Genomic DNA, 63826 nt, shown 5'->3' with positions numbered 1-63826 from the left:
TGAGGAGAGCCCAGGGTTGTGAGGGCAGCCGGGGCTGAGGCGGCAGCCAGGGGAGCCGGAGGTCGGTGAGGGGGGCCGGCGCTGAGGGACTGATGTCCCCCTGCCTCTGGGCCAGCGCTAAGGTTTAGCACACAGTGCTGCTGCCCGAAGCCATGTATTGATACGTTTCATGCAAGTTATTGATCTATTTGTAACAGTGATAAGGGGACACCGGGCTGAAGGTTGTTTGATGTCTTGTTTGTCTCTACAGAGGAACCGACAACACCTCTTTGGTGCGGGTGCTGCTGCAGTGCCTGCACTGATACAAGGAGATCCTCTCCAAACAGTGCACCTGCTCCAGCCACTTGCTGAACAGTAATGAAACGTCAAATACCTTTCTGTCCTTCAGGCAGCAGCAGATGTGTGACACTGACAGGATGCCCAGTGTGGTCAGTCCAGCCCATGCAGGTGCTTGGCAGAGACATGTCCCACTGCAGCCACGGGTTTGTTGGATATGGACACTGACAACTGGAGTTCTCACTGAAGAGCTCAAGTCATAGAATTATAGAATGGTTTGGGTCGGAAGAGACCTTAAACACCATCCAGTCCCACCCTGTGCCATGGGCAGGGACACCTTCCACTATCCCAGGTTGCTCCAAGCCCCGTCCAACCTGGCCTTGGGCACTTCCAGGGATCCAGGGGCAGCCACAGCTTCTCTGGGCACCCTGTGCCAGGGCCTCCCCACCCTCCCAGGGAACAATTGACATCAAGTCCCACTGATGTTTTCTTTGTCACTAAAATACTGCTCCGGATTATTTCCCAGAGTTCAGCACACTTTTCAAAAGATTGCAAACTAGAAAGAATAAATTCTCTGAAAATACCAGGTTTTTTTTCTCCTAATTGTTTCAGCAGCACTGGCAGCATGAATGGAGCTGCCCTTAGGAATGGATCCAAAGAGACCACGAAGCAAAGCGTGGTCATTCCCCAGGCTTTGAAGAGGCTGAGGGTCCCTGTGTGTGTCCAGAGAAGGGAGTGGAGCTGAGGAAGGATCTGCAGCGGCTGAGGGAGCTCAGGGGGCTCAGGCTGGAGCAAAGGAGGCTCAGGGGGGACCTTGTGGCTCTGCACAACTCCCTGACAGGAGGGAGCAGCCGGGGGAGCGTGCAGGACAAGAGGAAATGGACTTAGGCTGGGCCAGGGGAGGCTCAGGTTGGACATCAGCGGGAATTTCCCCATGGAAAGGGTGCTCAGGCCTTGGAACTGCCCAGGCAGGTTTGGAGTGCCCATCCCTGGAGGTGCCCAAGGAATTCCTGGAGGTGGCACTCAGTGCTCCGGGCTGGGGACGAGGTGGGGACGGGGCCCCGGTGGGCCTCGGCGATCCTGGAGCTCCTTCCCCCCTCAGCCGTTCCCGCTCCCGGGTCGCGGCCGCTGCAGTGCGGGCGGGCCCCGCCAGGTGGCGGCCGCTCCCGCGGAACCGGCGCTGCCCCGGTGCCGCCGCTGCGGGCCGGGAGCGATGCCGGCCTGCCAAGCATCCCTGGATTCCCGGCTATTGTACACACTGTCGGGAAAAGGCATGCCGCGTATGCAGCTGCAAACGAGGAAAAACAACTCGCAGAGGCACAGCCTGACAGTTCGCCAGAGTAATTTGTTGTTTCCCACTTATAAAAGGGCATCGCCTGCAGGCTCCAAGGGGTGCGGACTAAAAAAGGAGGTTGTAGATATGGCACAACCACTGAGTTAGGAGCCTTGAGATCAACTGTGACCTCAATTATCAACTGTGGCCTCCTATATCAGGGAAAGGTTCTTCCCCCAGAGGGTGCTGGGCACTGCCCAGGCTCCCCAGGGATGCCCCAAATCTGCCAGAGCTCTGGGAGCGTTTGGACAATGCTCTCAGGGATGCACAGGGTGGGATTTTGGGGCTGTGCAGGGTGAGGAGTTGGACTGGATGACCCTTGTGGGTCCCTTCCACTCAGGATATTCTCTAATTCTACAATTCTCAACTCCACTCCTTCACAAACCCAAACTCCCTCCTTTGTCAAAACCTGCACTAACCCACTGGCCCAGAGAAGCAGCAGCCAGTGAGTTCATTTTGGGATATTAAACTCAAAAACTTCATTAAAAACTGGTCCTGGCCTACAAACTCCCCCCGTTCCATCCATCACAAAGCCCTGGTAAAGAAATCCCTCTTTTAGCTGCAATGCAGCCCACACCACAACCCCCCAGTGAATCCTCACACACAAACCTAAAGAGCCCCGCGTTCATTCCATGACTGTCTCTGCATTGTGCAGGAACACTCGCTGCTGTATCTGCCAGGGCAGGAGCTGCCTGTGCCAGCTGGCAGCTGCTTCCTTCCTGCGGCCTCCTCAGGGCACCACGGCTGCCAAGGCAGTGGTTTCTCAGCACCTGTACTCATGGAAATGCTTCTACCCTGCTAATGCAAACACACAGACCTCATGGGGCACATTTTGTCCACTTTTCCCAACAACACATTGCCAACACTTTGATCTCAAATGCAAATTCAGTTCAGATCCTTTTTAGGATCTGTTGCTACTCAGAAAAATCAATGCCACCTAGAATCTCTCTGCAGATCTGTCAAGTTCAGCTATTTTAGCTGCACACTGCTCTTCACCCACCTTTCCACATGTGTGAGCTGACTACCAGCTGGCCACTATCTCTGTATTAATCACTCTGAGCAAACATCTCAGCTTTTCACCACAGCTGCAACTGTCTGGTTAAAAATAGCCCAGATTCCAGCGTTCAGCCTGCACCTCACCGTGCGTTTGCTTTGTGTTCCAATGGCAGCTCCTCCGGCTCACAACCTGCGTCGGTTCCTGAATTCCATTGTTCCAGTTTTGCTTTGGCCAAGGATGTGCCATCATCTGTGAGCCCTGACAGTCCATTTAAAATGAGGCAGTTTTTGGTGCCTACAGCTGATGCCAAGGAGAGGGAAGGAAGGAGCCATTGGGACATTGCTGCACGCAGGGTCAGTGATCCCTGAAAAAACTCTCCATTCTGCTGCTGGTGGAGATTTGAGTTTCTCTGAGCATTCTTTGCAGTGGAAAGTACCCATATGATTCCACAGAGCTCATGGAGTCACAGAATGGGTTGGGTGGGCCATTAAAAATCATCTCATTCTGGCCCTGCCATGGGCAGGGACACTTTCCACTGTCCCAGGTTGCTCCAAGCCCTGTCCAGCCTGGCCTTGGACACTTCCAGGGATCCAGGGGCAGCCACAGCTTCTCTGGGAAACCTGTGCCAGGGCCTGCCCGCCCTCACAGGGAGGAATTTTTTCCATACATCTCACCTAAACTTACCCTAAAATTCAACATAACTCAGGCAAGGCCATTACTCATTAACTGTAACATTATCTTGATCAACTGCGAAGAGTGAATAATCTGAAATAGGACTCTGACACTGAACAGGGAAAAGTGTGCTCATTCTAACAACAGCTACACTCAAACCTTGTTAATTATACCCTTAGCAGCAGCACAAACAATTATTATATCACCTTCATTTTCACAGAATATTTAATAAGAGTCACTGGAATGAGGGATTTCATTAGAATGTGGTTACTGTACAAAAGACACTGGGGACCATTTTTTAGTGTAACCAGGAATCATTATAAAAACAAAAGTCACGACTTTTGCTAAGTCAAAGCAATGAATTTGCCTTCAGCTTTTTCTTACTTGTAAAATTTCATAATTTAGCCTGCCTCTCAGTTAATTGTGAGAGCAGTAATGGGGCAGAAGAGAGAGAAAATGGAACAGCACCCGCATTTCACAGCAGTGAACCTGCACAGCTCCCACTGCCTTACAAACCACACACATGGGAATCGCTTCCTCCACACCACTCATGAGGAGAAGCCAGTTCTCCCATCTCTTCATGCTGTGCATAAAAATATTTAGCAGACTATGAACTGTGTTACATAAAAGCCTGAGCCTCCCCTGGAGAGATTTCCATATCACCGAGAAGATCCGCAGGCTTTACAACAAAACCGTCAAGGAGATCAAACCCCCTGGCTTAGCAGAACTTTGTGTTACAGCATTTCAACAGATTGCCAGTTGGAAATAAAACTATGGGGAAAACTCAAGGAGACAAAATGAGCCCTGCAATTGCACCAGAATTACACAGCCTGATTTCCAGGAAAGGCTGGTAGTCAAGTGGATAAAGCAGAAGGCAGCTCAGGACTTCACTTGCTCTGATTTCATTTTTCCAAATGAAAAATGAAATAAATGTGCAAGTTATCGGTTATTTGTTTCCAAATCAGCGACAGGAAAACTTTACCAAGTTTTAGGCTGCAGAGACTATAATATTAAAGATTAAAAGTCTGCTGTTCTGGGGAGCATGCACAGTTAGATCCTGAGTGAACACACAGCAGAGGAAATTCAGCCCTACCTGCCACAACCCTCCAGATGCTGAAAGAATCCTGGCTCATGCAGGACACAAAAAGCAAGAATCACTAAATCATCCCCAGATTCAGCATTAATGCAGATAACCCAAGGCCAGGCACAGAAAGCTCACGATTTCTTACCTCTCCTCTAAGAGGATCCCAGGCCAAAGTGTGACCACCAACACATCTGGCTGCAGGAGTGCCCATCCCTGGAGGTGCCCAGGGAAGGCCTGGACATGGCACTCAGTGCTCTGCTCTGGTAACAAGGTGAGGATTGGGCACAGGCTGGACTTAATGATCTTGGAGGTCTTTCCAACCCCAAAGATTCTGGGGTTCTCAGCAGCAAGGCCACCCTATAATAGTACTGGGAACTTTGAGACCTACTCCAGATACCGAGAATTTCCTCCCTCCCTCCCCCCAGAGACATCAGGATGCTGCCAGGAGAGGAGCAGAGCAGGGCTCTGTCTCCATGGATTGCTCTCTCTGCAGAGAAAATGGAAGCAGTCACTGCTTTGTTCTGCCCTCACATTCCTCCACAGACACCCCCTGTAAAAGCAACGCTTGAGCAAATTCCCTTTCCACTGACTGAAGGGCTGGGCTGACTTTGCCAGTGTACAAAGCAACATCTGTCCGTGCACAGCTGGCCCGCTGCAGCAGAGCTGGGGGCTACTGCCTGCTGCTTACAGGAGAATGCCTCAGAAACCTAAGGGATCCCAGTTAAACTCTGAAACACTGGGCATGAACGTGCTCCCAGCCCAACCCAGCGCTGGGCATCAGCTTAAAGCCACAAGCACTGCCTTGCAAAGTGACACTTGGCCAAACTGACAACTTAATGCACAGCGAGGCCTCAACAATCCCTGAGCAAACAGATCCTGGTCCATGAGTCAGCAGCAATGTCAGATGGTGATTTACACCAAGCAAACATTTTTTTCAAGCCTTGGGTTGGAGAAGGCTGGCAGAGAATTTTTTTTTTTTAATGCATTGCTCTCCTTCCACTGATTTCAGATGTGGGCTGAGTTACTGAGGCACACAGTGCGTGTCCACTGCATCTACCCCAGCACTCTGCCATTTCAACCCAATGTTCTTCACTCCCATGAAAAGCAAAGCAACTCAACCTGTTGTAGTTTTGGGATGAAAAAATACCCCACGACCGAGAGCAATAAAACTACACCCATTTTAAACATTAAGAATAATACAAACCCAAAATGCGTCCTCACAGTCATCCTTGACCTGTGCTGCGCTCAGAGGATTTAATCTCAGTTTTCATGACTCACCAAAATTAAATTTCAGGAAGAAAAATGCAATCAAACACTGACTTAATACATCTCTATATTTTGTGTATACCAAGAGCACTGAGAACTCTGGACCAGCAAATTTTGTGGAGGAACCTTAACAGAACACGGTCTCCCACGCTCCATAAACAAAGTGACTGAGGCAGCTTCCCTTAGGGAGAGATGCATTCAAATAAATCAGCATTTAGTATCAAATTGTCTCCCTGACAAGCCCTACAAGAAGTCAGGAAATTATAGTTCCTGTGCCATGAAAACAGGTGATATGTGATGGCATCAATCAGAGCATGGGGATGCAGGAAGACTTTCCACGATGTATTCAGAGCACTGATTCACCCCCTTCAGTTTCTCTGAGCGCACAGGCAGCTGCGAGGATATTCTTATCCCACAGGCTGTTTTTCACTCTGACAAACTGAATCAGCTCATTTCACACAGAGGAAGGGATGTCAGTGTTTCTCCTCATCTCCCCTTTCCGAGGCTATGACTCGTCCCAGATTCCCTGGAGCTGCACTGAGCATTTTGGGAGAGTCAGGACTGAGCAGAAAGTGTCCGACAACAACTTCCCGGCTCAGAGCCTGTCCTGGAGATCAGCTCAGCCTTTAAATCAGGGGGAGATGGGTTTCATCCCCCTCCTGCACCGCCCTGGAATGTGGCAGCTCGTTCAGTGCAAGTGGCAGCCGAGAGAGCTCCCGGAGACTGTGCTGGGGGCAGCTCCTGCTGGAAGGAAAAAGCTGGGATCCACACGCGGTGGAAATTCTGGAATTCCACCCAGCAGCGCCTACCTCCGTCTTCTGGAGTCTGCCTGTAGCATTTACTTACAGCTTCCGTGCAAAGTGAAACCCAGAAGGGATTTGTTGGGTCATCTGCCCTAGAAAGTTACCAGCAACTCAGAATCAGCCCATCACTTCCCACAGTGGTTATTTGGAGTTTTGAATGCTCCAGACCTTTCCCCTCATCGATTTAAAAGTTTTAGACTCTGCCTAGGTAAGAAAACTTCATTTATTAAACATTCACCAAATATTTTGCAATTTTCAGAATAGGATTTTAGAATGAATATACACTGTAATCCCCAACTGTAAATCGGACCTGTTGGATCCTGATAAATTTAGAGATCTAAATTTGCAGCACTTTGAATTGGAATGAGTCAGGGAGTGCCCTGTTTGTGAAGGACAAATTCACAAACTGATTCCACCACCACAGCATCCAAAGCCTCGAACCCTCCAATATTCCAGGGCCGAACTGCAAATCTGTCACACGTGAAAAAACATGAACACATAAATAAGCACATGTTGTCTAAAAGACCACTGGCACTCGAAAACGATATCAAGAATATGTTAATCCCTCAAAGAGGCTGAACTGTGGCTATTTCCTAACAATCCCGATGCAAAGAACAGAGGGATAAAGTTTCCCAGCCAAGTCACACGCTGGAACTGGTCAAGAGCGCCTGGTGCTGCTTGGCTGGCTCTGAGCACCGAGGAATTCCTGGCTCACTGGGCAGGCACTGCACCGCAGCCACTCCTGATCCCAAGCATCCATCCCAGCGTTCTGCTCAGTCACGGTAAGGGAATCTGGAATATCTGCATGGAATCACCAGCAAAACTTCCCATTCCTGTTAAAAACCCATTTCCAAAGGCAGGAGCTGCTCCACGCGCACCAGGTGAGGCAATGGCGAGTGATCCGCAGCGGCAGAACTAATCCCATCACAGCTCCAGGATCTGCTTTTCCCGGAGCACTCACACAAAGGAATGAGACTCGCTATCCCCTGAACATTTGCACCACAATTCCTTCGGTGATGGCACTCGAGATTAGCGGCACAACTCTGGAATTCCTCGAGTACCTGCTGGACAGCCCTTGAAGAGCAGATATACAAGGTAGCAACGCTTCACATGACTTTCTAGGTATTTCAAGTTTAGATATTTTAAATTAAGGCTGAAACGAGCAAGTTCTCTAAAATGCCAGATGTCTTCCTTCTGTTACTGTCAGATCACAAGCGTGAGACAATTAAAAAGGAATTCTTGTCTGTCCCTGCCTTGCTGGGCTCTGCCCTGGCCCCACTCTGGCTCTCTCTGTGTCCCAGTGTGGTTTCTGACAGGATAAAGGAGTTGGGATTGTTCAGCCTGGCAAAGAGGAAGATTTGGTTGACCCAACTCCTGCCTTCCAGTAGCTGAAGGAAAGATGGAGAGAGACTATTTACAAGGGATGGAGTGACAGAACAAGGGGGAATGGCTTCACAATGATAGAGAGAAGGTTTAGATTGGATATTGGGAAGAAATCCTTCCCTGGGAGGGTGGGCAGGCCCTGGCACAGGGTGCCCAGAGCAGCTGTGGCTGCCCCTGGATCCCTGGCAGTGCCCAAGGCCAGGCTGGACGAGGCTTGGAGCAGCCTGGGATAGTGGAAGGAGTCCCTGCCATGGCAGGAGGTGGAATGAGATCAATTTTAAGATCCCTTTCCAGCCATTGTGGGGTTACCTGTGCCTCAGTGGTTCTCTCCTCTCCTGCTGCATCTTCACCTCCCCAAGGAACCTTTGCTGCATTTGTGACCAGAACAGGGCAGCAGAACTTCCCCTAAAGCCCTTTTCACCCCACACAGCCCAACAAAACCCCCTCCCCAAGCCCCACGAGCTTCGGGCACAAAGGAACAAGTTCCTACAGGAAGCTCAAAAAAAAAAAAAAAAGGTTTAAGGAGAAACATTGAGTTAAAAGTTTTATTCATTCAACATCTCACATTACAAATATTTAAAAATTATATGCATACTGGTATAAATAGTCATTTGCAAACTATTTAATAACATTAATTTTCACTAGCACTTCAACAAATGAACTCTTTAAAAAAAGTAACTTGTGTTATATAACTTAGAGTAGAACATACAAAAATATGAACTTAAACGTGAAAATGACTTTAATAAAAAATGAATTACCCTTATTTAAAATGCTATAATAAATACTACAACCTCCCCATACACAGTAAAAACTATATGGAAATTCAGCCAAGTAGTACAATTAACTGACATACTTAAATAACTTTTCCTTCTGATAATATGAGCAATACATTGGGGGAAAAACATATTAGGGATTAGTAAAAACTAGACACCCACTTGCTAAAAGTTTCACTTCCAAAAAATATAACAAAAAAATCTGATGAAAATTATAAAAACTAATTATACTTTAAAATTCAAAAATATAAAAAATAAAACAGTTGAATACAATATTGTCCCAATTCTTACAATGCTATCACAGTAGCTTTAAAATAAGATAATAAAATAAAGCAAATGACCAAAACCTTTTATTCCATTTTTTTTTAAAAATAATCTCAAATTTACATTAGTAGAAAGATTGATTTCTGATTCTTTTCTTTAGAAACACCAGCAAGAAAGAGGATTTACTAGAACAGTAGAAAATGACATTTTTAAATGTCTGCAATTAAAAACAAAGAATTACACTGCAAAGATCTTCCAGAAGTCTGAAATAGGTATTGCACATAACTTGAAGTTAACTTGCCACAATTCATCACATTCAAGTTTTAAATCACCTTTGAACAGAAGGTTTTAACTCTTCAAAAACACAAGGGGTGAATTATCAAGTCTTTCCAACAGCATCCTTATAAAACGCTAGATTCAGTCACTGCAAGGTTGAAATTTGCATTCTGCAGAGGTCTGTGTATGGAGAAGTAGAGACTATACCAAAAAAGCACGGGGCAGTGGGGTTCCTTTACATATAAAATAATCAGAAACACTTTATTTTACATTGCAAAAATAACCATGGAATTACTCTGTAACTCCCCCGGGAACGCCGCTGCTCGTTAATGACACCCCCCCACCGGTACCTAATTACACCTTAATGAGCCTGGGGCTACACGGTAACCCCAGAGAGCCCCGTGGAATCAGAAGGCCTCGCCAGCACTGTTGAAGCACAGAGTAATGGAGAGAATTGTTTATGCCCTGTAAATCGAAGTGTAACCAAAGGATCTGTAAACACGCTTGTCACACAATCACAAGTGAGTATTAGTAGAATAACGATTTCTTACATTAGTCATGCATACTAACATTACGTGCCTGCCACCTAGCAGGCTTCTCTTTTATTCTTTAAATATAATTTAAAAGAGCAGACACAGTTCTGCATCAAACACCTAACATCGATTCTTTAGTAATAATAAAAATGGCTAAACATTCACCAAAAACGTCTGCATTTGTGTATAATTTTTAAAAACTCAGTAAGAAGCGGTAGACAATTTTGATGGTTCTTGACTTTTAAATTTCTACACTATATTTATGCATTTAAATTTCATGGGTCTAAAGACAAGTGTCATTTGTCACTTTCATGCTTTTTCTTCTTTAATTCTCAACTTTACATATACTATTTCTTAAATTATATGTACACCAAATACCTGGTGCTGGGCTAAGATGTTTAAGCAACATGCTTTCTTTTCTCTGCAGATTCTAAAATAGCATTGCCAGTGCACAACATCCATAATTCAAAATGTATGCAGAGCACTGAAATGTATAAAAAGCAGAATATAAGAAAATAAAATTTATTAAAATTATTTATATTAAAAAATGAAGTATATGAAGATCTCTCAGTAATAAAAGTACAAAAAGCTACTCTTTGCAATATGAAAAATTGAGGTATTGCATAAAGAGATATCCCGTCAGTGAAAAGTGTGCCTAAAAATGCTCACTGTTGGAAAAACAAGATATACAAAAGTAGTGCATAACAAATATACATTATGTGCATGACAAAATAAGTTAGCTACAAAAACACTGTACCGAAATTCAGCAGGTCATGTACAAAGGGAAAAAATTATTATTCAAAGCTAGTTCTCAAACAGTGTTATTTCTTGTAATGGAAACCCACCTCACCTGTTTGCTGGGTAGGATCGGCACAATAGCACACCCCAAGCCACCTACAAGCATTAAAAAAATGAAAGGAACATTCCAACTATAATTATGTACTTCAGAGAAAAAAAAGTCCCTGACAATCTACACAAGAGCACTCTGCATTTGCATTACTGTTGTCAATATTTTCAGGGATTTCAGTAAAAGCAGCTCCCTTGCTATACTTGACTAATAGACAGCAAATGTCTCCATTTTGACCTTTGGAACTTGGTAAGGTATCAGTTCATTAAAGCCTGTATTGAACACAAAAACTGCTTCTCATAAAGATAATGGGGGCTGGGGGAAGGGGATGAGGGGGGCTTTGAAGGGAGCAGATGTTTTCCAAGCAGTGCCAGGGCAAATCTTTGGTTTGGGAGACTCTCGGGTGGTCCCAGGCCCCTGGGGCCGGGCAGAGATTGCCACAGAATCACTTTGTTTGCACACTGCTACATCCTTGGTGGAGAAGTTGGCCGGGGCATTTAGTTCAAAAGTACTAAAAATAAACTTTCAGAACTACTCCTTCATTCATCTGTTTCAAACTAAACCCTCTGCACCCGCTCGTCAGCGTTCGGTTCACGTGTCCTGGGCTGATGCTTCTCAAGGTAGGACTGAGTTCCAATAAAGCCGGCGTTAATTAGCGATGTTGGCACTTCAAACACCTGCGTGTCTTTATCTCCCCACAATTAGTTCTGAAGAGCTGGGATCTGAGCTGGGATTCTTTCTACAGCAAGAATAAGAAAGGCATCTGCACACTTGCACCATTCCATGCACAAATTCAGCCCACAGTGCAAAGCAACATTTGGAAACTCCTGGGTTCATGCCTTCTGTTACAGCTAAATTCCAGGGGATTGAAAAGTGACTTTACAGCCAAGATGGGAAACCAATAAGCAGCCAATTTGAGTTTGTGTGCCACAATGGAATATCAAAACTCCAGTAAAAATCAGTGATATCCTTGAGGTATCTTTAGGTTTTCTACTTTTTCACGTCAAAATGGAGAGCAAAGGCTGGCCCCTGATGAATGTTAGTATATTAGGATATAGAGTTATATATAGCCATCAAAAATAAAATCTATATATTTATCCTTCAGGAGAGGAAATGCCAGTTCACTAGTTGTCATTACTCTAGCTTTGGTAGGATATCTAGGGCTGTAACCAGACAATTGAGTTCTCTTAAAGAAAAAAAAAGTGCACTCCCCCCTCAGTAGTAACTTTACTCAACTTTTACATTCAGGAATTCTTAAAATGTAATCATTTTGATGAAAATATAGTAAGCTCTGCCTATCTCATTAGAAATTTGGATGTGGGTGGTAGCCAGAGGCACGGTCAGATACACACCGAGCTAAAATTTCAGCCTCAAAACCCTTAAAATATTTAAAAAAAAACCAAACCAAAACAAATCATTATTATAGTGCTGCTTCAACTTTGCTCATGCATTTTTGTTGCTTTAAACATGCTCTTTCCTGTTGGTAGGTAAATTCTAACTTCATCTGTTGCTGGAAAAATCCAAAGTCCAAACAAAAAAGAAAAAAAAAAAAAAAAAAGAGGCAAAAACAGGCTTCCCTGGGGGAAAAGTGTCAGAACAGACTGATAGTGTTATTGTTACACGGTTATTTAATAAAAGTATTATTATGTTCTTTATTAACAATAATTTAATTAAAAAACCAAAATACTCTATTGTTTCAATTCTCTTCTCTTAATATTTTTCTCTCCTCTAAGAAAACGTTGCAGGAAATTAAAGTGTTCTCTCGGTAGTAAAGACAAGAGAATGCAACTCGCTTGCAACACGTTATCGATACGAAAAGGAGTTCCCAATACAGTTTTCAATGACAAGATTCTATAAAATACCCATTATAGGTCATTCTTTCGTTAGACTATTGTTAAATTACAGACTACTACAAAAGGACATGCTGTGAGTGGGGGGCGGGGTGGGGAGGGCAGTCGGGAGAACAGAAGAGTGCACTTAATTGGAGGCCTGCAAATGAGCGATCCTTTAGTTCCAGCGGAATGAAATATGTCTCGGGCGGTCCCCTCCCTCCTTCACCAGGGGCTTGTGGAATTCCCTGCCGGCACGGGAATGGATAGCAGCCCAGCAATATTCACAGTAATACTGCAGACACGTCACGTTAGCACAGAAGAACGGGGCGAACTTCCCGCCGCAGCGGGCGCCCTGACACTCGTCGCACAGCTGATCGTCCAGGACATATGGCTTAACTTCCACCTGCAGCCACAAAACAAGACAGTTTATCATTCTTCATGGCAAATTCTTAATTCCACACCCGTGTTCTAGCAGGGCAGCCAGGGGTTAATGCAGTAGGGAATGCTACACTCGAGATTTCCCCCTCGTGACGCCGGATCGTGGCTGTTGAACACCCAAAACTCCAGGCACTTCGACACTCCTTGATCCTTAAAAAACACCCCCAGAAATCAGTGCTGACCACTGATCACACCTGCTGTCTCTGATTTACAGAAAGGCCCAAACAACCTATTACATACATAGATACACAGACTGACACCAAAACCCTGGATAATTATGGGAGTTATTTTTGATGACCAATTAAGTTCCTTCCCTTTCAGGCAGGAATGGAAACTGTTTATACAGCACCATAACTGTGGATTAAATATGCACATGGCCTGCAACTTTCAATCTCCAAAGTCCCAACATTAAAAATAATTCCTTTATTCTCTAAATAAATACTCCATTTCTGTATTCTTTTTCCATGGCTTAGTCCTCTCAGCAAAAGGAAATCCACCTGATCTTGTTGGGATCAAAAGAGAGGCTTAACATGGGACTGATGCCCTCCTACGCTGCTGGCATTAAGGGCCAGGTGATGGGCAGGAATTCAGAACAGCAGAAATAAATATAGGTTACGAGTTCCTGTTCTAGAAGGGTTTGTGAAGCGTCTCTGAAGCTCATTTAATGTGATGTTTTCACCAACATTTTCAAACACCCAGGCTATGACTGATATCCCTGCTGTTATCTCTGCATCTGGCCTGGGGCTGCTCCTCTCTCTGCACCTCACAGGTCTCGGACACACCTCAGGCAAATAAGGACATTCACAAGTTCCTGGGTTTTTAAACCCACCCAATTTTATCACAGTCCAGACAGCACTGCAGTAGTTTGATGTCATTTTTGCTTACAGGACACATAAACTGCTCAGAGACAGCACAGCAGCCTTTTTAATGACCTGGTTCTCTCTTCCCGTCGAGCTGCATTTCCCAAAACCCCTCCCTGCCAACTCAGTCAATTTGTAGAAGAGCAGAAGCAGGCAAATATTCCTAACACCACATTCCCCATCCCCTCATCTGCTGTGCAGAGTGAGGTTGGGGATTTTTTGAGGAGTGCTGCCTTCTCCAAGTGCTAAAAGGACAAAGATGCCACACAGGCTTCCTTCATGTGGCGATTCTGTTCCGTTCCCTCTGCTCAGCCACGTTCAGAGGCCAAAGTGCAGCTCAGGTGCCCTGGCCACATTTACTCGGAGTGTAGCAGGGGCTGCAACTGCTCCCTGAGCTGGGCACAGCCAACTTCCCAGCTCCAGAGAGTTACAGCTCACTCAGGGTGGGAGCCCCAGCCACTGAACCCTTCCTTTGCATTATCTCAGGGCACACCCTTTAGCAGCACCTCCTTGCCTAATTTTACAGGAAATCCCTTCTTGTTACTTTGTTTTTCACTAATTTTATTTTTCTTTTAACAGAAAAGCAGTCTTAGAAAACTATTAATAAATAGAACCTTAACAAAAAGTAGTAGTGTTGGTGTATTTTTACCTCCCTCATGCACCCAAAACTCTCCTATGATGAATTCTCTCTGAACATTTATCTCCCCACACAAAAACTACACCAAAAAATGAGGAAATAAGGAGTGGGAGGAGAGGAGGAAGGGGAAATAGATTGCAACATTTTGTTCAGAGTTTACAAGTACTCACTTAAATTTGTAGTCCCACCAGCTTCAATGGACCTATTCACCCAAGTGTCTGCTTATGCAAGCGCAAGTTGCACAAGGACAGCCCAAATTATTTGTTCAAAGCTGTACAGAACTCATTTCAGAGCCAAGATTAGAACAAAGACATTCCAATTCACAGGCCCACAGTCAAATTGTTGTTACAATTCTTCTGCCCAAGCTTTATAGCCAAAGCAGAAGTGAAATGATAATGGGCTAATCAGCCAAGTTTGGAGGTTTTCCGCTGTATTAACTATAAAATTCAGATCAGTAGTGACAGTCATGTAGGAAAAATCCAGAGACAAAGGATGAATTACAAGAGGAGATGTGAGCATCTGAGTTTCCCAAAATTGGGGTCTGAAGATCACTGTAACTGGCAGTTCTATTTTAGAGAGATGAAGAGGGCAGAAGCAAGTGCTGATCCATATTCCTCTAATTTAAAATAATGAGGAATACAATAATAAAGGAATGAAAAAACCAAACACAGCCTTTGCAGAGGCTGTGGGAGGGTGAATGTGAGGCTGCAGTGCACAGTAACAAGTTTACAAGGCATGGGGTGGTTCTGCCCAGTCTCCCCAAAGATGCCGAGCAGGAGTAAGAGCTGCCCCATCCTTGGCATGCACCTCCCTCCCTGCATCACACGAACACTACAAATCCTTGCAGGGGGAGCATCTGAGGAGTGCAATATTCTTGGAAAAGGCCAAGGCAGCTGCCACACTTCCCACTACACTCAGCAAGTCGACACAGTCTGTTTCACAGTCACCTCCCACGTGCCACAACCACCAGCTCCCTACCACTCCATTTTATTGCGTGCTGCACCTGAGAGGCACTAAAACCGGGATTAATCTGGTGTAACATTTCCAAGGACACGCCACGAGGTGGGAGAGGGCGTTTCCAGAGGAGCCCAGGGGTGCGGGGGCGCAGGCCTTACCCGTTTATCAATCTCTCCGTGCTGCAGCTGGACAAAGCGGGCGCTGATAGCAGCAATGTAACTCTGTTGGTTGGAAAATGCCACCCGCCCCGCTCCTTTGGGGTACTTGAGCTCGGGGTCGGTGTCGATGCCGGCGTAGCAAACCCCTCCGTAGAGCCGGTCCATGATCATCGCCAGCTCCACTAGAGCACAAAGCAAAACCAAACAGCGCTCTAGGCTCGCTTGTTTCTCTAAAAGCACCACGTCAGGCCAGGTTGTGTCCCCCACTGTCACCACACTCAATATTCCCTCGCTGCCAGGCTCGCTTCCCCCAGTGCTCCCCAAACCAGGCTGCACATCCAACATGCCCAGTGCTGCAGCGTGTACCTGCTCGTAAAGGCCGAGGAACACCACCAACAAAAATGGTTTTTCTTGGGTCAAGAGGCTGGGAACCATCCATAACAAAATCACTATCACTAAGGTTCCAAGGCCGGATCTGAACCTATGGACAAAAAGCCTGGTTTTTTTAACCATTCACAATTCAAAGTGTCTCAGTAATATAAATTACAACAGTGTCCTACAGAGAAGCAAACTTCTTAAACAGCTCTACTTTCTAAACTCTACTTGTTCAGCAATCATTTCTCAAAATGAAATGGTAACGAGCTCTCTTAAGACAGACCATTTGAGGGTGCTAAATTTCATCACTTCCTTGTTACCCAAATTTCTGGGAAAAAACCCTCACCCTCTACTGACACATTTACTTAATCGTGACTGAGCTGTGCTGTCCAACCCCCCTGGTCACACAGATGTGCACTGCTCCTGTTGTCCCAGCCTTATCTCAGTGCAGCAGGCTCCAGAGTTGCCTGTTTATTTACTGTGTTGCTTTATATTTGGTTACAGCTGGCCAAAATTTGAAGCACAGGGCTAGAGCAGAATTCTCCCCAACTATTGACAGGCTTGCATCAGCCCCCAAACTATTTGTATATTATTAATTTATAGTTCAGTGGCATGTTTTTAGGATTTATGTCTGTTACATACAACACTCAGACAATATGAATTCTACATGTTTGTCATTAGCAAGCATAAAATACCTGTCTGGAAACACTTCTTTTTCTAACAAAAATAGGCATTGTAACAAGACTAAAACACCTTCCTATGTCTCGTTCAAAAGTAGTAACCTGGTCTTTTCTCTTCCAAGAACTTGACACCTTAAAGAAATTTTAACATTAACATTCTGAAGACAAAAACTGCATGTGAAGAACCCAATTTGTGTTTATCACCCAGGAATTGTGCAGGCCCTGACAATTCCACCTACCGGCTTGTCTTTGATAGTGGGGCTGGAAACACAGAGATAGAGCTTTCCATCTTCTTCAATGCATGCATCAATCAGTGCCTGCACGGAGCTTTCATCTTGGAACAGCAAAAATGCATATCCTGGCAGAGGGAAAACACAAACATCACTGCTGTTTGTCTACAGGATCATAATTGAACTCAGAATTATGTCTGACATCACGCTGCCACACAGGAGGGGAAAAGATTTAAGGTGCTCTCATCACACATTTCTAACCCACAAGTGCTCTGGTTGTTCATGTAAGGGACAAATCCTTCCCAGCTGCTGTGGAAGGCATTTAGTGCCTTTAAAGAGCTGTTACTACATGTACAACAACAGGGGGGAAAGGGAAAATGGAATAAAGTAAAAACAGGAAGTTAAGGAAGAATTCTTTCAGTGAGTAATAACTGCAAAGCCACATTCGAGACTTCACCAGTTTAGAACAATCCCAAGGATTAAACTCTTTTCCTCCTAAACACTGTGTCACTGTCAGACCAATCTTGTATCTTATCACAAAAAATTCTTCTAAAATGCTAATCTGATTTGGTTTTAGATGTTTACCTTTAGGAGGAAAATAAGATTTGCTCTCTGCCTTGTGTGGCCAGTCTACAATCAAAGGTCCAAAGCGCCGGAAACTTGCAGTGATCTCATCTGGAACAGCAGAAAAGGGAAAAGGCATCAACTTAAATTCAAATAAATTGAATTTAAGGCATTTGAAAGACACTGACTTTAGGTAGCTTCACCCTATAAACAAACATTCTGTGACCCTCCAGGTCCAGCAGCTCACAGCAGTGCTCAGTAGCTGATAGGGAATCTTTATGAACACTCCTTATAAAACAAGACAGGCCAAAGCTCAAGCTTTTCTTTCTACTGATAATCACAAAGGCTCATAACCCATTAATTCACAAGAACTGAGCCACTGCATCTGTACAGTTACAATAATCCAGCTTCAACTACTCTCATGGCTGACATGAAATTCAGGCTGCCATGTCACAGCAGTGACACAAAAAACCTGGGGATTAAAACAATTCTGTCATTAAGAAAAGGAAACTTTTCAGCTTTATTGTTGCATTTCTTCTAACCACTATCCCAGCAGTGTCATACACACAGAACACAGAGCTCAGGTGAAATGAAGCTTCACAACACCTGTACATGACTTTTTAGATTTATTTCAGTAACAGCTGCAGTGCTCTGCCACCTGTGTCTGTGTGATGGGCCCACCACAACTCCCTGGTGCCTCAGGATGCCCTGCACAGATTCATTCCTGTCTGGGTTCTCACCATGCACGTGTCAGAAGCTACCACAGGACAAAAATCATTGCTGGAAACAACCTCAACTACACAGGAGCAACCAAACACAGAGTTAGGACTTACTACCCCCCACAGACCTTATAAAACTATGAGCAGCTTTTCCTACTACTGACTTCTGGGGCCTGTGAAATGATGGCAATGGATTCATGAGTTCCCACAGGTGATCTTGGCTTGTTTAATTTCACACTTCTGTACGTTTTATCCAGCTGAAGTCAGTTTAACGCGTGGCAAGGAGATTTTGTTCTTCGGTGGCAGAACAACACTACAACCTAAACCCATCTGAATGATCTCCCGTCTGACACGTGAAAGATCCATTTCCATATCAAAGCTTGGAAAACACCCATCCCTGGAGCAAACTAAAGGTGTCACAGCCCAGTTCTGTCGCTGAGGCAGCAGAACTCCCCTGGGTGAGGCTTTTACCTTCATCGATGTCCGGTGGCAGCCCTCCCACAAAGACCTTGCGGGAATAGCGTTCCACGCGCTCCCCGTTCTGGTGGGAGAAGCAGTGAGGAGATCCCAACCCGCTGTGCAGGCTCTGATCCCCGCGGCCGTCATCCAGGAAGCCGTCTTCCATCGGGAACAGCGAGGACTGACCTGAAGAGGGGGTTGGAAAAAAAAAAAGAAAAACAGGGGAAAAAAAACCATACTAACAGAACAAAGCACACACTGTTGGAATAATTGGGGAAAATGCACCAGTTGCTGCATCAGCAGAACCGGGAGTGATCTGCCCTCTGAATGAGCAGTTGTGGTCTCCATTTCATTGCACCCTTTTAGTTTTCAGTGTCATCCAGCAGCTCAAATGCATTATTGCAGAGGAAAGGTTCCTCCTCATAACAAACCAGGATTTCTAACGGGTGCTCGAGCTGACTGTTTTCCATAATATTTTGTGTTTCCAGTTAGATTTCTTTCAAGAAGTATAAAAAGGGAACAGCCAATTTTGTTTCCGGGGCTCCCACAATATGAAGCCATAAATCCCATTTCCCAGTGAACAGGAAATAGATACAATTTCAAGGTGAGAATGGGAAAACAAGAATTCTACCAGTTAAATAAATTACACATTTAAATTACCTGACATCAAAACATGTCATAAACCACCCACTAGTAAATAACAAAAATAACCTGATGAAAACAGCAAAACCCATGTACTGCAAAGACTGAAAACTTTGTCCCCCCTACAACTTTACTTCAGTGTTACAGCAGAGTTTTGTTAATGGCCTCACTCTAAGAGAAAATGTTGTAAAATGAGAAATGTTCCCCTCACAGTCCAGCATCCTTCTATGATAATCCTTAATAATATTCATTACTTTTAAATAAGGTTCTTTGCTGATAAATGCCACTGTATAATATCATAAATAGAGCACAGGAGCTGTTCTCTGCCAGGAATTCCCTCCTTAGTTCCATTATTCGACAGCTATGCAACAAACTGAGACTTCTACTCATTTAAGGAGCATTTTAGGAATAAATGTGTATAGGGAAAGTGAGTAATGAGGCGTGCTACAAGTTTTAGGACACATTTCCTTTTCCCTATGATGTGATATGCTGTGTCTGCTTTTTCAGGATTCGTCCCAATCTACCACAGAAATGTACTGGTGAGGTTAATTTATCCTGTTCTTGCTTCCTTCCTTCCCTTGAAAGAAATTGATTTTAAAAAAGAAGACATCTCAAAAACAGAAAATCTGACCAAGACACAAGACATTTTTCATGAAAAAAATCAAACAGCTAAGAAGCTGAAAGAAAAAAAAAATTAATAAAATCCACGGTCCATAGAATTTATATGAATAAAAAATGGAAGGCTCGGTCAGGTTGCTTTATTTGAAATTTCAAGAATCTTTTATACACCTTTAATTAAAATAAAGTCAAGTATAATCAGGCCTCTTTCTGTAGCTGGGCAAACCTCATTCCTACTATGATAAAAATATTGTAATATTGACTTAAACCTTATTTTTCCTTAAGGAACTGGTGCACATGTGATTTGTTTCATCTCTTAAGACCCCAATCCTGCAGGTATTGTTGGGAGGGAGCAATTCCCAAACTTAAACCCTCTTTCCAGGCTCCTCAGCTGCTGTTGGAGAACTCCACACACACACTGAACCCAGCAGGTCAGACACTCATTGTATTTATGTTCCATCAGCACCCAAATTCCCAAAATAAACTTCTCCAGCATTGGGATTCATAACACACACACACACACACACACAAACACAGCAACACAGCCCCCCAGGGTCACAAACCATACAGGTGATGTCCACTGTGATCATTTCAGCCTCAGGTATTCCCTAATCCAGTTAAAATGCTGATTTATGGCATGCAGACTATGTAAACGTACGTGAAACTGCTCCCTTATAAGCTTAAATTTTGGACTTTGCCCTCTAGTAAAAACTTAATGTTATTTCTCCCATGAGACATTGTCAACATTAGAAAATTAAAGAGGAATATTGTTACCTCGCCTTCTCCCATATGTCCTTGCTGCATGTTAAATGAGAAAGAAAACAGCCTTTCAATCATTGTTATAAGGACCAAGAGACCTCGTTTTATTGCCTTTATACTGACTCAGTGATTCTCAAGCCTTTGCAGATCCAGGTCATTTAAAGTTAAGTGTTCACAAGCTGCCCCACCCCACCCTCCCATGGCTTCCTCAGCCCAGCTCTGTTACTTACTGATAAAACACGTTGACAGGAGGCTGACCAGGATATGGATAATCAAAGAGACTTTTGGAAGCAATTTTAGCCCTCAATTTGCACATTTATTTATTTATTTATTTGAGCTATTCCTGGGGGTGTGCCTATAAGCAAATGGATCTTTCCTCATGCACCAAGGCTCTCTCTGCCTTGCCAAGCTCCAGAATATTCCACCACTGCTCTGCACCCGAGCTGGAGGAGAAGCCCTGACACAAGGAAAGTGAAAGATTGGTGCCATACTTTCTGTTTGAAATCAGGCTGCTTTGCACAACCCACAAGATCCTTGGTTCAATTCTGACTGGCAAATAACCAGCTGAAAAACTGCAAAGTCAAGGAGGAAAATTGGGCCACTAAAGTTGCCTTCCAGACTCCTGCAGTCTGTGTCCAACAGGATGGATTCTCTCACACTAACCCAGGACACTCTGCTGGAATAATTCAAGTTACCCACTGGTTCCTAATTTCATGTTTCAGAACAAATCAATCCTACCTCTAAAAACAACAGCATTTTCTGAGCTGGCTTGCAGGAACCCATTGTCAGAGCACGGCCAAACTTTCTAATCAAACTTGCACATTCTTTCTCTTTTAATCTCATTAAAATCTCTTTCTGAAAGCAGGCCAAGTGTTTTCAAAACTTGGATTCTTCCTGGCAAGTGCTGTGAGAAACTCTGAGCACATAATGTGTTTGATTTTGCTTCCCCATTCAAAATTGAGGCCGACAATTAGTTTAAGCATTTAAATATTTGTAAACCACAACAATACAGGAGTCGTTTCCTCTTTCCAAATAAAAACTGTATCAATCCAATTTACTTCATGACTATTTAACATCCATAAGATCATTTCACTCCTCTGGTAGAGACTCACAATTAACACCGAGAACACAAAATAACAAAGCCCTGGTCTTTGGACTGGAGCATATTCTTGAGGCAAAGGTTTTATGGGAGAATCTTAAGGGCTGAGGACCTTTACAAGTATGGTTTTTCCATGTTGATTTTGAATTTAGAAATGCAGGATGCTGATACAGTCCTCAAAGGAGAAATTTAAGGAAATCACAAAGCATCAGCAGTCCTGCTGTGTCTCTGACTGAGCCCAGCAGCCTTTGCATGTTTTGGAGCACATCAAGCACTTTCAAAGCCAGCTCTGCCTATAAAGCCATAAAAATCCTGCTTGTGGTTTCTGAATTACTGACAAAACCACACAGCCTCCTTCTCTCTGTGCACTCACTCCTGGCAACAAAACACAGACACGATTCCACTGTGGATGCGTGACCACAGTTCAGACCAAGGGACTCCTCACAGCTTCCCCACCTGAGGCACTCAAGACAAGAGGACTTTTCTCCTTTACCAGGACAAAAAACCCCAAAAAGACTCAACCACCAGCTAGGAATTATTTCCAGTGCCAAATACTAGGTTTGGAGAACCAAATACGATGATTTTTTTTCTCTTCCTCTTCTTAATTTGCCTCTTGTTTTCTGCGTTTGCTTCACATTTAAGCCGCAAAATACCAACATCTGACATTTCAAAACATTTCTCAGGAGCCACAGTTTATAAACTCCCCCAGCACAGCACAGATACAAACTTTCTCTGCTCCCTCAATGCAGAGTTCATCACACGCCATTAATTCCACACAATGTGAAACTCTGTGAAATACAAACAGCATTGAGGCAAGGAATGCTCTCTTGGCAGGCCAGGAAGGCAGCGGAGTCCCCCCTTTAGCTCTGCCTCTCCGAATTTCAGATTAAGAGAAGGCTTTGCTACAGGAGTACCCAGCTTAAGCTGCTGCACAAATGAAGCCTTAAACTGCCACCAACCAGAGGAAAAGGTTTAATTTGTAGATCACAACATTTGCCCATCCTTTGCTGAGAAATGAGACAAATGCAACTTTGGTTTGGATTCCTCAAAGCTGTTTTCCCTTTCCTCATTTCTTCAGTAGTTCAGGTAATTGCATAAAGGGCCTAAGATTTATTTATCTCATGAGATATCTGAGCAAGAGTTTTGCTACAAAACCTAAAAAATACGAAGTGTGAGTGCAACTGGTTCAACTGCTCATTAATAACCAATGCAGAGATGTTTTCACCAATAAAATCAGCCTGAAATTTAAAATGCTATTAGCAGCTGCTTCAATCGTTTTGTCCCCTCAGCCCTCCCTTTATTTCTGTGTCTGAAATAAAGCCATAGAGAAAGTCAATGATCATTTGCAAAAATCTGCTGCTTTTACTGTCTTTCATTTTAAGGAACATCAGGAACAAGCAACCCACTCAAATGTTTGAGTCTTCTCCTCATTTGAGACACTTAATGGGCTCCTGGTCCCTTTCCTTTCTCCTTTCTATTTCAAAATTCACATATTTTGTGTCTATACCTCCAGTTAAATGTGCTGAGCTCTCTTCCCTCTAGAGGAAGCACCACAAAACCTGTCAGCATCTTGGGTATAACCCCATAAACACATTCTGCTGAAAAACCCTGAAAAAATGCTGCAGGGATCCTAAATCACTCAACCCCCAAACCTGCTCCAATTTTGTGCTGCACGAAGTGTGCCCAGGTTGAGCACCTGGTTCTCGCTGATTCCAGGTGTATTTTGTATTTTTATCTTCAGCAGCTGTTTGTTAAATATTATATAAATGGAGAAAAGTGTCAGAGGCCAGAGTTCCTGGTCTTTTAAAGGGGTATAATAAGGTTTTCTCTATATTGAAACCTCTGTTATTAACATTGGTGACCAATGTTGTTTATGTTGGAAAGTAAATATGACCAATATCAGAGGGTTTCAGGCTTTCACTGAAACTGGGAAGGTGATCTGAGGCTGGACTGTCTTTTGTTTCACTTAGAATTTAACTTATACAGCAACAGAAGTATCAAAGTTCCACAGGATTACTTCTAAAAGTGAGCTGGATATCCTTGAATCTACCAGAGAAAACATTTAGACTTTCCTGAATTTTAGTTTAAAATTATAGAAAAATACCTGAAGCACAATCTGCTTTAGCCATTACAGCAGCAGAGCCTTATTGCTGCATTTTCTGACACTCACTTTGCAATTATATCGAGATTGACAACGCTGTGCACAAGGCCATTAAAAACATGAACTCTGATATTTTACCACCTTTCCCCCCACTACTCCTTGAGGGCAGCCAGGGCTGGTTGCAACTCCAGAGTGAGATTTTATCATCACTTTGTGTTTCACAACTTGTTTCACATGTCAGGCATGGATCACATGTTTCTGCCACAGGTAAGAGGGCATTCCACAAGAGGTTCTGTAGGGTCACCTCTGTTCCCTGGTGAAACTGGGCTCATCTAAACATCTCCTTAACCAAACCAAGGGAAGAAAAGGGAGAATTCTAAAGAACATCTCTGGTTAATGCACATTTGGTTAAATTATTTCTATTAAATTTAGAGAGCCAAGCAGGGATTTTGCAGAGAGCTATAGATACACTTTGTTAAATGAACATAGAAATCTTACCAACCTGCATGTATTATACACCAAAGTATTTCTTTCTATTTAATAGAGTTTAACTTAAGCCTTAGATCACATTTTCAGCATAAAAGCAGATAATGTCATAAAAAGTTGTGTGTGTCTTCAACTGGGAGCGATGGGGCAAGGGGCAATGGCTTCAAACTGACAGAGAGAAGTTTTAGATGAGATTTTGGGAAGAAATTCTTCCCTGTGAGGGTGGGCAGGCCCTGGCACAGGGTGCCCAGAGAAGCTGTGGCTGCCCCTGGATCCCTGGAAGTGCCCAAGGCCAGGCTGGACAGGGCTTGGAGCAGCCTGGGATAGTGGAAGGTGTCCCTGCCCACGGCAGGCAGATGAAACTAAATTATCTTAAAAGTCCCTTCCAACCCAAACCATTCTGTGGTTCTAAGGCAGGCAAAAAGGTGCTCTTTTTCATGCATTCCTTGGTTTCAGTTCTAAAATACAAAAGGATCAGTCACCAGTTCCATGAGTGTTAACATGAGACATTTGCATGTGTGCAGAAACATTGCCCAGTTCAGGCACTTAATCTCATTCCAGGCAAATTATTCCAAGCACATGATGTGCTGACTGTGGAACAACAGCCCATACATGGCAGAGGGCACCAGCCCAGGACACCTGATCCCGGAGAAATTTTGTCAATACAGAATAAACTGAACAAAATATTAACAAAACTATACTGGCAGTGAATGGATTCCATGTCAGAGCCTTGCATCTTACAGTCCCAGCCACCTCTGACACTGTCAAATGAGGTCCCTGTCCTAAAAATTGTTTTCCAAACCAAGCCATGAAAAGGGAATTTGAGAGGTTCCCTTTTTTTGTGGATTTCAAACGCTACCAAACTTCAAAGAATGAAAAATATTCCAATAATATTTTATTAATCTTAAAACAGTCTTACAAAAATTAAGCAGCTCTATTTATACATCTGAAGAATGTATATTTGACACACTTTCAGCAATGTCAAAGTCAGCATGAAACCAGCAAAGGAGCCTAAATTTGGCTGCACAGTAAAACCAAGGATTAGCACCTCTGGAATTACTGATTCTGCAAAATTAAGCAGCAGAGTTGCCAAAACTTGTATTTTTCCTCCTAATTTACTTTTCAAGAAACACAATGTAAAAAGAGATTTAAAAAAACACGTTGTTAAGAAATACAGCTCTACCTTATGTCCAAAATGTCCAAACAAATGCTGAAACACAGGAGTACTCTTGTAGATGCAAATATTATGCTTTATTTCAAGTAAAGCCAGATGCCTGAAGACAAGTATTTACCATTCCTTCTGTCAAGAACAGGAACAAAATGAAGTTTCTGTTATTCCATAGCACTCAAAGTGCAAGTCTGACTAGAAGCTTTAATTTTCAATTCCAGGTCACTGTCACAAAAAAACTGACAGACAAAAAGCAAACAGGTTTCTTTCCTTCAAAAACCCTGTGGAGAATCTCTCTACAAAACCCTTTGGTAAATAACACTGTTTTACCTGTGATTATGTTGAATTAATTGAGTTCACATGGTAGAAAGGTAGAACCTGAGTGAATGCACAAAGCAGATTCTCAGCATAATAACTGCGAACAGGGAGCATTGACAACTTTCTACATCAAATAACCAGGGCTGGAGGAGAGGCTGAGAACACTGAAAGGGAAAGCAACTGTTTCCAAGGCTTGTGCAATGAGTTGCAAGTTTTTAGGGCTTTAATCTGCCTAAAACAAAGCAGCCTCACTGGAGAGATGGGGCAGTTACAGCCAGGAAAGAATCATCCTTGGGAAGAAGCCCCCCACACTGATGGCCCTCATTCCCTACAGGCTGCCCAGGGAGGCCGTGGATTCTCCCTCTCTGGAGAATTCCAAACTCACCTGCTCCAGGTGACCCTGCCTTGGAAGAGGGGTTGGACTGGATGGTCTCCAGAGTTCCCTTCCAACAACCCCAGCCATTCTGGGATTCCCTGATTCCCAGGCAGGGACAGGAAGGAACATCCAGCTTCCAACTCTGCCACTGCAGCCCAGCACAGCTTCAAATCCACCTCTGTCAGGAGCTCAAGCTAATGACTGGATTGGGCAACTGAGCCCAAAAGCTCTGGACATGCTTCCAGCAATTACTGAATCCTACAGTCACTGAGGTTGGAAAAACCCTCCAAGGTCATCGAGTCCAACCCGTGACTGATCCCAGTTTTGTCACCCAGCCCAGAGCACTGGGTCACATCCAGGCCTTCCTTGGACACCTCCAGGGATGGGCACTCCAAAGTTCAAGCCTAAGTCTGATGGGGAAGTGAAATGAAAAAGGTTAACTCTGAAAACCCCGAGTTCAGTTTGTGTGAGGGCTTTAAGACCCACCACCAGGTCACTGCTTTGCTGCTGATGCTCTGTCAGACCACCGGGGCCTCTGGACTGAAGGAACCTCTCCAGACAGGATTTTCCTACATTTCAACAATCACTTAACTACTCCTGAAAGGTGACAAACCCAATTCAGCCTCCATCATCTCAAAACATACAGAAGCTTCAAAGGTAACTTTGAAGTTTTCTTTGCTATCAAACAGCAGAACACAGAGAAATCTCCCAAACCAATCTGCTACAAGTCCTGAACAAATCCTAGACACAGCTACAGCTTTGTCTACCAGGGATCAATATTTGTTCCCTAATTCCAATTATATTCCAGTGGGATACTGCAAATCAATTTAAGTGGGAGCCTTAAATATTGTATGTATTTGATTATAACTCTTCTCCAGGATCCCCCACAGGGTGTGAGGTAAGAAACCAAAAGCAGAGGAGCAAATCATGGAGCACAACCCTCAGCTGGAGACTGGATGTTAGTTGGAATTATACTGTATTTCAGAAAAGCAGGCACCCTACTGCTCATGGCACTGAGCTTATTTTAAATTCATGTATGACTGCTGGAGAATAGACACCAAGTTAGAAAAACATTGAATCTTTTGCCTCAATACATCTTCCAGTTTATGATATGGAATAATTGGCAGCATTTATCTTTTGAACACTTCAAGTGTTACTATATTCACTTGAAAAATAAGAAATGAAAGGCAGAGTTTGCAGCTGGGAGCAGGAAAAGCATTACAGGAGTCAGCTTCTCAGCCACAAAACTACTTCAAACGTGGCAACTTCATTAATGACAGACTTTCAACTTCATTAATGACAGATTTTCTGACAGGAGGGAAGGGAGGAATAGGATGTCATATGCTAAAAATTGCTAGATAACATTTATATTGTAAGTGACAAGAATAATTTATTGAACCCAGTATAGAATTTATTGAACAACTTCTGAAAAGGTGTAAAACCTTCCCAAATCTCCCTTTTGCTGTCATGGTTTGTATCCCTGTGTTCCTGGGCTCTTTATATGCAGCATTTCACCCCAAGAGCTCTGCTATCTGTCCACCCCATCACCAATTCCTGCACCAGGAATTCTGTCCAGGCTTTTTCCTGGATCACCTGCGTGTGACTTGCAAGAGCTGGATTTACACTGTGAGATCTAAACCTGGAGTTCCTTAAGTACAATAATAGGTTCAAAGCAACTTATTTTTGTCTGTGGAAGGAATGATCACAAGACAGCCTGGAATGTAACACGAGGTCTTGGTTCCTTTTTTAACCATCCTCTTAATTCACTCCCAAACAAGAAGGGAACAGGAACACAAGCAAGTCAACAGCAACCCATGAGGAAAGGTTGAGGAAAGTGGGATTGTTCAGCCTGGAAAAGAGAAGGATTTGGGGTGGCCTAATTGTGGCCTCCAGTGCCTGAAGGAGCCAACAAGAAACACGGAGAGGAGCTATTTACAAGGGATGGAGTGACAGGACAAGGGGGAATGGCTTCACACTGCCCGAGGGCAGGGTCAGATGGGATACTGGGAAGAAATCCTTCCCTGTGAGGGTGGGCAGGCCCTGGCACAGGGTGCCCAGAGCAGCTGTGGCTGCCCCTGGATCCCTGGCAGTGCCCAAGGCCAGGTTGGACATTGGGGCTTGGAGCAGCCTGGGACAGTGGAAGGTGTCCCTGCCCATGGCAGGGGGTGGCACTGGATGAGCTTCAAGGTCCCTTCCAAGCCAAACCCTTCCATGGCTCTACGATGAAGCACACTCACGTCTCTGTACTGTAACATTTCCCCATTCTTCATTTTTCCAGTAAAGAGCACAGGTAGGACACTCAATTTCCCAGTAATGTGATAAAACTGTACTACACACTTCCCCACACCCAATCCAAATGCCAAGAGAAAACGAAAACACTGCTTTAAAAGAATCACCACTTCCTCTGCCTGGATTCAAAAGGTGCTGCACAGGACCAGGCACCAGCAGCATTTATATCAGTACATATTTATATCAGTATCCCCACATTCCATGCACAACATTCATCCTTTTCCCATACCCAATCTGAGTGCTGAGCTGGGATTCCTGCTAATAGGATTTCTGAGTAAAGCTGAAATACCTGCACCTCATTTGACATGTGCCTCTCTGGAGGCAGCAGGTCACTGCTCCACTCACCTGACAGCCCAACCATCAACACTGGAGTGGAAAAAACCTGCCCTCACAGCTGACCAATCTGCATTCCAACCAACAAAGCATTAAGCCAAGGATGGATAAATCTACTCTAAAATGTATTTTCAAACTCGCCTCAGCAATAGTTGTTACCATTCCAGCTAATGCTGGATTAAAGTAAGAATTTGTGTATTGAGTATCCACCATGTGCATCGTGATTCTTTCTTGAAATAGCTTAAATAATTGATGCAAAATTCAGATTTTAGTCACTCATGGGTATAGGCAATGACTGCCCACAACCAAAGAAGTTATGACTTTCTTAGGACCAAATTTTTCCCCTTTACACTCACACCTCAGCATTCACTTCCTTATTTTTTCTCAAAACTCATCCCCTTTCTCACTGCACCCATTTCTTCTTTAACTCCAGTCTTAAGAAAAGCACTTTGGGCTTTTCTTTCTGCTTCTTTCATGCCATTTCAAGGCTCACAAACACGACAACAGAGATCATGAAAATGTGGCTAACAAAAGACTCAAACGATTCAACATCAAGGCAAAAAGTGAACAAAGTGAGCAAAAAGCAAAAAGACAGGTACTTTGAGCAGTTTGGGAAGGGAAGCAGGAGAGTTCAGTGTCTTCTTAAACAAGGAACAGACACCACTCATGAAATACAGCTCCAAATTAAAGGCTGCTTTGAAGATGATCCAGAATGGTCAGAGATTATCAAAGCAAGAATTCAGAAAAGAAAAAAAAAAACAACAAACCAAACCAAAACAAAACCCACTTGGTGGACAGTGATATTAAACAAAGCAGAAGATTAAACACACTTCTAAAAAAAAAAAGGGATGGAATTAATTTCACGAAGCCACAAATATAAAAAAGAAAGCAAGAAAACCTTAGAAAGGTTTTAATCAGATTAGCAAGGCTGCTGTCACGGCATTCAGAACGATTTTGCTGGCTGTACGACTTCTGAAGATCAAATCACTGAGTTAGACATGCAAATATTCAGCAGTACTTCAATGTTCTGCTGTGTTTTAAAGAGCTCTAACTGCCACATCATTTACAGCCATACATTCCTAGGAAATATCTTGTCTGAGAAGTATGAGAGGCATTTAATTTTCCACATGGGCTCTGGAGATGGGACAGCATGGCAAGGGGCCTGGGAGGAATGACTGGACAAGAAACCAGGTCTACTCCAGTGAATTTCACAGGAATCCTGACACTGATTCCCAAATTGGATTAAGATCAGAAAACCCTGGGATTTTTGTACTGCTCTGAGGTGGCAGGGGAAGGAATTTCCTGGTCTCAAAGGGTGGTTACATCAATACCCTCTGGTTCAGTGCTGAATGGCTCCGTTTTGGACAGAGCATAAATCAAAGTTTCCTCACCTCCAAACCCTGCAGGGGTGAAGTAAAACCAGAATTGTTTGATTATTAATTGATATGTACATTATCAAGACCAGCATTTCTATAACAGACAGGTATTATCAGCAGGTTTAAACTGCTCAGTAGTTCTTGTCTGGCCCCATCCTCTGACACCACTTGGAGATATTTATATGGATTGATGGGATTCCCTCTCAGTCTTCCCTTCCTCAGACTGACCAAGCTCAGCTCCTGGAGTCCTTCCTCATCAGAGATCATTCTTCCCTGTGTACTACCTAAGGGAATTCCCCTTTTTTTCCTTTTTTTTTTTTTTTTTTGCAAGTTTTAGACAGGATTTTTTTCTTCCCAATCCAGTTTTGCCTTTCTAAACCTCACCAAATCCAGCATCTCTTCCAAACAATTTTGTTGAAGCCACAAACCCCAATGTCCATTTAAATGACTGGAAGTTTATGAGGTAACAGCTAATGAGTGTAAAATCATACATTATTTATGGTTTGTATCCATTACTTCTATGGCAGATTAGAATCTGATCAGTGAATCTGATTTCAGTGTTTATTAATAGAAGATTTTAGCCCCTTCTTGCTGCCCAGGTGATTTCATTCTCTTACAGGATTGTTGGCTGTTTCCTCACAAAAGCTGTGATGAATCCCAAATATTGGAAAGGCAGGGATAATTCAACAAACACTTCAATTGAAAAATTAAAATATTGAGTATTGCCCCAAAATTTTGAATATTAGCTGCATTTGGAAAGAAATTTGCTTGAAATTTGAACAATTTACTTGTTAATATTTTAGAATATAGAATAGTAAAATTACTCCTGCTTTAACCCACCAGAAAACAGTGGATTGCAACAGGCATGGGAACTGCTGATTTCAAAAAAAATTCCCACTGAATTTCCCCCATCCCAGCTCCCTCAGCATGGGCTGTAGTTCTGTGCTATCAGACCCAGTTCTGCAACATTGTGACATAGTAAAAGAATTGGTTTTCCTCTTAATTAATAGACACTCAGGTCTGCAAATCCCATTAGCCTTTCCTGGCACAGGAGGCAAAATTCTGGAAGATCCTGAAGATGAAACATTCACACGGTAACTCATCAACAGTTTCCAAAGAAAATGAAAGCAAACCTGACCTGTCTGCAGCCTGAAAGGAAGGGGTTGTTCACTTCATTTGAAGCTGGATACATTAAAAACTTGCAAATGAGTAACCCTTAGGTTCTGGCCGAGGAGATCACTCCAGAAGTCTGAGGTACAACCACCACAGCAGCTGTGAAAAACCTCAGAACCTATTACTTTACATTTTAAAGTAGGTCAGATTTTGTCCTGTGCATATAAAAAGGACCCTAAGCTTCCCTAAAGGGAATTGGGACTGATTCTCAGCAGATTCTCATTAATTTTCGGGATCACACAGAAACCCAAATGTCCCATTCTACTTCATTAATAAGAACATGCTGCATAATCCATACGGCTCGAGAAGAAACAACCAGTTCAGATTCTTATCCAATATTCAAAAAAAGCTCTCAAAACTATTTGGATCCCTTTCATCAAAGAACATTTTATAAGGCTTACATATTTTCTTCAGTTCTGCCATGGTTTTTGAGGTGAATATTAAGGGATTGGTGATTGCTTTAAAACACAGCTCAGTCTCTGTTTGCTTGGAGAAATCTGAATGCAACTTCTCAGCATTCTGGCTCTTCAAAACTAAAATTTAGGGTTGCTGTTCAACCCTCTCAGTGTCTGACCTTACTCTGCTTCTAAACCCTTCATTTTTTTTCAGAAGTTTTGTTTTTCAGACTATGTCACAGTCACAGGATTCCTGCAGACACTGAGCTGTTCACACCCAGATTTTACGGGAGTGCTTTGCAGTGCTGGAAGCAGATGTCCTGGCCTGCTGCTTTCATCCATCCCACCTTGCATCATTTCCAGGCAATAACCTGATCTTCTCAACTGAAATATTGGATATTTCAGTAGCAAACCAGTCATAAAGCACTTAAAGACATTTCAGTGTCACTTAACAAGGAAATATTTAGTCAATCTACTACTATTACAGTAATGCTCAAATTGCCATCTGGAAGACCCAGATTCAAAAATCAGGCTCTGGATCCCAGGCTCAGCTCAGGGAGGCCGAGTACATTGTAAAGAAGATGCAATTAAGTCTCCAGGGAAAGGCTTCTGCAGGCTGACATTGGCTGTGCAGCACGCAGCACACTCACTGGGCTGGATAAAAATAACATATTGAAATGGCAGCTGCTCAGCAAAGGAAGAGGATTTGAGCAGGGATAAAAATATACCTTAAAAGAAGGGGAGAAAATGGTAAAATGCCCCCTCAAAGCATTAAAAGGTAATACTGAGTGTACTGAATCACTGTAAGATTCACCTTCTAACCTCATGCAGCAAATATTATTTATTTCATATAGCAAGATAACCTAAGAACATAATTATTACTGACCTAAACAAATCCAAGCCCAGCACAGCTTAATCACCTCAGACATGAAGAACACACTGTGAATGGATTTTGTTACATTTGGAAGAATTCCTACTCATGATTTTATCAGAGAATTCCCAGCCTGCTGCTCTGAACATATCATTTGAAGATGGAAATGATTTCCCAGAGACAGCAGGTTCCAAACTGTGACTGATGTCTATTATCATGCCCATACTCTAAGTTGCTTTGAAGGGGTATTTTACATAGTACCTCTTTCTCTGGCAGTCCATGACAATATGAAGGGGGTGCTGTTAGTGTTACACACTAAACTCATGCTGAGGCAGGATTAAACCTCTTGCAAGATAGCAGTGAGACCTATTAGATCATCTGAATTATTTCCATGCCATTCTGAGCTTGCTCTCCACAGTATGTTTTATTACTGTCTTGCCCAGGCTATTTTTAAAGTCTCAAACCCAGAAGCTTTTCCTTTCTGAGAGTATCCAACTTTAGTTCAAAGCACTGCGTGCACTGATTAACCCATTTAAAATGCAAACTGAAAAACTTCTTATGGATCTGCTGATTTAAATGCAGGTGTTTGAAACAGCAAACAAGATTTGAGCTGACAGCCATAATTTGTCCTATTTAAAAATTTCTATATCCGAGGTTTAAATAAAGATGGGGCAAGAAAAGAGAAAACATGAGACAGGATCTGTGTTAAGACATAATGATACAGGAAAATAAACACAAAGGGCTCGTGATCACGAGCCCCACTCCAGACCTGATGTGGAATGTTTTGTCCCAGCAGTTTACAGTTTTTTTCCAGCTGTATCACTTGGTTTAACTAAAGGTATTTCCTCTCCTTCCAGACCCCACCCTGCTCAGGGATGATCTCTGCAGCGTTACCACGGCACGGCGGATGCTGGGTTGAATAAAGATCCATTCCTTAAATACACGACAGGAACTCGGTCTCTGAGTGCTGTGCCAGAGCAGCACAGCCAAATTCAGGCACTGCACACTTCACTGTAAGCAAAGTTCATGTTCTTGATGAGGAGATCCTTGAAAAATGAGGCTTCACAACAAAGTATTTCACGTAGAGTCACTTAAGTGTCTCAGCTTTGAGGCTTTTTTCTGTACAGTTATGTAACTGTCAACTGTGAAACAGAATAATTCACAAGGAATCTAAGCAATAATTCCCAGACAGGACCTCACTGATATCCCTGTGTTTCAATCAGTGTGAGACAAGGCACACAGAACTTTAGAGAAGCCACAGATGACTCTGCAGAGGGGATTAACACTCAGGCTAAAGCAGGAATTAATGCGTGTCAGAACTTTGTATTCTTTGCTGACATACTTATTGCATCACTCTTAAAACATGCTAAGCACTCAAAAAGAAATAGTTCAACTGCAAAGAGCCTTTTCAAAGCATTTAAACTAAACATGAAGCTACTTTCAGAAGTATCCTTGCTTAGTAGCTGACCATAAATACATATGAAGCAGACTTTGTTAAATTCAGATTTAAAGGGAGATTTTATTTGTTCTATGGCCATGTCACCTTGGGCCAGATTTCAGAGCTGTAACCTGGCTTGGGACTGCCTGGAGGTTGGAAAGAAGGTTTTGGGGCAAATCCCAGGTGCTCAGTCAAGGAAAGGCACCTCATTCTTGGTTCTGTATACAATGCTGGGGGCACAGGATGCTGCCAGACAGAACACAAGCCAAATGTAAGCTGTTAATACTTGTCAATAATAAAAGCCTGGTCCCCAGTGCATAAGGAGGGAAGGTATTTTGGGGTTTTAACTCATTTGGCATCACTTTTATCCACATCAGGCTCTCCCTGTCATTTCAATAGGGAAGTATTTCATGGTGTTTCTCACCACACTGAATTTCTGCACAGCATTGGGGATGGGAAACTCAAGCTGCATTTCCAGACCACAGAGAAGGCAACAAACACAAGTTCTTGCCAGTTTATCAAAGGTTGGTCTTCTGAGCAAGAATCACTATTAAAACAAGTCAGATTTCATTACCACCACAAGCCTTGATATCAAAAGGAATTTACTTGCAGAAACCACAAGTGCAGGTTTGTTTTTTTTTTAGTGGTCTCATGACTGGTAACAAAAGTGGGTGGTTAGATAAGAAGTGTGTGTGAGAATTTGACTACTCCACTCATACAAGTAACCACTGAACTGAAATGGATTACTCATCCTACAGGACGTGAAACTACAGCTCTGAATTGTAGACCATAAGCAGTTACTATTCATTTTTTAAGTGCAGACAATACTTTGAATACTTTGTAAGCTGAGATATTTCCAAAGCAAGATCACCTTTGGCAAAAAAACAAAAGAAAAAAAAAAAAGAGATAAATCCCAAATGCAAGTTACTTCAACCTCTCTTTTCCTTTCCCAATTGTTCCAAAAAGGTAAAAAAAGATGAAAAACTCTGTGTTTTTCTCAAAAGGACATGGATAAACCTTATGACTTCATCAAGAAAACCCTATTAAGCAAAAAGTTACTTCTTGCTGAGCTGCACAAGATTCCTGAAGTTGATCAAAACCCCTGGCAAATAACACAACAGGTCAGCCTGTGGTTGTGTTCTGCATTGCTCTGGACAAGGACAGACCCTCAAGTGCTCCTGTGTTGTAACAGCTTCATTCAGGCAGCTGAAAAAAGGCATCAGGTGCACAAGGTAAATTCGCTTTTCCTAACCAAAACTGAAGTCTCTTACTCTAAGTAAGCCACTCTCCCCAGTTATTTACTGCAGGAAACAGTCTCTGTCTAAATTTACCTTTCAGTGAATCATTTTCAGCCCTCATTATGTCAATTAGGGAGTTCTCCAGTGAGTGCATGTCAAAAGTCCTCGTGCGATCCTGCAAGCAAACACAAACAGAGCCAGTGTTAAACAAGAGCACCTGAAACACAAAACCTTCACTTTTCTTCTACATAACCACAGCAGAATTAAGCAAAAACCATATACCATAGGGAGTCTGATAGAGGAATATTAAAATTTATAATATTCTTAAATATTAACCTCATCTGTAATAATCTTATCATAACCAACGAAGTCTAACACCAAATATTTCTCCTTCCTATTAACCAAAGCCATCATTTAACACATGCACAGGTCAGACTTCCTCAACCAAACAATAAATCCCACATCATCCAAATCTGATGTTAGAGAAGCAAAAGACAACATAAAATATCCTGGCACTGCTCTATTTTAATTGGAAAATTCAGAATTACTGAAATTTCTTGTAATCTCTGAAGTCTTTACAGTATCATAAAAGGTCATAAAAGGTCCCCAAGGGAGGCAAAAATCACTCTAATTCCCAATATTATTCACATATCCATGCTTTCTGTGTATTTATACATTTGGACTTGGATAGAATTTTACACAATTACATTAATCCACCCTGATGTTAATTTTTTTCTGTCCAAGAAGCTCTCTAACATTGGCTCTGAAGATTTTATTTCATTCCTGCTCTAAGGAATCCCCTCTGAATTGAACCCAAGCATTGGGAACTCTCTGTTCAAACAAGAAAGAGAAACGTGAGCAATTCAGGACATTTTTGCTCTCAACTCCTTCTCCAGGACTCTTGTTTTTCCAGTACCAAGTATGTTTTTTGTCCCTAACACTGGCTGTGAAGCTGAAATTTCTCCAAAGCACACAGATCCAGCTTGGAATATTTTTAAAGGCAGTGGTGAGTTATAAAGTGCTTTATTTCAGTGCTGAAGCAGCAGCAATTTCATGTTGCAAGGGCCGTTCTTGATTTCACTGATCCCTCATTCTCGACTTTAAATACCTCAGACTATTCCAAGAGCAGGAACTCACAAGCTCCTGATCCATTTCCAAGTTGTAAATTACATTCTGATCACTAAAAAATACCATTTTTCAATCAAATTTCCTGGTATTTCTCCTCTCTTCAGAACAGTTTATTACTGAGACAGAACAGGCCACGTATTCCAACCCGGATGTGCTGTGTCTCAAATAGCATTAGAAAGGCCAGAGTTTGGAACCAGCTCCTTTATTAAGTCTAGCAAATATCAAATTTGCTATAAAAAGCACAGCACTGCCCTGTGTCCCCCCAGGATTTATTTCTGTGGTCATTTCTATTACAAGATAATGGAGGCACCTTAGAGAAACTATCAGGAGCATTTAAATTCTAAAATTCTAAATGTGCTTTTCTCTCACATATTTCCTACAGTTTTCTGCTTTTCCTAGCAGAATTCTTTTATTGGTTTGGTTTATTGCTAGCTCTTGCCTATTTCAAACTCTAGTTACATTAAAGCCCCTTAGCAGGAGTGAGTACAAGCCCTCAAGTTTTGGAACCATTAGGATCCAACAGTTGAGTAACTCAGGAATGGATATTAAAAGGCCAATCTCTGCATTTCCAGCAGTCCTCCCAAAATGACAAAAATAGCCTAAAACACAGGTGGGAGCATTTTCTGAAAACCTGATGTCCCTCAGCAGCTTCTCCTTCCTGAATTCTTGTGTTAACCTCAAGCCCACCCCATGAACAGCTACAAAACTCTAATTTCACAAAGTGCAGATCCTCAGTAATTCCAAATCTCGGTGGACTTGTGGCACTTCACATTTCAGTTGTCTGAGAGACACCAAGGAAGTGACCCAGGTCAGGTAATTCCCACTTTATTGTGCTGAGCCCCTGAGCCTGAAGGAAGCCTCTTCTCTCTAAAATATCTGTGCTATGTTGGCTTGACCTGTAGTAACAAAGGGCTTGCTGCAATGCTAACTTTTTAATATTGAGAGAATTTAAACATTTGAAGGGAAAAAATAGAACTGAACTGGTTGGCTCTCAGGGAAGCAACATCCTCCAATGGAAGCTGTTGGTGCTGAGGAATTTATTTTCTTTTTCAAGAGAACCACAAGCTGTCCCTTTTTTAGGGTGAGGTCCATAAGCTGTGAATCCCACTGCAAACACTTTAAAACACGACCCTGCACACTTGTACAAAAGATTCACTGGTTATATTCCCACCTGCACCTGTCAGCAATCCCAGAAATAGGAGGAATGGCTAAAACTTGGTATGTCAGGAAGCCTGTGTTCATCTATCCAATGAAAAGATGTCAGTCCTAAATAAAGGCCAGCCAAAATGCCAAGCACAGCTGGCTCAGAGGTTTGCACAGTACTTATTATTAAAAAAACATCCATTCGTTTAGTTGATTTGCCCTGACACTGAAAGGTTGCACACTACTGGAGAAAGTCACCATTGGTAGTTTTGAGAATTTTTATACAAATTAAAGTCCTTTTTATAGTGAAACTGCCTTGAAAACAGTAGCTCAGATTTCGTCAGTCTTAACTTCCAAGACATTTTAGCAGAAACACATCCGAAATATATCCATTTATTATATACAAAAGAAGAAAAAAAGGCTGGTGAAGGTTGGTGGGAGTGGCCAAATCCCTGAAGGAATGCATAACTCTGCATTTCATTCTATAACGTCAAAAATAGCTCTAATAATCAAGATATTGATCATGAACTGGTAACTAAATGTGAGCTTTTCTCATATACATGTTACTCATGAATTATAAAGCACATAAACCACACTGAACTTAGGAAAAAAATGATGTTTTCTTCAAGACTTCATGTAGAGAGAATAACAACATGGTGATGGTTTTAATGAATCAATTCTCAAAGCTGCAGTGCTTTGGAGCTGGATTGCTACTGTACACTTATTTATTTATAAAGAAAATACATTGGGGTAATGACTACCCTGGACTAAAGCAGAGTATGTACAATTCAGTAACAAAATGTGGCAACCACAGCCTGATATTATTTACCTGGGCTCCAAAAGAACTTGGCTTTACACAAGTTTGTTTAGTGCATCTAAAATGTTGCTTTATCAGAGGGCTCAAAGGCTACACACTTTTATCCTTGGGAAACAGAACTGAAGCAGAAAGATATCAGGTAAACACAAGGCCACAATAAAAAATTTTAAAAAGAAAACCCAAACAAACCAAACACAAACCAAATTAAACAAACAAAAGCCACAAAACAACCAAAAAGAAAGAAATCAACCTGCAGTCTTAACACATGACTATGTTTAAAGTTTCAGCCAGAAAAACATTTCAAAAGACATTCATTAAACCTAATTTGGAATAAGCAGTGCTGTTTGCACAGCGTTCAAGGGGTGACAGCCTGCAGATCTGGTGAAGAATGAATTGTTGAGCCTGTAAATGTCCTACAATATCCAACAAACCAGTTCTGGACTCTGCACTGGCCATCTCTGCCTACAGAAAAATTAAATTCTAACCCCTATTCCAACTTTATTTTTCGAAGTCCAAAGACATTCCATCCCAAAGAGAAAATCACTTGGTGCATAACACATATGAGATACACACTGGGTCATCCTCCCACGCAAAAGAAATTCCCCGTGAATTTTTCCTGCACAGGAAGATCATACTTTGAATTTAAAAATCCCATACCTTAATGTTCTTGCACATCAGAAAAATGTGCATTTAACTTAACTATTAAAGTGAAAGTTCATTCTATTTGATCTGCACCCACAGCATTACCAGCACAGGAATAATTAAGAGGCCAGAACGTGAGAACACTTCCCAGGATGGGCCTTCCAGTGTTAAATCCCAAATCATACAAAAAAAATCAAGGGATGAACACTTGCTGGTAACTAAGACTGGGCTTAATCTCTTAAAATAAGCTTGATCTGAAGTCCAAGCCATCAGTAATAATGCAAAAGATGCCATTGCATTAACCAATTTATTGATCAGCACTTATGGATTAGGTGTAGTTGTAAAAGTGGGGCTTGTTTTATCCATTTAAATCTTTGTCAAACCAGAGTAACTGTGCAAATCAAAAACCTCACAGCTACATTTGTACCTTAATTATAGCATGACAAGCCTGAAACTTTCTGAAACCTAGCTCCCATTTCCCACAATTCCAAAGCCACGTGTCTCAGGCACAGCAGAGGCATTATGACCATATTTATCATCCTAAATACAAGTTCCACATTTCTCTTGTAATTGCAACACAAATTTGGACTGGATTATGCTTCTGGGTAAGCTTCTCCTCCTTCCCAGCACCCTGCAAGTGCTGTATTCCAGCTCCCAGTCCAGTATCCAGTGAATTAAAGGCTTTGAATAAACAGGTTTTTCCTGAAAGGATGTTGCTGTATTCTGCCTGGATCATCTTTTATAGCTTCACCAGGGAACAATAAGAAAGAGCTGGAAAAGTGAAGTGGCACAAAACACAAAGTTTAGTCCAACTTGAACTTTTTAAGTGTTAGACATGACAAACCTTTACTGGAAATGTTTATGACATGTGTGATTCTATTTTAGCTGCATATTAAGTTTATCATGTATCTTCCAGAAATTATTTTCCACAATACCTTGTGTTCTCACTGTTTGCTGGGCTTCTAAGTATGCAACTTGCAAAGCAAAATGCTTAATAAGAGTACTCCTTTTAATCTTAGGAAAAAGACAAACATAATTCAAATAGCTTCTAACAAAAGCTCTCTTTAAACAGAAACCCCGAGGTCAAAAACACACAGGAGGGCCAAAGCCCAAGTATTAACGTCAGTAGTAAGTTTATAAAACAAGAACAGTGTTAACTTCCACAGCACTTAACTTGTGCATGTCATACCACATTAGAGTGCTGCTAATCCCACAGATCAGCAGCTGTGGGGAACAGCACACAAAACACTAATTACTACACAGCTGATGGAGTTACAGAAAAATGGGGGAACAGGTTTCAAAACCCAGCTTCAAGTATTTGTTCTGTTTTCAGATGATACCTTGACATTTCTGGGAATAATTGCCGTTGCTAGAATAAAAATTAAATTCTGCAAAACAAATAACCTCTTTTTATGCAGCCAGCCATTGTGAGTTATGAAAAGGTTCCTCAAACCCAAATATTAAAACTAAGAGGCATGGTAAAGAAATTGATTTGCAAGATCCCTTCAAGAGGAAAGTTTGGCAAATGCATTCAAGGGACTATTTTTTTAATTCCAGCTCCCTGTGAATTTGTTTAATGCACTTATTAAATGAGGCCATTTCTATGGGCAAACAAATGCTGACGTAGAGCTCGGAATTCAAACACGTTTTGTAATCATGAATGTGTTTTCTCAAACATTCCATATCTGCCCGGGGGAAGAGCAAGTCTCCCTGGCACAGGCCCTGGCTGGATTTGGAAGGGGTTATATACCTGGAAACCAGCCACTGGGGAAGAAAGGAAAAAATATTTTGAACAAGTGGATACAATGAACTGCTCTCATGTACAAAATTCTTTGAAATGGGCAGTTATTTTCGAGCCTGATTCCAGGAAGAAACACAAATTCTTTTTAAGCATTTTTACAGAAAGCTGAGCACTATTGCTTCACTTGCTTCTGCCTTCAGAGAGCCATTTAAAAACCATCGTCATGCACTGAAGATGAGATCTGGAAAGCTGGAAATGCCTATCAAAGCAAGATTTATGCATTGCATAACAGGCAGGATGTTCCTCTGATGAGGAAGTGCAAGTACACAGCCAAAGGAAAGCCAAAACAATCTTGAAGGCAGCGCTGCCGTGAAACGCAGTTACTGAGCACTGAGTTTGTCAGTGCTGCTGGGAGAGAAGTACAAGGAATTACTCTTAAAAATCACTAACTTGGTAAGGTGCCACAGTCAAAGCATTTTCATATATTAATTCTCAGGGAAGGCTGTGAGAGCCAAAAGACTCCGTTTTTTGCTTTTTCATTTTAATTCAGGAACCATTTTTTCATTTGGAGACCATTTCCTTTTCAAACGAACACACAAAGAACAATGGCTTTTCTCTTTTCAAAAGATCTTTGAAGGGGGGAGCCTGCCCAGTGGCTAAAGCACAACATCAAAACTTAATTTCATTAACAGATCTGGTTAAGTCTTCTCTGACCTTGCTGCCAGTTCCATCCCTGCAAGAGGTTCCTACAGACATTCTCGTTTGGGAATTGTAGGAGACAGGATTCCAAATGGAAAACACTTAGAGCAGAGAGCACAGGGTTTGCATGCAGCTCTCAGTGCCAAAGCAAGGCATCATCAAATTGCAAGGTTATCAAACTGATCACCACAGTATTTTCCTTTCATCTGCACCATTGGGAACACCCATTTCATCCCATGGGCAGGGATGTTTGAAGGGAGCAGGAGTTCACATCAGTGGCTTATAGGGAAATTATGCAACACCATCCTCTCCAAAGAGGAAAAGAGCTCTTACTCCTGGTTATCCTAAGATTTCCATCCAAACACAGACAGAACCCTGTGTGTCACCAAGCTCTGGAATAGAGACAACCTTTGAGAAAAAGAAAAAAAAAGAAAGTAATCCCCAAATATTTGCAACTGCTGGTTTACATTTTGCCTTCTGAAGAAACTCATTTTCACTAGATTGCAGCACCACTTGTTAATGATTTAAGCAGCAAAACATAAATATTAAATGAAAGGGATTGTTGTATCAAATTACTCCATTATGTTGCTGCAGCGAAGACAGCTTTCAATTATTTCCTAAACAGGAATCTAAGAAGATTCCAGTAACAAAATAGCCTTGTCCAGTACATGATTGCATCAGCAAGGATACTTCGGGGGCAAAGAGAGAGAGAGAGATGCATGAACACAAATATGTAATAAGCAAAATTCTGCTTTGAGTCAGGCATAGAACCACGATAGCCAAGAAGAAGATAAAAAGACATCAAAGGTCAAATTTTACATCATTTGTTTTCAGTGATGCAAAAATTCACTGTGCTTTCAACACTCAGCTAAAGTGACCAAAGCAGCTAAAGACTTGACACAAAAGAAAAAAAGTTGTAATAAGCAGTTGTCCAAGATGGCTTCAAAATTAATCAGCATCTTTCTAGGGCTGCAGTGCTGAAGTCCTGTTCTGCTGCCCTGCCCTTTTCCTCACAGAAGTGATAGTAACACACTGGAAAGCACTTCACTCCACACTTTCCTTCTCTTGGCATGAAGGAGTGTCAGACTTGGTCTTGACATGTACAGCTTCATCAGAGTGTTTATGTAAACAGACACCGACATGCCACACCAAAATGATTTCTTTACCATCATCAAACTACGTGTGTCTGCTATTCTGTGTCTGGAACACCATCCAGAAGTCAAGGTTGACTTTGCCAGTTTCCTGAAATTTCCTTGATGCCAATCCAAGTGCATTGCTATGCCTGTGTATATATTTGGGGCTTACACACAGCAGCAAGGACACACTTGATCTCATTCTGTCACTCTCAACATCAGCTACGTGTCAGGGTACAGAGTGAATCAAACCGTGAGCCAAAGCTCGCTGCAGTGAGGCTGAAAAAAGACCAGCTCCAGCTGGGTCCCTTTTTCTAATGGTTTCACTGGATAAATTGGGTATGCTGGAAACAGCTTCATTATATTCATTACAAATCCTGACATTAAAATCAATTATTACTCTGCATTCTAAATTTAGAAGGGCTCTACCTGATAGTGAACCAGTCAGTAGCACTGCAGTAGAAAAAAAAGGGCTCTAAAGGAAAGTTATTGCCAGCAGCTGCTGTGCTGTCAGCAGGCCCTGCACACCACCAAAAACCTGCAGTTTGCAAAGAACCCAACTATCCACAAATCCACGAAGTCACTGTTAAATGTATTTGTTTCTTTACATCATGAGACACATTGCACAGTTTGTATCTTGGAAATTGTATTAAAGTAGGTCACCCCAGTTCTTGCAGTGTGGCAAGAAATACTGCAATCACGTTGAGAATTTTACTTTTGCCCTCATTTGAAGGGCTTGAAAAACAACCCTGGAAATGTAAAAGAACTCTTGGGTCTTTCAATTCACCCTAAAGGAGTTTACAAAAGGCGCACACACACATAAAAGCTGGGTTTAACTGGTGGTCAGATGAAAAGAAGGGGACCTCTGGTTTAATTTCTGCTGTAAATTAGGGTCAACATTATACAGTTCTTTTCAAATTCATAACAAGTCAGCCCAGAAGGAGAAGCTGAGCTGCCAGACAACCTGCCTCCTGCCAGGAGAAGGCCACAGGAAAATATAGGAGACCACCAACTGATCTCATCCACATCTATTTTTAGTGCTGATTTAATGGCCTGTAACCAAAATTTGCTGCCATTCCTGAGGAGAGCAAACTGCACTGATTACCGTTATTTGTAAAGAGCAAAGTTCCCCCCAAAATGCTACAAAAATTATGTTGCACTGCAAGCCCATGTGATACTGTAAAACCAAATACAATCACTCCCTACTTTTTCTCAGATGTGGTACAATGCTGAACACTTTAAAAGGCCTCAGATCTTTCATACTCCACCAGGCACTTTTTTCTCCTTTTTCCTCTTTGTAGAAATACTTGTAAGTGCATTTCTTCATTGGCTATTTCTGTCTGCGTGTAAGTATTAAGCTGAAGCAAAGTGGCAAATACAGATGGCTGGTGGGCAATAGATACTTAAGACCATCACTGTTAAAAAAAAAAAATATCACAATCACAGCTTGGATGATCATTCCTACTATGACATTTCAAGTTAGCCATATGTTTTTTTTTCAGTAGCAAGCACAGAAATCCCACAACCAGGGCATTTTAATGCTCTTTGGGGAGAGGTTGTTTTTTTGGTTTTTTTTCTTATGGATACAACAGTGTGTGCTCACCTGAAAAGGAAAAATGTTGTCAGCTCTGTTCAAGCTGTCGTCCATCCAGGATTTGGGAGCGAAGGCTGAGCTGGGTCGTGCATACTTCTGCAGCTGGATATGATTACTTGCAAAATTCTTCTTTAAGGGCGAGATGGAGTTCAAGGGGGTTATCCCTCCGTTCAGTCCCCGGCGGTGGTCTCGGCCCTGGGACCCTCCCCACCCTCCGTATCCGCCGCCGCCGGGGCTCCAGGAGGACGGGGTGGGCGATGGGCTTTGGTAGCTGCTCCACGGAGAAGGTGGCTTGTTAAGATTATTGGCCAAATGAGGCAACTGATTAAAAGCAGCATTTCTATGTGTGAATGGAGGTGGGTGAGGACTTGCAGGAGACCTCCTCTGTTGCTGATGCTGATTGTGATGATGCTGGAAATGGGGGTGATGAGGGTGGTGCTGAGAGAGGGGTCCGATCTGGGGGGAAAAGCTACCACCAAAGCCAGGGCTGACGTGATGTGGAAAATTCTGAAACAGCAGAGCACCATTATTAGCTGAGGCAGTAGGGACCCCTCCCTGGTGGAAAAAACTTGCATCTTCATTGATTATTGTAGAAGAAGAAGGAGCAATAGCTGCAGACCAGTTACTAAAACCAGTCAGAGAAGATGCAGTGGATGTCAAGGGCTGTGTCGAAGTACCGAGCCCCGAAGCCTCTTGGTAATCAAATCCTGTTAAAACCGGCGATTCTATTCTTATTTTCTCCTTCCCATTGCCATTCTCTGAAGAATTATCGCCCTGGTTTTCTTCAGTTTTAGCTTTCTCAGGTTCAGAGAGCATGCCTGCTTCCTGACTTTGACCAGGGGAAAGCTGCTGTTTTTCTAGGGACTCTTGCTTTTCCTGTTGCTGAGTTTTAGATTTTTCTGACCCCAGAATCTCATCCTGAATATTATGGGCAGCTGGAGCAGGAAAGAGCCAAGCTGACCCAGCACTACTGCCATTGGCAGCTGTGTTATTATTTATAAAAGCAGCAGGGCTGGGGGTTGCATTTTGATGATGGTGTGGAGGCTGCAGATGTGGATGAAATCTGACTGGAAAAGCTGACTTATTTCCAGTGTTGTTTTGCACTAACACTCCAAACCCGTAATCCCCCATTTATTATATTTAGGGTTTGAATCCTCCCTGTAAGAACAAGTTGATGTTTAGTGTTTAGCTTGTCCTCTTGTGAGGCAAGATTAGCAAGTATCCTGGTTTTTGCTAGATATTCCAGTTTCTCCCTCCACGCTATTGATTTCAGATTTGGGTAAAGATGTTTGCTTTTTCTTTGCAAAAGACAGATCTCTTCAACTATTTTAATGTGTCAATTTGTGTCCGTTTCCTTCCTTTGGCCAGGAGGAAGGGAAAAAATAAATCTTTGGTTCACAAAATAAGAGGTTTCCTTTTTCTAAAGGAAATGCACAGCAATGAGAGAATAAGCTTCTGGGAAATAAGGATAAAGAGATTCTAACTATCCTGTTTTTTTCCTCCTCAGCAGCCTTGACTCGCCCATAAATGAGTTAAGAGGGAAGAAAAAAAAAATACAATGACGTCTGGTCCCTCAACCCCTTGGCAGCAAAAAATAGATTTAAATCTGGAATAATTTAATACATCTCTATAATCTAATATATATTTGTGTCCTGTTCAAAAAGAGTCTTTGCTGTGGACAAGGGAAAAATTTACCTCAGGATCTCAGCATTCAGAAGGGTGAAATGGGGGAGTGAGTTGCAGAAGAGGCTTTATCCCGTGCTGCTGGGTTTAACCTATTATATTTAGCAATAATATACACCGTGTGTGTGTGCGTGTGCGGTTGTTTAAAGGGGTTAGATCTTATCTCAGGAAATCAGTATTCTCTGTGTGTTGGGTGGGGAGTGAGTTGTGCAGGAGAAGGGTGGATTCTTGATGCTGCTCCTTCTGGGCTGGGTTTCTGAGCTCGCCAGACTCGCTTCTTATTTATGATCCAATATTTGCGTGTCCTTCATATGAGTCCTGGCTGTCCGAGGAGGAAGGTTTTCATCTCAGAAATCAGCGTTCACCGTTCGGGAAAGGGAAGGGAGGGGACAGCGAGTTGTGCAGGAGGAAGGGGAAGGAGGTTTTCTCTCGCTCTCTGCTGCCGGGAGGGTGTTTTGTGGTGCGGGGCTCGCCTCCTTCCCCGGGAATCGCGGCTCCCGCAGCCCAGCGAGCCCCCGGAACGCGCTCCCTCCTCAGGCACTCGGCATCCAGCGGGGCCGGGCTGTGGGTGCCCCGCGCGTCCCCCGCCCTCGCTCGAGCCGGGCAAGGCAGGAGGGGTTTTACCTCAGCAGCGCAGCAGCCTCCGGCAGGGAGGGGAAGGCGCGGCCGGCCGGGCTCCTCTCTCCCCCATGGAAGGTGTTTAAGCCGCTCTCCCGGGTCGCCCGGCGGGGTCGGGGCAGGCTCTGTCTCGGGGCGCAGCGCTCGGGGGTCCGGCGGCGGCGGCGGCGGCTCGGAGCGCTCCCTGCCCTGCGGCGGCTCGGCTGGGCTGCGGCCGGGCCGTGCCCCTCATGTACCGGCCGCACCGGGGGGGGGGGTGCTCCGCGGGCTCGATGCTGCGGGGGAGCTGGAAGGACGAGGCGATCGACAGCTTTCGGTAGCCGGCGACGTGTCCCCGGCGCGCAGCCCTCGCTGCCGCCGCCTTGTTTCGCGTCTTTTTCCGTGTGTTTTTCCTGCCGCCTTCCCCGCCCCCCACCCCCCCGGCGGCCGCCGCAGCCGGTGCCTCGCTGGTCCCCGCGCGGCCGCTGCCCAGCCCGTGCCGCCCGGACCGAGCGGCCGCACCAAATGACAACCAGCTGGCGGGGGCCGCGCGGCGCTTCCGGGGCGGCGGCGGCCGCGCCCCCGGCCCGCCCCCGGCACCGGCTTCGGCTCCGCCCGGCGCCGCGCCGCCATCTTTGGTGCGGGCAGGGACTCCCCGGCTGGGGCGGCCACCCCGGGGCTGGGCGCGCACCGCCCGCGGCGCCGCCGCCATCTTAGGTGTGGGCGGGAGGTCAGGCGGATGCCGGCGGCGCCGCCATCTTGGAGTGAGGAGCGCGGCGGCCGCCATGTTTGTGCAGGGCAGGGCGTCACCTGTCACTGTCAGTGCCCGGTGTCACGGAGAGCGGCCGCGCTTGGCAGCGGCATTAAAGAGCTTCTCATTCCACCCCTGCCATGGGCAGGGACACCTGCCGCTATCCCAGGTTGTTCCAAGCCCCGTCCAGCCTGGCCTTGGACACGGCCAGGGATCCAGGGGCAGCCACAGCTTCTCTGGGCAATCTCTGCCAGGCCCTCCCCACCCTCGCAAGGAAGAATTTCTTCCGTACATGCAACCTAAGTAGTCCGAGGGCAAGCATCAAAAAGTCTGTCTAGTACAGATCTGGTTCATGCAATAGTTCATTTTGGGGATGGACGCCGGTTTGGCACGCGTACAGATTACAACGCACAAAAAAATAGTTCAAAAACGAATATCAAAATATAGTGAAATTAAAATAGCTATATGTAGATACACCATTAAAAATCAAGTGTAAAAGGAAATGTGCAGAAACATTTTCTCAAAAGTTTTCACTTAGGGGAGGGCTGTCCGCTACTTGCTCCAAGACTCTTCCCAGCCTACTCAGACACGACTGTAATTTGGATGATCCTTTTACCAAACCCAGTATTTCCCAACGATTTTATAATAAACCTTTTCTTCACAGTCACAGACGCCGTGTTTCGGTGTGTGAAAACGGCCTTGTTTTTACATACGGTGAAAACAGCACTGTGAAAATGTAATATAGTTTCCCCTTTTGTTTGCTGTTTGCAACCTCAGTGAGCCCATCTGATACTGAGCATTATTTTCCTCTGTATTTTTCTAGTCATACTGCTGTTATCATCATCATCATCATCATCATCATCATCATCACACGGTTCAGGGTTAACAGGCACTTCTGTCTGGACGCCATGGATCTGGCTCCAGCAGCAGATTGCTGTTCCATGAATAGTTTAGGAAAAACTGAATAGATAGCCTTAATTTAATTTGAGGCACACCCTTGCAATGCATTAGGGTAGATGCAGATAGACTGCAGTGATACCAGCAGAATTTCTAAAATCTGACTTTAATCACTTTGCTTGAAAACCATTATTCGCTGAAACCATGGGAGGTTCCTCAACGGCCAGTGCTGGGATGGTTCAGCTGCCCAGCAGGATTTGTGGCTGTTTATTCAACCTCTTCGAGAAAAAACGCCTGACCAACATGCAGGGATTGCAGGCATTAGTTACCAAGAAGAATAAATCACTGAAGGAAGTCAGTATTGTCTATAAATAAGGAGATTTAACCACCTGTGAGGAAGGTCTCACTTTGGTGGCTGGATGATGTAAAGGGAGTCTCAAAGAATATGAAGCTCGACAGTGCCATAGAATCACGGATGGTTTGTGTTGTAAGAGCCTTAAAGATCATCCAATTCCAGCCCCTACATTGGCAGGGACACCTTCCACTAGACCAGGTTGCTCCAGTCTTTTAAATCAAGCCATAAACTCAAATCCCTGTAGAGTCAAATTAACCCCTTTATCACACTGATTTTGCCATAACTTATGCCATGATTGAACTTCTGGATGAAATTTGAAACATAAGATTCAAATAATTAGAAAACCTTCACCACAACAGCAAATATTCAAGACTTTTTAAATGGGAAGGAAAGGGGAGAGTTCTTTGAGTAGGATTTGCTCGCACACAGGGGTGAGATTCATGCCCAGATTTGCTACCACATCCACCAAATTTGTCCCTGCAGCTCATTCCTGATGTATCCAACACTTTTCACCTGAAAGAGGTTTCAGTCTGAATGACACTTGAAGTACTTTAAGTCATCATGGTACCTTCTGCTAATCACCATCAGCATCTAATGGATTAATTTCTGGAATCACTTTAACTCTTCTGGGTTCCTTAGAGGAGAGGATTCCTCTGGCCATTCCAGCTGCCATCATTAGGCAGCTTTAGCTGACGACTGCCAATGGCTCTGTGCTCTACCCAGGCTCCCCCCAGCATCAATCTCCAGGATCACAAACCCCTTAACAACCTCTTCACTGCAGGACTAAACCACAAGTGGGAACATACTGCTCTCCTCTGAGGATTAGATTTCTTAGCCTGCTTTTATTCCGACAGTCTCACTGTGAACGTCACATAATAAGTGCTTGACCGTGACTCAGGTCACAGGAAGAACTCAGGGTGGCTGAATGGGTGTAGAGAAATCCATGTGCTCACTTTTGCTCAGCCAGAGACAATCCTGAGGTCTGTGGTTTGCTCGGCCTTTCAGTGCCCCACACCCAGTGAAACACCGCAAAGGGGAACATCTTCACTTTTGTCAGGTGTACTCAAAAGGTCGTGTGCCTGCGTGATGGAATTGCTAATGCTAATTTAGTAGGATAAGCTCACAGATAAACTGAACCTGAAAGCAAGTGGGATCCCCAGGAAGCAGCCTCTCCAGCTCAGTCACACGGCTCATCCTGGCAGAGCAGATGTGCCGTTTGTGATACGCTCCGAGTGTTATCAAATCAAGGTCCCATTGAGCGAAGAAGTGAAAGGACTTGCAGAGCTGAGAAGGAACTCCTTGTGAAAATGCCTTGCCAGCAACCCTCTCTTTTTTAAATCAAAGGACTGCCAGCTCTCAGGCATCTGCTGGTTGCAGCTGTCACGGTGTCATCCGGAGGGAAAGGTGAGCCCTCGGTGACTCAACACCCGAACGTCAAACACTGACACTGCTCACGCTGCAGAAACATCAGATTGCTGCATCTATTTCACACTGTTGGTGGGGAAACAGAGAATTCAAGTGTCATTTAAGTCATCTTCTGCCTTAGAAGAAAAGGAGCAGAAAGAGGATAAGAATCTCTTTTCTAAGGGCAGAATTATCAGCTGTTTCTTATGTCTCAAAACCTGTAACTGATGTTTTCTTGAATGTCAGAAGGCCTGTTAGGATGTTCAGATCTCCAGTTTTATACTAAACATTGTTGCTGTATCTTGTCCACATGACAGCATATTAACACAGTTTAGTAAATCAAATTTAAAGTCAAAATTAACCCTATACTTACAGCACAGGGATTTTAGGAAGGGTGCAGTGGGATATATTACAATTCAAAGGGATCATTTATGGGGTTATTAGTCACTCAGATGTTCCTCCACATTCCTTTAGGTCTAGTGTATCACAGAAGACACAGGACTTGCTCACATTCAATGGTAATAAAAGCAGCTAACAGACCTGAAAAGCTGCATCAACATTTTATCCTAAACAATTGCTCCAGGAAGGCTGAGCTAAAAACCCCAGGCAAGCTGTCAGTAGCTAATATTAGCCTACACGTACAGAAATTTTTTTAATTCCAGAGCAATTTCCAAAGACTGCAGAAAAGGTTCTCTAGGCTGCCGAGAAAACCCAACAGTTCATTTTTGTGCTGATGCAGCTGCAACTGCTGTTTGCTAGATCCTATCTCAGCTTGGTCATTGCAATATCAAAGTATGATTTTAGAAACCTTTTAACTCTTGTGTAAAGCACATTATACATGCTAATGGCTTCATTTGACTAAGCTGGCTTCGTCATTTTGCTGCAGCTGGGTGAAGGTACTATATATTGATATACCCTCATATGTTAAGCAGCCCTTTAATGGAATACATTGCCATGGAGTCTTTAGTCTTTATGAAAAAAATCCTTATCACTGCCCAGAGAACTATTTTGTGTGCAGTAATTATGTAATATTAATGAACAGTATTACATACAACTGTTTTCTAGCCCTATTCTTTGTATGGCATGTACTTTAGAATGACCTGACACTGCAAAAATGCCTCTAGCTTCCATGGCTCATGTAAAATACAATAAATACATAAATAATTTAGAAGAGGAAATAGGTAGTGTTGCAAAGGCTGTGGTGTTCTTACCACTGCACTTCAAAATCCATCGATGTGACCTTTGCAAATGCGCTTTTCTATTTTCATTTAAGGATAACGCTTCCTCGAGCTGGACAAAAAAAATTCCACACAGGCACAGAGTTTTACATTTGAAAACTCACTTTGTAATCTTATTTCTGAAATTGTAGAAGGAGAGAAGCACCCAGGGGATGAGCCAGGACAGTGTGTCCAGGGACACCACCGGAGGCACCTGGAAAGCGATGGTCATCCGGTGAATTCCATGGGAAGGAAGCCGTTTAGCCCATGGAGACTTAGCTTCTCAGTCTCTTGGGGTTTGGAAGCTTCTTTTCCCACTTCTCAAATAAATAACTGCTTATTTAATTCCTCTTAATAATGGAGGAGTGCAGGGCTGTGTCAGGGGCCAATTAGTCAGGGCTTGCAAAGTATGCTGGTGCCGAGTATAATTTTTACTGCAAGTCGGTGACACCTTCATTTCTCAGAGTAAGATTTCATAGCCTGCTCATTTACAAAGTGGGCTAGTGCCTTTGGGTATTTGGGAAGGGCAAAAAGACAAATTGAAAAGCATCAAATCATTTAATTTCAAAGTGCATTAAGTGCACGCCTTCCAATTTTCTGACTAAAATGTTCGTTGGCTTTTTCCAAAGAGGTTTATATTCAGGGCAGAGAAATAGTTTGTGGATTTTGGATTCCTGAAATACTTAACAATGTTATTCAGGGGAAAAAACACAGGCTTCTTGTCCTAAAAAACCCAGATTCACGTGCAAAGTGTTAATGAACCCAAGTGACAGCTTAAGCATAAAAATAGCATAACCCTCCCTTCCCCCTCAAATGGTAGCTAATCAAACATTTTCTAGAACAGAATTTTTGACAAGTCTGGGATATAATAATAAAAAAAAGAAAAACCAAAAAAAGGGCAAAAAGGACAATATCAGGAGTCCAGTTCAGAGGCACCAAAATGAGGTTGGTCATGTTTTCCACCTGGGAACCCCAGTACCCCAGCACCTGGACCTCCTGGCTCCTTTTGGAGCGTTGCTTGCTGGAATCTGTAGTCTCCAGGCTGCCTCTCCATTATTAAACAGGAGAGCAGTGGTAATCTGCTCCATTTTAGGAAAATTAAGTGCAGCTCTTCGGCTCCTGGCACATTCCCAACGCGGCCCTGAGATGAGCATAATTCCACAAAATCCATAAGACTCAGAGCCCATGATTGCCACTGTTCCCCCTTCCCGTGCCTTGCAGGTAATGGGAAGTCCTTTGCTGGAGTCCTTGCAGGGGACAAAGACATTCTGGATGAGTTTAATGAATATTGGGTTTCTGTGTGCTGAGGGAACCAGTTCAGGAGAGACTTCAGTTTTCCCTTTGAGTTCCCTACCTGATGGGTTTCATGTCATATTTCTGCTGGCAAGGGAAGGGGGGGACGTTGCATATTCAGTGCTCCCCTCCTCTTGCCTTGCAGGGGGAACAGGGTGTGTTTCCTCAGAATAGAATGAACTCGTGCTTTCCAATTTTTCCCCATGTTAGGAAATAGGTCCTGTCTCATTACTGGTGACAGCACATATTGGTAGGTCATAGAGCAAAGGGAGAGCCTTGCGTAGAACAGCTGGGGCCCAGAGCCAGAAATCTCATTAAAGTAAGCTGCTGCTATTTCCAGCCTGTAATAGAGCTTTGGAGCTTGATTATATTCAGTGAAAGCAGGTCATTACAAACACAGTGCTTTTTGCATATTATCTAAATTGAAATAATAATATGTTCTCTCCTTTCATGTGCTATATTGATAAATCCCAACTTATGAATGAAACATGTTGATTAGTTAGTTAAAAATAATTAGTTCCATATTATGCCTCCAAGTTTAAGGCTTGATTAGTGCAAACAAATAACTTTTCTTGATAATAAGTCATTTACAGAGTATTCTCTTAAGTGGAGCACACAGGCATAAAAATAATCTGTGGCAGTAAATTGTGTTATTTGTTCTCTCTTTTTGACTTCAAATATAACAGTACTTCTAGAACTTGAGAGACACAATATCTATATGCAGATTGTAATCTCAACAGCAACTGCTGCAGTGCCACTCTGGTGTTATTTGATGGAGGTGGCAGAGCACCAGATAAGAATGTGACCCATAAATGTTCTTTGATTCAGCCTTTTTGGCCACACAGCCCCAAAAGAAGAACAATTATTGCTTCCAGTGACTGAGAATATCGCTCTGTTATTTAACTTGCATTTAAATATTCTGATATTTGCATCAGAAGTGAGCTAATGAGTGGGTTTCCTGAGCAGTGGAAGTTCTTTTGAAGGAAAACAAAACGCTGCATGAACAATTTTTTCTAGTCATCAGTTCACTGAAGCCAGCACTATTCAACAATGTCCATAAAGTTTAAACCCCATCCTGAGTAGGAACAGTTTCCTGAACCAGGGTTTAGGACAATCATAAAGTTGGTTTGTTTTTTTTTTTTTTGGCTCCCATAGGAGATTCTTCTCACAATGACAAAAGATGGGTCCAAAACTGTTCACAGGACACATCCCTAAAAGAAAGGCTATGCCTTGATAGGATTATGGGATAAATACTGCAATAAAATTAGATAACATCCTGGTAAAAAGCCTCAACTCTGTTGATACTGCTGTCTGTGCTGCTGCTCCCACCTACAGAGCCTCTCTGACGGAAAGTTATGGCTCTCAATTATCACTGTGAAAATCCAGCCCTATTTTGGGAGTGCTCATAACTTTGAGCAGTCATCGAGGTGTGGGAGTTTGACGGCGTTGTTGGAGAATAACAGCCTTCGTGTTGAGGCGCTGAGGCATGACGAGCCTGCAGGAGGCAAATAATACACCTCTGTAGAGCAGTTTTGTAAAACTCTTCCCTTCCTGCTTGACAGGAAAACTGGGAAGAGGACAGACCTGTGCCAGGAAGGGAATTAGCCCAACGGCAGCAGTTGTGGTCTCAGCAGATGACACTGAGACTACCAGTTTTCCGACTCTACATAATCACCAGACAGCCGTGAGTAGAAATGGCTAAATCTCTGCTCTTTTGTGAAAGAACTGAGGTGACTTACTGGTTAAAAACTCTTCAATCCTCCCCAGTCCTCTCAGAGGGCACTTACTGAGAAATGGTAATGGTTTACAGTCTCAGAGTGCTTTTAGAGCACTCAGTGTCAGAAAAAATGGCATTAACCCACTCCCTTCCCCATATTCTGGACGTGTTTCTCAATGCTAATCAGGAGTAATTTCACTGAAGTGAAGGGAGTTACACAAGACCTGTGTGAAAGTGGAATCAGATCCATGTATCATACATTTAAGATTCCTGGCAAAATATGCTCTATTTACTTGAGGAAATTAAAACATTTCAGAGTCTGGATGATTTAAGGGCTATGTTCTTACTTCCTAGAAATTAGAACAGTACCTCATGTAATCAATAAGTGTATAAAACTGTCTGAAATGCAAGGTCAGGAGTGGAAAAAACACAGCTGAAATCACTTTACATGACATACTGGAAAAGCAACATTACTTTTACCAACAGCACAAGGAAGCCATTGCAAAAGGCAAGAAACTGATTGAATGGTATGGCAAAGAGCATTTGTTTGATAAAGTCAATTTTGCCACTTCCGTGGCAAGTAAAACACAAAATTGGACTGTTCAGGGAAGCACTTTGGTTCCAATCTCCTTTGAACTTTAAGAAGTTTGGGGGAAAACGCCCTTGGGTTGGGTCTATCTGTGTGGGAAACACCACACTGCATTCATACCACACACAGCAGCAGAGTTATTTTCACATCAGATCACAAGCACCAGGCAGGGTGGGCTGTATTCTCTCCTCCGTGGTCTGGAATAGAAATTACTCAGTTACACGTGAAGCCTTTCCAGTGTCTTCCACAAGAAGCAGCTCCATTAAGACCAACAAAAGTGCTGATTCTGCAAAAGAGATGCTGCAGATCCTCCAGGAGAGCTATAGGACAGAAATGGGCTCTTAAACATCTAGAGTCACTCAGCTCCCACCTTCAAACCTGAAAGAGCTGCTTGAGGAGGTTTTGTGGAGTTATAGAATATCCTGAGCTGGAAGAGACCCACAGGGATGATCCAGTGCAGCTCCTGGCCCTGCCCAGACCCCCCAACAGCCCCACCCTGGGCATCCCTGGCAGTGCTGCCCAAACGCTCCTGGAGCTCTGGCAGCCTCGGAGCCGTGCCCATTCCCTGGGGAGCCTGGGCAGTGCCCAGCACCCTCTGGGGGAAGAGTTTTTCCTGATATCCAACCTAAACCTCCTTGGCACAGCTCCAGCCCTTCCCTGGGTCCTGTCACTATCACAGTGGAGATCGGAGCTGCCCCTTGGGAGGAAGGTGCAGGTTTGATGAAACTTGGAGGTAAATAAGAAATTGAAGAAGGAGATATCCTGGACTTTGAAGGCACAAATAAGCAGCACGTAGTTTTCTGACTCCTAATAACTCACAGATCACTGTATTGGCTCCTGAGCTGCTGCAGGAGTGAAGGAGGCTGCTGGAAAGAGGAACAAACTCCTCTGTGCTGCCCCTTCCCCTGTGTTACAGTACCCCAAGGCTTGTGATGTTTGGCCAAAGAATGGTGAAACCCAGGAGTGACTTTGGACAACACTTGCTGGTGATCCTGAGTCACTGGCTCATGCTGAAGTCAGACCTGCAGTCAGATGTGGGGTGTGCAACAGGGACTTGCCATCAGTGCTTTATGCCTGAATTTTGCATCACAAATGCTCCTGAAGGCATTAAAAAAAACCATTTCTGTGAACATCCAGTGAGGGGAATCGACCCCTGCAGAGCCAGCCTGGGTTTTGAACAGGTTGGCTTTCTTGGCTTGTCACATCTTCCTGGTCTCCAAACCTTTGTATTGTTCCATGGTGTGCCATAAATATCGGTAATGGAATGGATTACATCAGCCACCCTCATGTTGCCAACCTCAATATTAAACTCTGCAGCAGCGAAGAGCCCTGCCCAGAGGACTATGACAACTATTCAGCTCCATTTATATTAGAATACAAAGTACAGAATAAAGCCACAGCGTTTCTGGCAACTGATACTACGTGTCAGATAAGAATGGCACAGGGGAGAACAATGCCAGAGCACTGAAGTTCCTTCTTAGATTAAGAGCTGATGATACTCGATACGTGCCCTTCCAGAATGTGCTGTAGGTCAGTCATTTTTTTATTTTGATTTTTTAAATAGTAAACCCCCACTACCTAGGCAAAAGCAAAATGTAGTTTCCTATTTCTACACCCACTGACTCTGTTAAGGGTGTGTTGTCTGCAACAAGGGAGAGAGTGAGATCTGGTTGGATTTTAATGTATTTTCACCTCATTTCAGATACTCAAAACACACTGGTTAAAATGCTTAAAAATATATTCAACATTTCCAGGCGGTTTCTCTTTGCTCATTCAGCTGCACATTGACTGTACTGCCCTCACTGCAATTTCAAGTTTTCTTGAGGTTGTTTGGGCCAAATAAAATCCCATTCCTATGAGATAAGCCAACATTAATTTCCAGGGAGTTTGACCAGAACTATTGTCCCTGTGTTAGACTGTTCATCAGAACTTTTTCTTTTCCAACCCTCATTGTGAATATCCTTGGGAGAGACTGCTCAAAGATTTAGGTAGCAAGCGTGAAGTAATTAGACTCAGTGGAACACAGGTGCTAAAGAGTGGAAGGCATGATTCAGCATTTCATCTTTTCAGCATTAATGATTTGTTGTTTATTTTTTGTAAATCTTCAAGGGCAAAACTGGACTGACTTCTCTGCAGGGGACTTAAAGATCATGTAACTGGAAAGATAAAGGAGTTGGCAAGAACTTGCTTTATCCACCATGCTGCTCTCTGACTGCTGCTGGCCCTACAGACATGGCTTCATTCCATCAGTATTTGCTGCGCATAAATTGCAAACAGCATGTTGAGATGCTCTGAGTAAAGATGCAATAAAAACCCAGAAAATATGAATGCTCAAAAAATGATGTTGTCTGCTGTAGGAATATGGAACCAGATCCCTGGGTCCTGTGCCTTTATTTCAGCAGAGGAGCTGGGCTATTGTTTCTATTTAAAATTGGTTGCCATGGTGGTTTCATCCGGGCTTTAGCCCTGCTGAAAATTGTTTGCATCAGTGACGCAGCAGCGCTGGCAACCCAGTGTTTGCATCTACCTCCAACACAGCAGCAACTGTGGAACTGGAACCTGACACTTCACCTGTGCACCCCAAACAGGTTCCTTAAACACCCAGGGAGTCCTGGCTGTCAGACCTGAGGGGAAGTGGGAAACCAGCTACCAGTCAGTGGTTTGAGTGTCTGCAGCTCCTGAGGCTGCAGAGACCTCAGACAAAATGGAAATGCTGAAGTGAAACCCCACAGCCAAGGGGATCTTTCCCCAGGCATGATCCTGGTGTGCTGTTTGGATTTTGCAGCACCACCTGGAATTTCAGGGAAGTTTCAGGTCTCACGTTTTGAAAGTGATGGGAAGCCCTGCCTGACATTCAGATCTGCTGATACGAGAGTCTCCCATTTTCTAATGAGCCTCAATCATTAGCTGCCTCATGTCACAGGCAGTGATCCCATTAACTGGGTGAATGGCAGCCATCAGGACACTCAGAAATGTCTATGAACAATACAGGTTAAAAAAGGAACTCTTCATGTGCATTTATTTCAGGTGACAGCTCAACCTCTGTCCCAAACTCAAGGGTCCTCCAGAACTTCACTCTGCTTCCCACTTGGTGCTAATTCTGGAGGGCACATTCACAGGGACAAACCCAAGCCAGTCTGAGGTCTCAAAGAGACTTTTCGGCTTAAAGCTTTCTCTTTAATGAGAAAAGTTCTTTTGGAATAGTAAACATCCTGCAAGGGACAGAGCAGGTTAATGCTCCTCTCTGCATTGTCTGTCAGCACGATACCATCACACAACAGCAGCAGATTTACTAGCTGGAGTAGTGCTGGTTAAATTGAATTAGATCTGGAGCATGAGTACCAGTCCCTTCTCTTCACCTTTATTGGGAAAATCCTCCTTTCCAGTAGATGTGATAAGTGGGGGAGGAGGAACCCAAGAGCAGTTGTGAACAATGAACAAGGACCAAACATTATCAGCAGGAAGGAGGAGCTGGCAGTGCCAAGGGCATGATGGCAGCTCGCGCTGTGCGGAGCAGAGCGCTCGAGGTGCCAGCTCTGTATTCCTTCCGAGTCTGCAAATGAAACAGCCTGGCAGCCTGTCTCTCCAGCATGGAGATTGTATTTCAGCTGCTGTGCCCACTATGCTGAGCTGGAAGTGAAAGATCTGCTGAGTAAGAAATTATTAAAGACCAGCAAGAGCCTCGCTGGCTTTTGGCGCTGTCGGTGCAACCTTTATCGATAATGGAACAGCTTTTCCAGGAACACAATCAGGAGAGACCAGGCTGTGCTAGCACCTCGCTGCTCCAGTCAGCTGTTCCAGGAAGGGCTGCTCTCCACAGAGACAATGTTGTGCTGTTCCTTTATTCCAGAGGCTCGGGATGTCGGAGCTGAGGCAGTGCTCCATGTGATGCATTGCCTTCCACCCACACGTTCTCAGGCTTAAAAGCATCACAGGCTCAAAATAGGGACTATTTTAGAAGGGACTGGCCTGTCTGCAGCAGCCTGGAGGCCAGGGGGATCTGTGGAGGGAGAAGTGAGGGTCTTTCACAGTCCTGAGTGGACTTCCACAGTCCACACAGTGAACCTGCAGTGCCGAGTTTTCCATTGGAAAGAGGAAAGCTGCAGGTCAGAGCTTCACCCCATCACTATCACCAGGACTTAGTGAAAGTCAGATCAGAGCACCTGGATACTTAAACCAGGAGCTTTGTGTAAAAACTGAGATGTGGATTCCTGAAAGCTCCCTGTTAAAAGCTGGCACCCAAAGGATGGGAGAAGCCAGGTAGCTTTGTGTTTGTACCACTGCTGCAGAAGACATCTTTCTCTTAAACCCTTTAAATCAATACACACCACTCTAGAAAAGGGCCAGCCTGTGATAAATGCAGAAAAATATCAGCATATGAGAGGAAAATATCAGAGGTTGCACTTGATTAGGCCTCTCCTACCTGTGCAATCTGAATGATAGAAGCTGATAGCTGTGTATTTTTTGTGGGGCAGAATTTCAACCCTTACCATGGATCTTGTGGGTTACTCTGAAGGCATAAAGGGGGTAAGAACTGTGCCCTGCAAGGCTCTTCTACCCTGGCACGCTTTGAGTAAGGCCCTGGCCCCTTCTCAAGATCAGCCTTATCATTAGACTGCAACCAGGAGAGGCAAGAGAGATTTCTGCAGTAAATATTGTATCAGGCAGTCTGGGCTGCTTCAAATGAGAGCAGTTCATAAGGAGCTGCTAAATATAAAATCATCCTCAGGGCAGCTCCAGTTTAAGCCAGGGCATGTCAGCCCTCAGAGAAGCACAGAATCTCTGGGATGTAAATAAGAGAAAGGCAGAGTGAGGGGGAGAATTAGAAGCTTACAATTGAAATTCCACAAAATAAATGGAAGTTGTGCCATGCAAGGGCAGAGGAGCAAAAAAACAACCATCAGGAACATGAAATGTCCAATATCTGCAGTCTTAATTTGGGATTTCAAGTGTCTTCTGCCACAGTTTCATGCATTGCTGCCTTACACCACCATGGTGTCTTCTCTACCTTGGAGGACCTTTCAGTTCATTCTAACCCTTCTCTCCCCTCTGCTGTCTCCAGACTGTTCCTTCCCCTGTGTTTGTACATAATCCACAATGTATTGATGTCCTAAAAGCCTCTAGCAATAAGCAGAAATACAATAATTAAATCTTCCAGCAGCAGAACTGAGTCTCCCATTGCTGCAGACTAAACTCCACCTCCTAAAAACACCAAATATGTTCTCTGTGGTTTTCCTGTTCTGTGGATGGGAGATCTGGACCCACTTTTACACTTTCTGTGGGTGAAATGTGGTCTGATGGAGGTGCAAGGGAAGCAGATCCAAAAAGCTCCCAAAACGGACACGGAATCTGCTGGGGTCAGGTTCCTGCTGGATGTTATTGAACTAGTTCAGCGATCCAAAACTAGATCTGAACTTTGCTGCTCTGGCCTATATCTGAGGGAGATAAAAGCTGCTATCTATATCCTTGGGGCCATTTCTGAGCCATATTGTGTTTCCAGGTTATGTTTCCAACAGCTGACTCTGCTGACTTTTTGCATCGGATTCATTCCTCCGCTTTTCCCCACGATTTCAGAATACAACAAATTCCACAACATATGGAAATCAACAATTATCAGTAAATGTAACGAGGTGACAGCAGGACACCCTGAATGGTAGTTAATCCTACAAGCCAGACCATGCTGACAGGTTTGCAAAAACCTTTGCTAAGCTTCAGTGTCAACACAATTTTATATATTGGAGGCAGGTCCTCTCTTGAAGGGCACTTGCATCATCCTTGGGGTTGGTGTCCTGGTGCTTTTTGCCTGTACACTCTCTATTCCATGGGCACGTCTCTGAGATGTTTTCCAAGTTCTCACCATACCTGGGCCAAGTGCACTGCATGTAATTAATTTTCATTCTGACAATAATCTTTTAATCACAGCATTAAAAGTATCAGTTGAAAAGAAAAAAAAAAAAAAAAAGCAAGCAAGAAAGAACCCAATGTATTCTACAGTGCAGTGCTAGTAAGGAAAAGTGGCTACATCCCAATCTGCTACAGGCCAGCCCAATTTGACCTGTGGTTTTATCATCTCCTGCTGTATCAGTTTAGACCTATCAGACCTGCTTTTGTGCACACATCTCCTAAATGGCTGTTTACCCCTGCAGCAGGTGCCTCTCAGTCTTTTATCCCTGGCACCCTATGAAAAACGAGCAAGGAAATGAAGCAGGACACATCTGACAAGCTGGAGTGGAGGGAGATTAGGTGAGCTCCAAAACAGGAACTGGGGATTTAATCTGCCTTGGTATCAGCTGTATTCAAGCATCTGAACATCTTTTACTACCTTGACCCAATTGACTTGGACACAGTTCACCCAATAAATCTGTAGCAAAGTAATTCAAGTGTCCCCAGGTCAACTGCTGGCACCCAAAATAACAAACTGAGGGTTTGGGATCCTAATAAATGGTTCTTCAGGACAGTAAAGGTGTTACATTTGACCTGCTGGGCCAGTAAAAACCCACTTCTTGTGCAACCTTGACTTAATTCTGGCAGCTTTCCTGTGGCTTCTCCTACTATTGTAGGCTGTGGGCTGAAATCCATCCAAGGCTCTGTAGATCTTCGAGCCAAACTCTTGCTCTTTGTGCAAAATGTGTCGCAAGAGTCATCCCTGCTGAGCCCCAGCAACTGGCCTGGGAATTGCAGCACTGGGTGTTGGGATTGGTGGTGGACTGTGCTGCCAGCACTGCTGGAAACAGGAACACCAACCTGCAGAGGATGGAGCAGTTGTTGCTGGGAGGCTTCAGAGCTGCTTTCTGAAGTTCTCTTCCAATGATGGGTTGCTTTGTTTGGATTTTTAAGTAACTTTAGGAGCTAAATACAGCTGGATCAAAATCACCATAAAAGGGAGTTGGATTTGGTGATGCTCCATTTCCTGAGAGTAGGATTTTCTGGGCACAAAACAACTGTTTGAATCTGTCTCTGAAAGATTCAAGAATGAAAAACAGGGGGTTTTCCACTATTTATTTGCACTAAGATTGGAGCTGAGGATCTCAGTCCAGAATGTGTGGAGCACACACACACAATATACACTTCTATCATCATTAAAGCCGTGGGTGTATATAAATGTATTTACAGAGTATACAAACAAACCTCCCTTTGCATTCAGGTGTGTGGTTTAGCTGTCAGAACACTCCCAACAGAGCCAAGCACAACCTAATCTTTCATAGTCCTTGGTCACCAAAAACAAACCATCAATTTACACTTTTGAATGTCTCAATCACAACTGAGATTGTTTGCCAACACGTTACTCTTATTTCTAATTTGAGTTCCTCAGAAAGACCCTTTCTATCCTCCTGGTTGGACAGTAGAACCTGAGGACATCTCTGTTTCACAGACAGATTAAAAATGGGTGAAAACAGATCCTGCAAATTGGTTTGTTCAGGACCTTTGCTGAAAGGAAGGCACAAACTTTGCTGCAGTCCAAATCTGGAGGCTTTTACCTAGATAGTTTCTATACAGTCTTATGGGAGAGGAGGCACTGCCCTTTTTTTCCTTAAAACTCAACTGTTTCCTTGTTGACAGTTTTTACAGCTAAGTTATGAAAGTTACAAGCGTGATGGCTGAAGGAGGGAAAATTGGATTGACTTTGGAGAAAGACATAAAATTAATAAAGCCAAGACACCCATGGCCAGAGAGATGTGAGAATGGCCATAAAAATACGTACACACACAAGTATTTAAATGATATCACCCAAAGCAGAGTTATCACATAAAGTCCCTGCTCTGTAACTTTGCACAAACTCCCTTACCACTGTGAAGAGAAGATGACATCTTTCCTAGAGTCCTGCTAGTCTGAGAGCCACTAATTCAATGTAGATTTTTTGGCCCCACTGCCACAGGAAATCATCAGGATGAATGGAAAATGTGTTTAAACGTGGTAAACAGTGATGAATCACCAAATCTGCTGCTTGGGTGAGATGGATCACCCCTCACATGGGATCTGCTCCTTCTGCCTCTGCCTGAGGTGCTGCTGATTCTCACTGAGAGTTCAATAAAACCTCAGCTTTTTCCAAGTACCTTCAGGAGTAATTTGTATCTTTGATTCATGTTTCAGGAGTGGAAAAATCATTAAGCCCATTAAAGGAATAATATTGAAAGGCACAGTGCAGGGAGTGGGGAAGCCCGATGGCTGCAACTGGTTTGGGAAGAGAGGGAGAAACCAGTGAGTTACCCTGCATAAAGCAGCACATTTTTAACGTGGCTGAAGCATCTGCCTGTGACTGAGATGCTCTCACTGAGCACAGAGAGAAACGTTCATCAACAGCAACAAAAGACCTTGGAGCATCCCTCCCCGGCCCTTTATTTCCTGAGAGCGTAAGCCATGAATGATGAGAGCGCCGAGGGTTAAAGTAAAAATAAAAAATCACTCTCCAGGAAAACACACAAGAAAAGGGCAGCTAAATCTCTGACAGATGAGAACGCTCTCGGGGTGTCAGCAACAGGAGTTCTGATTTACACTATCTGGAGGGAGAGATAAGGACTGCACAGTACAGCAGCATCTAATAAATGGTGCCTGCAGCACAATAACGAGAGCGAGCTCTTCATTTTATTTATTTATTTCGCAGTTAATTTAGTGCTCCTGAAAGCTCCTTTTTATACCTCTGGTCACTGGCAGTACAGCCAAGTCCTCCCTCACTCACAGCTCTGTCAAAAGACCCTTTATAAATGACTGGAGATGAGGATCTTCCCCCCTGACCTGTGGGATCCAGCACTTGAAAAGAAAGATGAGCAGCACTGGCAGGCACAGCACAGCCCTGCCCTGCAGGGTCTCACTCAGCCCTGCTTGGCTCAGACCTGGCTTCAAAGCAATGAGCAGCAGGGCCACTCATGGATGTGGGGAGCACCTGATGCACAGAACCAGCAGCTCCTGTTATCAAACTGATCTCATTTCCACTTATGGGGTCTGCTACAAGGGTTTGAAATGAAGGCTTGAGAGAAGAAGATCAGATAAAAGTTGAAGTATTAAATAACAACTCCTCCATTCTCGCCCCACGCTCCCCCAATGGGAAAAAAACAACTGTTAATTTGGGGCACAAGTTAAAAATCACCCAAACACCTGATTTAGAGCCATTTCTCCTGCTTGGCTGGAAGGATTGCTGCATGGCAATGATGTCAGTGCACTTGTTCAGAACAAGAGGTGTTGCAAACTCCTGCTTTGTTTTTGCTGCTGCTTCTATGTTCCTCATTCCCTGCAGTCTGTCCCTGGCTCATTAGTCATGTTGGGGCAATGATAAGGTGGAGAATGATTACATAGTTGGCTCAGACTTTTCCCTTCCCAGTACAGAGTGTGCTG

The 63826-nt window shown here is 43.5% G+C and overlaps 1 protein-coding gene across 1 annotated transcript; it reads right to left on the bottom strand.

The window, feature by feature from the left end:
- Positions 1-8345: 8345 nt before the first annotated feature.
- CPEB4 (cytoplasmic polyadenylation element binding protein 4) lies at positions 8346-46784 on the bottom strand. The gene is made up of 8 exons (XM_069028666.1): positions 44003-46784; positions 35190-35271; positions 18429-18602; positions 17260-17349; positions 16684-16802; positions 15756-15870; positions 15390-15571; positions 8346-12742 (listed from the first exon to the last, which is right to left on the bottom strand). The coding sequence occupies exons 1-8, from the start codon at positions 45122-45124 to the stop codon at positions 12515-12517; spliced, it is 2112 nt and encodes a 703-aa protein (XP_068884767.1). The 5' UTR covers positions 45125-46784; the 3' UTR covers positions 8346-12514.
- Positions 46785-63826: the final 17042 nt, after the last annotated feature.

Source organism: Aphelocoma coerulescens, chromosome 13, assembly GCF_041296385.1.
Source record: "Aphelocoma coerulescens isolate FSJ_1873_10779 chromosome 13, UR_Acoe_1.0, whole genome shotgun sequence".
Lineage (NCBI taxonomy): Eukaryota > Metazoa > Chordata > Aves > Passeriformes > Corvidae > Aphelocoma > Aphelocoma coerulescens.
The sequence above is the reverse complement of the archived record's forward strand: the minus strand, read 5'-3'. Positions and strand labels throughout refer to the sequence as shown.

Bases quoted from the DNA above. Each gene is read 5' to 3' on its own strand.
- CPEB4 (XM_069028666.1), bottom strand. From the start codon at position 45,124: ATGGGGGATTACGGGTTTGGAGTGTTAGTGCAAAACAACACTGGAAAT. The intron at 15,871-16,683 runs GTAGGTGGAATT...TTTTGTCCATAG, and splicing joins CCACTATCAAAGACAAGCCG to GTTCAGATCCGGCCTTGGAA. The intron at 15,572-15,755 runs GTACACGCTGCA...TTTGTGCTCTAG, and splicing joins TCCTCGGCCTTTACGAGCAG to TGGAGCTGGCGATGATCATG.